Raw genomic sequence first — 72,089 nt, 5'->3', positions numbered from 1 at the left:
ATCTTGGCTCTCTTCGGTATATCAAGCAAGACGACTTGTCGGTTGAAGATTATAAGACCTTGATGTTGATGACGTGATAGATAAGAATTTGAAGGCTTTGAAAGAGATGGAGACACTTCAAGGACAATGTTTTCATAGAGCAATCAATGGGAGATACTTGAAGAAATACTTCCCGAGCGTTTGGCAAGATGCTTAGGAAGTTCTACGGCCGGTAATTGGATTATCGCCCTAAGACAATATGTTCTATGCTTTTAGATTCACGATGTTCATCAAAAAGGCAGGGGGCATGTGTTTACACCCAAATTTGGCACGTAGGGTTGAAATAGGGAAAATTGCCAAGATTAGGGAAATATGTCGGTTTCCTCCAGAGGGCCGGTCTGACCGCCGTGTATGGGCCGGTCAGACCGATGGCATGTGGCCGGTCTGACCGGTAGAGTCCAAGCCTGAGTTCGTTTCGTCGGGTCTCAGGTTTCCTTGCTTGGGAAGGCATGTCTCGGGTTTCCATTGGTATCTATCCCGAGTTGGACGTGGAGGAGGGCCTGTAGAGGGCAAGACCAACCCCTATTTAAGGGACAAGACCGTTTCAATTGTAATCAATCAACACACATTCTACTTGAATCACTTGTTCAAATTGCCAGCCATGCTTTCTACTTTACCCTAGTTTTAGTCCATCTTTGTCGATTTGCACCGTAAATCGTCTGCCGTCGCTGCGAGAGTGTGATTACCCCTTTGTATGTTTGTGCCGTAAACCTTCCGTTTGCCCACGAGACAGGTAGTTATCCTCATATCGATTTAAATCGGCTCCGCTAGCCGGTTTAGTCGTTTTCTACAAAACCCATCTTGATTTGGCCTTTTGGTTAGATCGAGGTGGTTGGCGACTTCATATCACCACAAGGCGCTTAGGTGTTGCAATCGTGATTGTCTTCTTGCCAAAAAGGTTGCCAACAATTTCCATCTGCGTTGAACTAGATAAAAGAAACTTAGGGTCAAATAAGAAAGGGTATAAACAACATTTTGGTTATGAGTTTTAACACCGTTAACTTGCCTCACTGAATATGTTATGCTGATAGGTTCATTTTTGAAAAGCAGGATCAACTGAGCACATTTGAGAAAACGTGGTTAAGCTAGCAGTTAACCTGAAATTTCAGTATTTGCCATCCAATTCAAAGGTGTTTAGGAAATTTTCACTTATTTCACAAGGCTTCCAGATTTTGCTACCAGAACTTCAAAGTCTTTGTTCCGTGCCACTCCTGTCATCCGGTCGTCAATCCATCGGTCCATCCATCATCTATCATTGTCTGAGTCCTCTCCAACAACGGACACTGCAACGGTAGAGACAAGCCTCCTAGTTGCGATAGTGGAAGAGATCCCCACGAGCGAATGGTAGACGACGTCGCCTCAAACCAAATCCACGGTGCAAAGAACCGGCAATGAGCCTTCACCATGCCGTTGGCAAGGCCCTCTGTTGCCGCTCCTTCCCGTCTATGTACCATGTGCTTTCTGCACCTCCGCAGCGGCGTGCCTAGTGGAGTGAGATCAGACGCTGCCATTGCTGCTAGCTAGGCTAGCTTCAGCCACCTCCTCCGGGTACTCCTAGTCGCTGTTCGACAATCTTGCTTGTGCTCCCAACTCTTGCAGATACATGGTGTGAAAGGTTTTCCAGCCTTCCGGGTATGCTTGGTAGCCTCAATTGCATGCATTGGAAGTGGAAAAAATGTCCTAATGGGTGGAAAGGCATGTACGCTATGAGAGACTATGGGTTTGCAACTATCATATTGGAGGGAGTTGCATTGCACGACCGACGGATTTGGCATGCTTATTTTGGTGTAGCCGGTTCGAACAATGTCATCAATGTAATCAACCAATCACTAGTTTTCATGGACTTGTTATGGGGTAAAGCTCCAAGAGTAAGTTTAAATGTCAATGGGAATCACTACGATAAAGGCTACTACCCTGCTGATGGAATATATTCTGAATGGGCCACACTAGTGAAGATGATCAAGCTACCACAGATGCCAAAATAACAAAATTTTGCAAGTAAACAAGAATAAATGATGTGGAATACACTTTTGGGATACTTAAGGCCCGGTTCAAAGTGATTGTTGTCCCATGTCAATTGTGGAAGTTAGCAGATAATGGTTTGATAACGAGGGCGTGTATAATCATGCATAACATGATTATTGAAGATGAGAAGGAAATGGACATGCTCGATTTGAATGACGATCTCAACGAATTCGACGTTGAAGCTCCTCAATACAGCAACAGCGTTCCACGCACAGTTGCTCAAGTGATTCGAACAAATTGTGAGGTCCACGATGCATCTGTGCATAACTGCTTGAAGAAAGATTTAGGGCCCCTGTCACATCGAATGTTTGAACACATGTATGAAGTATTAAATATAAACAAAAAATAACTAATTACACATATTGCGTGTAAATTGCGAGACAAATATTTTAAGCCTAGTTTCTCCATGATTTGATAATGTGGTGCTACAGGAAACATTTGCTAATGACCGATTAATTAGGCTTAATAAATTCGTCTCGCAGTTTACAGGCGGAATCTGTAATTTGTTTTGTTATTAGTCTACGTTTAATACTTTAAATGTGTATCCATATATCCGATGTGACACGCCAAAATTTTACACCCTTGGATCTAAACACCCCCTTAATTGAGCACATATGGGCAAACCATAGGGGTAATAGAGTGCCAACTAGAAGATCAAGTAAGGTGGCACAACTAGTACCAGTACCAGTACCAGTACTTTCTCATATGGTAACATCCTGATTTTCGTTTCAGTACTTATAAATTATTTAATAAATTATTTTTAGAATTTATATTAAATGTTTATTAATTTACAAGTGAAGTTAAATATGGGAAATAAAATTTTATAAATATAAAAGCACGGCTAGATTTAATTTCTATTAAATTCTCCATAATTAATTATACTCTCTGGAATTTTATCGGAATTTTCAGAGCTCAATTACTAATTTTAATAATACAAAGAATATTTAGTAATTATTTAAATAATAAATTAATCATGAAATTATAACATATAATGTTGTTAAATACTTTGAGTATCCAATGATTTGCAGGATTTTTCTTGTAATTAATTGAGCACTGGAAATATTTTCAACAATTCAGAAATCATTTCAGTGATTAATTTAATTAGAAAATTAAATTAAATCCCCTTTTCCTTTTCAGTGATTAATTTAACTAGAAAATTAAATTATATCCGCAATCTATCTGTTATCCTCAGCCCATCCGACCTCTTCGCCCTCTGCTCTATTTCCGGGAAGTCTATTTCTTTTCAGCCCAGCCAAAAGTCTGTTTTGCGTCCCTATCGCTACAGTACTCCATCTTCAAGCTCCAGCCGTCCTGCCTGTGCACGCTGCAGCCGACCCGACGAACTCGGGATAAGCCCTAATTTTTCTTCACCGGATCCATCCGTTCTCTCTCCCGTGCCTGTAAATAGAACCCCCAAGCCCTCCTCTCTCGTTTCCAACCCCTAGCTCGAGCTCCCGTGGCCTAGCCGTCTCTCCCCGCAGCCGCTTCTCTCTCCGCCGCCGGCAGCCGCTCCAGCTGCCCCTAACTGCAGCCGTAGTCCTCGCCTTCGGTTGCCGTAGCCGCCGTTGGATTCGCAAGGAGGAGAAGAAGCCCGGCCGCCGGTTCCCTTGTGCCAAAACCCGCCGGAAGCCTCCCGTCACCGTGAACCAGTGGGTCGCCGCCGTGGTTTGATCTCCGGCCGAGCCCTGCCGTCTACACCGTTGTCGCCAGTCCTCGTCGTCGCCTTCCTCAGCATCGCAGCGCCAAGCAAAAGGCCGTCTGCTGGTTCCCCTCCGCCGAAGATCGCCGAAACGCCGCCGCCATCACCAATCCGAACCACGCCGCCGCCTCAAGCTTGCCGCCGATCGTCTCCCGTCGTCGTTCGTCGTCGTGCCGCCCCTCGGTGAGCTCCCCTCGTCGTGCTCTTTCTTCCGGTGCCCTCCGTTTACGCCTTCATGCCATAGATCGCGGATATCGTTGGGACCTGAGCCGCCCGTTGGTGACGACGTCGTCACAGACGTCAGCTCCTGTTTTCCTTTTCTAGGATAAATTATAAGCCTAAAATCAGATTAATCTTGTAAAATTCATAACTGAATCATATGGAGTCGGAATGAGGCCGTTCAAGTCTCATAATTCATCTAAAATCATGATCTACATGTTTATTTATTTTTTTATGTACTGTTTATTTGGAGTTTCTTAGTATTTTTTTCTCGTTTTGCGTGTTAGCTTGTCGTTTCTGTCGTTACGAAGGTTCGTGAGTGCGTCGGAAGTGTTCCAGAAGATTGATTGAAGACCGATTATTGCAAGGCAAGTCACACAGATCCCAAACACAATTCCTTTGAGCATTGTTGATCCTATATTTAAATTATCTATTTATTTTTAAATATGCATTTATTTTTGAATGTCACCGGGTAGCAGGGGCGATGCTACATTCTGTCGACCCTGATGATTTTCTATGGACCTCCTATACCCTCTTTATTTTACTAGCTATGACCCCGGTGAAAAGAAAGATTAGACCCCGGTGGCATTAATGGTTGATTGCTGTGACAAAACCCAATTAATAACTACTCCAGTAGCGATACTAACAGCAGCAAACAGAAGATTATTAGCTAGCTCTTATGATTATACATCAACCGAATATGCATATTCATTTGAGTCTTTGAGATTTGAGACATGCATAAGGCTAGTGGCCCATAACTTCTCAAATTCCCTAGCAATATAATTTCTATACAAAAGTCGCTTTAAAAAAAATCATATTAATCTATTTTTTAAGTTTTATTTAGCTAATACTTAATTAAATATGTGCTAGTCCTCGCTCCATTTTATGTGTTGGGAGGGAAGGGTTCTGAACACGTAGCTAGGTTCGAAGTTCCAACATACCAAGTTTGTATCAGGGTTCACCTCTTTGATTTAATATTGGATTCCGAACACGGCGATATGACTTTATTTGGCCAAAATTAGATAATTTTGATTAATTTCGGTTGAATTTTACCACTTCAAATTTGAATTCTCAAAAACTATTCAAAATTTCACTCATAATCTACTTTCATCCCAAATCGAAACAGCGTGGTTTTCGACCGGTTTTGGTTGAAAATAGACCCTGGTTAGTACTGACCTCGGTGATCATTTATCCTAGCTTCGCCTCTGCTGGGTGATGTGAACCTATTCCATTGTCATGGCGACTTTGCATTGATTACCCTTTTCCTTGATACCTTGGGTTATTATAATTTGACTAGTTGAGCTTTATATATTGGTTCAGCTAGATATTAGATATATTTGCTAAGCCATGCTTAGAAACATTAGCTTATTAATGGGATAACTTATGCTTCACTATCACTTATTGCCATATACTTAATGGTACGTCACAGTGGTCAATCGTTTTTGTGAATTAATTAATTGCCAACTAAAACTTGATAATGGTGGGTCTTGAGCACATAGTTTTGATGGTCGTGCTCATGACAATTAAGAACCGGTTCGCGAGGTACTGTTGTGAAACATTAACCGTACCAACCACAAGCTAGCATGGGCAACGGCTTTATCTTTTGTATAGCATGGTTCATTGTGGGGTGCCAGATTGTGAAGCGGTGATAAGTCCGTGGGGGTCGCTAGTGAGTCCATGCCTCTGGCTATTGAGGGGGTGATTATGATCCTGGAACGGTGCACTGCTTTGAGTTGTGTTATGCGGAGGGTCTTCTCACAATTTCTCACGTGGTGACATGTTAAGCATGGGCACATGGTGACATGATGGGAAGTTGTGTTTTGTGGGTACAGTGGTACATCTTTGACTAGAGTAAAACTATTCGAATATCCGTGCCCGCGGTTATAGCTAGGTCTAACAATGTTTTTTGTGATTAGTTCCACACTACTCATTAATAATAATAATGTGATAAATGATGATACTTTTTTAACTCCTGGTTTGGAATGGCTAATTCCTGAATTGAAGGTTTGATCTGTATGACCGGGGTTGGTTGTTTAGGTTTGGTTGTGCCTGTGTAGCATTGGAGCGCTGTTTAGTGGTGATTAAAATTGATGATTATTTACTATTATGTTTTACTATTTTTAAATATTTGCTAAATGCTGCTTTTGCAAATGAGCCCTATATTATGCTATTCTTTGGTATTCTTGTGAATTTGCAAACTTGTTGTATGGCTTGCGGAGTATTCCATATAGTCACCTTGCAATAACTAATTAAACCTCAGTTGAAGAAAAGTTACGAAAGAGAATACGTTTGGCTTATATTCTAGTTGAGCTACCTGTGGGAATGGAGATGAAGCCATCGCTAGACCGTTTATCCGCTGCTGTTTTCTTTTTCCTTGTCAGTTTGTGTATCTTGGCTGATTCCTGAACGAGGATTTTAATGCACAAATTAGTTCGAAAATGACTAGTGAATCTCCGGACGTGACATCAAAAAAGGTCAATATGATCAGTACCACTAGAAGATCAGTATCCTAGCACTAGTCTAATAAAACAGAGTCAATTGGACCAGTAGCGGTAGTTTGATCCATTTACTAGCACTAAATAATAAATACGGTCAATACAACCAGCAAATAAGGTCTAAATGACCAGTAGCAGTAGCTTGTTAAATTTGATGCTCTAGTGTCAAAATAAGGAAAAATAGGTTTTTTAAAATCGACCCGGTCCCGGTCTGAATACAAATTGTTTGTCCAAAAAAATCCGTTCCGCTATATTCTACGTGTGGTCGATCAGAAAAACAGCTTTTTTAAAATCGACCCGGTCCCGATCTTAATAGTAATTACTTGTCCAAAATAATCCGTTATGCTATATTGTATACACGGTCGACCAGAAAAATAGGTTTTTTAAAATCGACCCGGTCCCAGACTGAATACAATTTTTTTTCCAAAATAATCCGTTCCGCTATATTGTATGCGCTGTCGACCGGAAAAACATGTTTTTTAAAATTGACCCGGTCCAGGGCTTACTAATTACTTGTCCAAAATAATCCGTTCCGCTATATTCTATACGCGGTCGACCGGAAAAACATGTTTTTTAAAATCGACCCGGTCCCGGGCTTACTAATTACTCGTCCAAAATAATCCGTTCCGCTATACTCTATGTACGGTCGACCAGAAAAACAGGTTTTTTTAAATCGACCCGGTCCCGGGCTTAATACAAATTTTTTGTCCAAAATAATCTGTTCCGCTATATTCTACGCGTGGTCGACCGAAAAAATAAGTTTTTTAAAATCGACCCAGTCCCAGGCTTAATACAGCTTTTTTTTTGTCCAAAATAATCTGTTTCGCTATTTTCTACGCGCGGTCGACCGGAAAAAACATGTTTTTTAAAATCGACCCGGTCCCAGGCTTAATACTAATTATTTGTGCAAAATAATCCGTTCCTCTATATTCTATACACGGTCGACCATAAAAATAGGTTTTTTAAAATCGACCCGGTCCCGTGCTGAATATAATTTTTTTGTCCAAAAATAATTCGTTTTGCTATATTCTACGCGCGGTCGACCGGAAAAACAGGTTTTTAAAAATTGACCCGGTACCGGGCTTAATACTAATTATTTGTCCAAAATTGTTTGTTCCGCTATATTATACGCGGGATCGACCGGAAAAACAGGTTTTTCTAAAAAATCGACCCGGTCCTGGGCTTAATACTAATTATTTGTCTCCGATGTATTCTACGTGCGGTCGACTGGAAAAACAGGTTTTTTAAAAATCGAATCAAAACACGGCATCATGCAGATATATCTATCCGAAGTAGCACTACTAAATACATGGCATCATTCAAATCAATCTGTTTGTTGGTTGTTCGCTTTATCTATTATTACTAAATCCGCGGCGACGAAAAACATATATTTTGGCCATCATGTAGCGATGCAAAACGTGAAACTCGTGATAATTTAGAATTTGGAAAGAAAACATGATCCATCCGTGCGCATCAGTTCTTCTATCCACCGAAAGCCCCAGTTTCTCCTATCTTGATCTCACAAATTTTTGCATCTTCATTCACCATCATGCATGGATCCCGTCACTATTCCATTGGCATCATCTGCATCGAGCGTCAATCGCTGCAATTTTCTACAGTTACTGCAGGCAAAGATGACAGTCCTGCTCTCAACTCTACGGCAAAGACGTATCTTAAGGTATTTGTAATTACTTTTGTATAATTACTATCGATTTACCATACATGACCCCTGTTAGATCCAATAGCCATGTAGATGAATAAACATAAGCACCAAATAGTTTTTATAGAAAACAAGCTAATTAAAAACCATAGAAAAATAGGGAATATTTTTTTAAGGAAAAAATAGATCATAATTATGACACTGATGAAATTATCGTTGCCAACATAATCACTCCCATCTTCATGCGCCACCCATCCCATGTGTTCATAGCCACTAGTTAGATTAGTACTCCTAGGAATGTTTATGTTCGTAGGCAACATAATCACTCCCATCTTCCTGCGCCACCCATCCCATGTGTAATAAAAATACAATATAGCATAGTTAGGTGAAAGAGAAATTATATTCATATTAACTTAATACTCCTGGGAATGGTCCGGAGCTGCCTATTGCTTTATTTTTTAGGTTTCCGGTTCGCTGAACAACATTCAATTTGATTTACCTATGGAGATTGTAGAAAAATTAACCAGTTTGCAAATGAAGTAACTGAAATGAGGAGTGGATTTGACAACATCTTAATGGTCCAAGAACTCCAAATGCAACAGATTGCTGTATTCTCTTTTGCTTTTTTCATAATAGTTCAACATATTTTTATATAACTATGTACAATGTATTTTTTGCTTCAGGATTTAACTGACAGTGTTTCACGATATCCACGCAAGAAACAGATCTCCGTTGACCCCGCTGACTACATCGCAAAGCGAATACGTGGACTGGATGGTAGACCCATCGTAGCAAACAAAGAGTTTGATTATGATAGAAGGACATTTGTAGAAAATAAGAAAGATTATGATTTCGGGGCAACATTTCAAGAGCAATTTAGTGTAGTGGACATGCAATTTTTGGATCGTAAGAACACCATCGTGCACATTGACGATGTTGTGCTTACAGGAGCAAATTTGGAGTGTCTCACCAAAGCATATTGTTACGATGATGACAAAAAATCCATTAGCCCAGAGGTGTGTAATTTTCATTATGATCATTATTTATGTCATGTGTGGTACTAATTATTTATATTGTATCCTTGTGTAGATCATCGATGCTTTTGTTGAACACTAAGGGCATACAAAATCTGGAACGGAAATGCATACATAGAGAGGGCATTAGTCGTGTCTATGCTGATGACATCCACTTTCTATGATGGGGTGGATATCAATAGTTATGAAAATATGATGCACGAATCAGCTGGCCATAGATATTTGCGCCATGACATGGTAATTAATATGTGCTTATTCCCCATCATGGTTCTCTAATTAAAACAAGAAGCACACATTAATTAATATATGTGTTGAAACTGGTGCTTCTTGTTTTAATTAATATTAATTAATTTGTGCTTCTTGTTTTAATTAGAGAATCATGATGGGCAAAAAAAAAACAAGATAAGCACATATTAATTACCATGTCATGGCGCAAATATCTACGGCCAACTGATTCATGCATCATATTTTCATAACTATTGATATCCACCCCATCATAGAAAGCGGATATCATCAGCATAGACACGACTAATGCCCTCTCTATGTATGCATTTCCATTCCAGGTTTTGTATGCCCGTAGTGTTCAACAAAAGCATTGATGATCTACACAAGGGTACAATATATATAATTAGTACCAAACATGACAAAAATAATGATCATAATGGAAATTACACACCTCTGGGCTAATGGATTTTTTGTCATCATTGTAACAATATGCTTTGGTGTGACACTCCAAATTTGCTCCTGTAAGCACAATATAGTCAATGTGCACGATGGTGTTCTTACAATCCGAAAATTGTATGTCCACTACACTAAGTTGCTCTTGAAATGTTGCCTCGAAATCGTAATCTTTCTTATTTTCTACAAATGTCCTTCTGTCATAATCAAACTTTTTGTTTGCTATGATGGGTCTACCATCCAGTCTATATACCCGCTTTGTGATGTAGTCAGCGGGGTCAACGGAGATCTGTTTCTTGTGTGGATATCGTTAAACACCATGAGTTAAATCCTGAAGCAAAAAATACATTGTACTTAGTTAAATAAAAATAAAAATATGTTGAACTATTATGAAAAAAACAAAAGAGAATACCACAGTCTGTTGCATTTGGAGTTCTTGGACCATTAAGATGTTGTCAAATCCACTCCTCGTTTCAGTTACTTCATTTGCAAACTGGTTAATTTTTCTACAATCTCCATAGGTAAATCAAATTGAATGTTGTTCAGCGAACCAGGAACCTAAAAAAAATAAAGCAATAGTTAGCTCTGGACCATTCCTGGGAGTAGTAAGTTAATATGAATATAATTTCTCTTTCACCTAACTATGCTATATTATTTATTTTTTTTTTTTACAAATGGGATGGGTGGCGCAGGAAGATGGGAGTAATTATGCTGTCTACGAACATAAACATTCCCGAGAGTACTAATCTAACTAGTGTCTATGAACACATGGGATGGGTGGTGCAGAAAGATGGGAGTGATTATGTTGGCGACGATAATTTCCTCAGTATCATAATTATGATCTATAAAAGAAAACTATTCCCTATTTTTCTATGCTTTTTTAATTAGCTGGTTTTCTATAAAAACTATTTGTTGCTTATGTTTATTCATCTAGATGGCTATTGGATCTAACAGGGGTCATGTATGGTGAATCGATAGTAATTATACAAAAGTAATTACAAATACTTTAAGATACATCTTTGCCATAGAGTCGAGAGCAGAACTGTCATCTTCGCCTGCAGTAACCGTAGAAAATTGCAGCGATTGACGCCTCGATGCGGCTGGTGCCGATGGACCAGTGATGGGATCCATGATGGTGAATGAAGATGCAAAAATTTGTGAGATGGAGAGAGGAGACACTGGGGCTTTCGGTGGACAGAAGAACTGATGCGCACGGACGGATCGTGTTTTATTTCCAAATTCTAACTTCTCACGAGTTTCACGTTTTGTATCGCTACATAATGGTCAAAATTTCTGTTTTTCGTTGCCGCGGATTTAGTAATAGGTAAAGCTAACATCCAACAAACATATTGATTTAGATGATGCCGTGTATTTAGTAGTACTAGTCCGTATAGATAAATCTTTATGATGCCGTGTTTTAATTCTATTTTTTTGAAAAAACCTGTTTTTCCGGTCGGCTGCGCGTAGAATGTAGTGGAATGGATTATTTTGGAAAAAAAAAATTATTAAGCACGGGACTTGGTCGATTTTAAAAAACCTATTTTCCGGTCGACTGCTCGTAGAATATAATGGACCGGATTATTTTGGACAAAAAAAATAGTATTAAGGCCGGGACCGGGTCGATTCTAAAAAACCTATTTTTCCTTGTCAACCATGCATACAATATTGCGTAATGGATTATTTTGGAAAAAAAAAGTATTCAGCCTGGGACTGGGTCGATTTTTCAAAACCTGTTTTTCCGGTCGACCACGCATAGAATATAGCAAAAGCGGATTATTTTGGAAAAAAAATTGTATTAAGCCCCAAACTGGGTCGATTTTAAAAATTCATGGTTATAAAATAATCATGGAATTTGGAATTCCTAAAACGATCTTAAAAAACCATTTTTCTGGTCGACCGCACATAGAATATAGCGGAACAGTCAATCCAATATTTTTCCCTCTATTTTATATTTTTCCCTTACTTACAGATAAAATATCGCCGTTTTGATTCCTTATTATTCCGTTTTAAATGGATGAGTTTTTTTTTCTAATACTACCTAGCTCGGCCATTTTTTTAATCTATTTTCTAATTTTTCCCGTACTTACGGATAAAATCCCCTATTATCCCACTAGGCCGAGAAAATTACAATGAATTCCAGCTTATTCCAAGTGTTACATCTATATATGTCGCTAGATATGAGGCATGTTTTTGTTTTCTTTAGATTGTCTGGGCATCAAAATATGAAACTACAACGTGAGGCCAAATTACGAGCCCCCGAAGACGAGCAAAGGAGAACACTCTAATCCAGCGATGGAGGGCACAAGCCAACGGAAGAAAAAACGGGTACATCTTTTTACATAGCCTTTTACAATTGCAATGGCAAATATCAATCCAAATTTCAATCGAAACACTCCAATCCAATGATGACAGACACAAGGCAACGGAAGAATAAACCGGTATGTTTTTTTTTAAACGAGACTTTACAATTGCAATTACAAGTAATATACATTCAACCACAAAAGCTATGATATACACAGATTGACACTTTCAGAACCACAATCTTCTCTTTTCCAATAGTTTGCGACGCCAAAATTTTGTTAGCATGACGGGTTTCTGCTGCACCAGAGATAATATAAGATGATGATTTACAGGTGAACAAAGCGAGAACATATAGCAGTGAATATATGATGACTTAAATCTAGAGAGAATATAACAGGTCTTTAGCAATTCAGCGGTGATCTACAAAAGGGGTAGATTTTCATGTGATAATGATATTTCGATGATTATATAATTAGGCTCAAAATATGTAGGTAAGAAACAGGATGCACAACACTAAGCCTAGAGCACATCTTCAGTCATAAAATCTATCAGTTACTAACAATATATTACATGTTGGTAGATGTAGCAAAATCACTATCATGAAACAAAAATTATTGGTCTTACCCCAAATTACCAAGTTGAGAACATATAGAGATGCTTATGCTGCTGGATTTCCTACTGGATTTTTTGACACAGAAAAGCAAACTTGGCAAACAAAACAAAAATTGAGACAATACAATTATTCAATTCAATTACCTCAAAAACTCTGAATAATAGCAAGAAACAATATGCTTATGATTTTCTCCACTGTGGGTAGTACTCTCCAAATTAGTCCAAATTAGTCCAAATGATAACAAACTTCACAACACCGTTTTAAAAAAAGACATTATAGCCTTCATCATTTCGCTGAAACTTATTATGTGTGAAACAACTTGTTAGCGATTATAAAATCAATTCTAAATTAAGTATGCTGATAAGCTGAAGGCTAAATGATAGGGGTGTATTCTTGACTACTACACTGATCATCTCACACTCAGTGGTGACAATTGAAAAAATCCAATAAAATCCTCATTTATTGCATAATCTACTTTAGAATTAAGGGTAACCTGATCAGTCAGCTCCCTTGTAAAGCAGAGATCTGCTGCTCTTGGTCTACTTGGCTTTTCATACACATACCCAACTTGCTTCATCATGATGTAGTAGCTACAGAAATGAAAGAACCGGCAAGGTTATTAAACCTTTTGATTAGAAAGTATAGCATTGTTTATAGATAGTAATCAGTCCAACATATTATCAATTTCAAATATGCTGAAAATGTGTTAAGATATCTGCTTACTTACTGTTTCATGCTTATATGCGAATTAGAGGATTCATCCATAGATATTGACAACTACATATGGCATACCCTTGCATCTATGTGTGACAGTCTCAGGCATAAATTTAGAACTTTACTAAGGAATACACTATTTGTTAATCCTGACAGTTAACTTAATAAATCTCAGTCTAGATATGGTGTGCATATTGACAAGAAATACCATATGATGTGCAATACAGTGCACCATTTGGTTTCATGGCTGGTGTATATATGTGCAATTGCAAACATTTTCACATAGCCTAAACTCTTATTTTAACTTTTGTTAATCAGGGAACTCTAGTATGCTTCCCATACAACATGTATGATGAGCTAACATTCCAACTAAGTCCACGTCAAAAGGAAGCTATCGAGGATTCAGGTTTTGGCAACTTACTAAAGATTAACAAAATTTATATTGACCGAAACTTGTGCAATGCGATTACAAGAAGCTACGACAAGGAGAAGAAAGCCTTCACTATAAATGGTACCTTCGTAATGATGACACTTGATGATGTCGATTGTTTGCTTGGACTGCCATCAAAAGGAGAGGAGATATTTGAGGCACCAAAAATCAACAAACCTGAATTGTTCAACCTGTAAAAAAGGAAGAACAAACAACAATTACTTTACAAGCATTACAGGAAGCAATAATCAACTCTTCTAGCTATGATAACCACTTCATACAAAGGCTTATTCTTTTCTTAGTTGGATCATTCATATGTCCTACAACTCAAAGATATGTGTGCTCAGAATATCTCAATCTCGTCGATGATGTGGAAAAAAATGAGGCAACTAAACTGGTCAAGTCTAACCCGGAATCAGTTACTGAAAGGCATACTAAAATTTAGAGAGAAGACAACAAACATTTAGGGGAACTTATGCCTCTTACAGGTTTGTTGCAAAACATTGTAGAAATTGTGTTTGTTTAAAAACTTGACATGCACATATAACTCTGTTATATTTTCAGACCAATATTGATTATCTTATGTACAAATGCTTGCAGATTTGGTACTGGGTAAAAGTGCGATTAGATAAATTGGCTACGGCAATATATTATTCTAGCCATCTAAGACCACTAATTCAGTACTAGGACAAAAAAAAAAAGAAAAAGACTGAATTTCTTACATTTTTTGGACAAGGGAAGGCAACTATCTCATTTTTAATACTACGTAAAACTCTCTAATACACCTTTTGGACTAACCCATAGATTGTCAATGACATTAGGGGAACTATAGATTGCAAAGAAATCTCCGGCAAAAAAGAGCAGACTAAAGACTCAGAAACACATAGCAATCAAAATATTCAATGCACTTCTGATGAGGTATATATTATGGGGTTTTCATATGATCTCTATTTAACGATATATGTTTCATGTTTGACATCTCTTTTTCACTTGTGCTATTCAGGTACATATTATGGGGTTTTCATATGACCTCTATTTAATGAAATATATTTCATGTTTGACATCCTCTTTTCACTTGTGCTATTCAGGTACACTCCATACCTTCCTGTTGACGGTCGTTATAGATCAATTTCGACCGTCAATATTTCTAAAATAAAGGAGTACAAGCTATGCTTGCAATGCATAGTTGTTTTAGAATAATCTATTTCCATTTGTATTTGGATACTATTTACTTGCAGAGATTATTGTAACGCCCCGATTTTATTTCTGGGCGTGACAATTATCATATAAAATGGAGGAGAATCGACAGTAAAATAGACGAATGATCAATAGTATGCCATCAAGAATCAGACTTATGGATAGATGGGCTGATAATACAGAAATTACATGATCAAACAAGCCCAAAATTTATACTTCTGAAGTAACTGAAGAGGAGACGACCTACTGGATTTGGGCCTAGTTGGGCTGGCCCATGGTTCGGCCGAACCATAGGTTCACCGAACCCCCCTTGCACCGTTGGATGCAGGGTTTGACAAGACTATGCAGATTCACTCCCTATGACGGTTGGAGGGCGTTTCTGACCTTTCCAACCGTCGTAACCGTCATAAGCTGTCTATTTAAGGAGCTTCCCTCACTCCCTCTAACACACACTAAAGAAGAAGATCAAGAGCTCTTTCTCAAGTTTAGTATTATTCTAGTACTAGTGGAGTAGGAAATAGAATAGTCTTCTTAGTCCTCGATTCTTCAAGAGAATTCGGGTATGGTTATAGTAGCTTTTCTCTCTTCTTTTGTAAGACTTATTGAATTAATAGAATATTTTTCTTCATACATCTTCGGTATTTTATTCCATTTATATTATCTGAGTACTGACTTTATTTTATACTTGTATCAATATAGTTATGTAGCTAGCCTACCAGAGAGGTGCAATGGTGTGGGTTTAATGTCCGAGAATCCGGTTGCTCTATATCGGGTGCACGGATGTAGAGTAGAATTTAATAATGTAAGCGTGGTGCTTAGATTATTAAGTATCATTATCTGGGCATATATGCTACGGGTTAGTCGAGGTGGGCCGCTGATGGTGACAGCTCAGTACAGGTATTCCTCCATGATAGTATATATTCTTAAGAAACTTTTATAGGGAGAGTACTCCTCCGTATTTAGCCCTGGTTGGACGGCCATGACAGGTTGTCGCAAGGAACTCGGCAACCCGGGGTGGTCTCTCGAAACACTAGGGGGGCACTGTTAGGGGTATTGGTTGCATGGCTGTATACTATCAAGTGTAGAATAAAGATGTTTGTATACTAGAAGTATATGGATGAATTCTTTTCTTATTCTTTCTCCTCTTGGCTTAGTGAGTATCTTAGTTCTTTCTTCTGTGTGTCACCTACCCTTTGAATTACTTAACCCCTGTATACACCTTGATGTATAGAAGTAATATATAAATTATTAGCATAGTTCACTCTTATCATATCATCCCTTGAGATTAAATAAATACGATACCTTAGAATACTTCCGGGTGAAATGCTACAATGGTATATCCGTGCGCTTGCGGATCATATCTGTAACCATAAATATACCATGAATATTTTTACGTCATTGCTGGGAATTATATTTCTAGTAATATTGTTAAGAAATATCAACACATCCACTGAACAATCAGCCGATATCACTTTACAAGAAGGGTGACAAGAAAGGATGAAAACTTTAGAGAATAATTTCTATGGTTTCACAATAAATTTTTGGTCACGTACGTGATCATTGAAACTAGATTGCATGGCAAATGATTCAAAATGCCCAGATCGAAAAGATTCTACGCATGTGTTTGAGGTAAAGTTTATAAAGTAGATTGTTAATATTACTTATGTAAGACCGCTAGAAAAAGTTGACTCTAATGTAGGATGTTGAACAAGAGCAAAATAATCCTAGGGAGTCTATCAAATCATCACGAAGAGGTCTATATAAATCCAAACGTTAACACGACTTGTGAAACGAAGGTAAAGCGAATTTTAATTATCTCGCTAACATTACTACAACTTATCATAATACTAACGTGAACATTACCTAACAGGAGGATAGTAACCAGTGCAATCAAAGCAGCAAGAGGCTTACAGGTCCTACAGGAAGAACATACAAACCAACAAATCGGACTGACTTCTGCTACGAATCAAGAGGTAAAAATAACATAATTAGAACCCAAACACCAACAAAAATAACACTAGGTACTATGCTATTTCATCTGTGCATATGCTCATGTCAATGGTACTAATTTTCCTCCTTTTCAAGCGCGAACGGACACATACGAATTACGGGGTGAAAAGAAGAGGAAACAAAACAACCAAACACCGAAGGAAATATCTGAATGTATGAACTCTCTACATCATCCTAAATTTTATTACTTCTATTCTATGTTTGTGTGATACTTATTTGACTTACCCTTTTCTAGTGTACATCGAGAAGGAGGATCTTACCAAAAAAAACATACACAAAGGCCCATCAAAGAACGCTTTACGAGGTCAAAAGAAAATAAAAACGATTAGCCAAACACCGATAAAAAATTCTGAAGGTAATATTCGAACATTGTACATTTCTATAGATCTATTACATATTCTATGTTTCCATATTAATAATGTGTACTACCTTTGTAGAGTTGACAAAAAAAGAAGACTTTCATTACTTACTGATGAACCCTGAGTTCCACTCAAGGCTATGATTGGCCCGATCTTTCGGTGAGTTGAGATAACTATGATTTGAGGAGAAATATTGACGACCCGACTACAACCGTACAAGACGTTGCGTTGCGCCTTACCGATCGATACACCTCTCCGTGGGTTGTTGATCTTGCCAGTGCAAATCAACCCTATTCCTGCAAGCAAATCGGAGAAACAAGCAAGAACAAGATAAAAGCAATCTGATATTGCAAATAGGAGTTGAATACAAATGATAAGTTGGGGTTCTGAAGAACAAGCAGACGGACGGTCTAGCCGACACGCGCGCTGCAAGCAAGTAGCAATGGCTAAACTGTAATCTAACAAAACCCAAGAAATCCTAAAGGGGTATCTAACTATTTATAGGGGTGGGAGGACGACCAATGGGTGCCAAGGGTTGTTCTCCACCTGGTTGGGGCGCACCCCACATAGGCCCCACTTGGCCCATGGTTCCAAACAAAGTTACAAGCCCAGAGGCCCAAGACAGGTGACATAACACCTTGTTTATGTGATTCCGGCCAAACGACATGGAATTTGATGACGAGGCTGGATCCTTTGGAAAGAGGGCTCCGAGAGCTTTCCATCATGTACTCACGGGCCGAAAACGGAGGTCGTATGCAGATTCGGCGGCCATTTGAAGTTAGCAGTGTAACAGGTGGCCGAATCGGATTCCAGCACTTGGAGGACTTGATCTTGATATCTTCTTGTTCATCCATGATGCGAGCAATGATTGTAACCGTAGTAGGCATGGTCACATCACCTACATTAATAAAAACAAAGGATAATAAAGTGATGGTGCATATTGAAGAAGTGAAGGTTTATCGGAGATCAATGAAAGTACTAACAGAACTAGAATACTTGAATGACAATGTAAGTTAGCCTATTTAACAAACCTACTTTTCTTATATAACTATATTTGTTATGTAACTGAACTAACCTCAAATTCAGGTCATGGATGCATACATCCAATGTCTCCGCAATAAAGAGAAAGGAATCAGGGGAGATGGCAATGCCTTCCTAGAGCAGGCCATAAAAACATGTCTACTCAATGTAGAGGGAGCGCATGTCGAATCTAACAACCCTCGTGATAAACAATGGATTAGAGATATGGCACGTGAGTATCTACCATTTGACATGGTAATACCTATTTAGGCTATCTATGTAATGGCTATTACAATTTATGACCCTATCTTTCCGTTGAACATCTGCAGATTTTCCTCCCAATTAATATTAAGGAAACACACTGGTACCTAGCCGTTCTTAACACCAAGCGACATGAGATGCAAATACTAGATTCGCTTGCCAAGCCAATAAGTGAATATTGACCCGATCTAATCCATGTGGTAAGCGATACACTTCCACTTGTACAATTCAAATCGGTTTTGCCATGTTCTAACCGTACCGACGTTGCACAAAACTTCCCTGCTGCTAGCTATCAAGAGAGGATTACACGGGACAAAGAACCAACATCCACAGTTAAAACATGATTGGCCTGATTTCGATATTACGTAATGGGAATACAACAAAGTCCAAAAATTGCCAAAGCAAGGAGACTAGTGGGTGACTCATCAACTCTTCCACGTGATATTCACATTTTTCAATTACGGTAACGTGTTAACCTAACGACTCAATTCTTGTAGTGTCTCGTGTGGCCTATACACCCTTAAGTTCATGGAGCATTGGAGCGGATCTTATCTCCCAGAAATTCAAATACAGGCAACTACAACGAACTCTATTCATATATTGCACCAATGCTTCCCATTGTGAAAACCATTTAAAATGCACCCCGTTTACATTATGCAGAAGGATATGAAAACATTTCGACAGGACTTAGCAGTAATTTTGATCAAGTTCGAACTGAACAAGATTTAAGACTGTCCACTGCTACAAACCACAATATAAATGGATTCTCTGTCCAACATTTACTTTACTATGCTCCCTTCCCCTTATTAAAAAATTTAGATACTCCTTGGGTATTTGACTCGTCCCAAACGTTGTTTCCTTTTGAGATAATTTTCATAGTTAATATTTGTACCCATTTTCTCCTAACTAAGCTATGTTCGGGTCACAAACAGGAAAGCACACACATAAGGCTGATAAAATGGAAAGCCACAACAATCCGATAACCAAATAACAATGACCATTCTATTCAAGGTCGGAATAGTAATGAGAAGGAGCGGTATATGAAACCTTACAATTCGTGATGACCCATGGTAGTAAGTTGTCCGCATCACTGATGTGCATCTGCTTCTATGTCACACCTATACACCGAGAACCCCTTTGCCGGAATGCAGATCCACTTCACGCATGCCACCGTCTTGCATACTGACCCTGCTCCCAACCATTCAACCAAATAATCAAGAAAACAATACAATGGATTGAAGAACAAACAACCATTTTCTACAATAATCGGGAGAAAGAGTAGGCTTTTAGAGGGGCTCACAGGGGAGATGAAAACTTCGGGGAGGGCCACCCTTGGTCGTCAACAACAATACGAGGAGCAGCACCATAGCTGCCCCGCCACAGCTGCATCCTTCCGGCAAATCGCCACAGCCACACCCGAGGTCGCTGGAGGCCGAGGAGACGGATGGGGTAGAGAAGGCTGCGAGGGCGCTAGAGGCGATGGACACTACGAGAGAGATGGACGGGCGACTGAGGTGACGATGGAGGTGAACAGGAGGCTGAGAATGGCATCGAAGGAGGCGACAAGGGCAGGGTAGGAAGACGACAGGGGACGCAAGGGCGCTAAAGGGGGAGGAGATACTGATGGCGCCGGAGGTGGAGAGGGCGGGGCCGACGGACGTTGACGGAGAGGGCGGGGGAGACGGACGGCGACGGAGGGAGCGGAGAAGGCGGCGAGTGCGGGGGTGGCGGATGGCGACGGAGGGGGTGCAGAAGGCGATGCAGGTGGGGGAGACGGACGGTGACAGAGAAGGCGTACAAGGTGGCGACGGCGGGGGATACGGAAGGCGACAAAAGGGGCGAAGAAGGTGGCGAGGCTGGGGGAGGAGATGCCGATGGCGCTGGAGGCGACGGAGGCGGCAAGGGAGAAGGATGGGCGACGGAGGCGGTGAGGGAGATGGACGGCGACGGAGGCGGGGATGGAGGGGAACGGGCGACGGAGGAGAGGTATGGAAGGGAATGGCGTCGATTAGAATAGGATAGAGAGAGGGTGTAGAGTTAGATATTGAAAAATTACGATAATACCCTATGTGAATTATTATCCATGGACAAATATACCCCTTCACATTTCTACTACCATAAAATCTGGTGGGAGTAAAAGTAGATCTCAACCCTACGATTAAATACGATCAATGGATCGGATTACTTTCTACTATAAGTAGAAAGCACCGGAGCGAGACTAGAAAATAAATTATGCATGATGAATTTAATGTATTTTCTGTAAAGTTGGTTAAAGTTGGTCAAGTTTAAAAGAGGTTAGACTTAAAATAGATCTAAAGTGATCTACAATATAAAACAGAGAGTATTAATTATGTCCTTACGTGTTTGCACGTGTAAATCAAATATTAATTATGCTATTGGTCGACACTTTACACCGCCGTAACCTTTGAGTTCACCATTGTGCGGCATGATTGTGTTCTCTTGATAGAATCAGTCGTGGACATGCATGTCCGTCGATCCGAACTCACTCGATTCCCCGTGATGATATGCGTCAACGTAAGGAAGTTGTTAAACTACACGATTACTTTGGCTAGGTGGAGTGTTTGCGAGTACCGGCCGGCCCTGTATCGTAACAACATAAGCACCGTAGCATTAATCAATCGAAGGAGGACCTGTTCGATCATCTGATCTGCATGCAGAGAACGTACAATTATTAAGATTAATATTAGTTCTAAAAAAATATTAATATTTATATAATAAAAGATTTTGCACGCACATGATAAACTACTGATGATCGTTTCAGTTCGTAGCAAAAGGAAAACTGATAATAATTCAGAAAAAAAACAGCATTGATTGATCACGTAGCGATTGCTTCAATATTCCTAGCTAGTTCAATAGATATTGATGTGACCTTACCAAATTCCAATTCCTTCGATCGGCTCACATTCTGATGTTATCATGTATCCCCCGGCTGGAATGGCTAGACAGATGAGCACGTCGGCTACAAAAATGGTCAGGTCTAGTACAGTACCGCTCCATGGAAATTGAACCGCAATGTAGAAGATCAGCAGTGCCAAGCCGATGATATTGAATGTCCACTGCATATATATGCTTGCATATAGAAATTAGCTAGAAACATCAGGTATATAAAATCTCAAAATTAAAGTACATAACCCGTCTCCCCAAATTAAAATCGATTTCGTTTTAGATTGAAATTGAGGGTTAGTCCTCTCTTGACAGACATGTTGGCATGCAGTCGTAATTAATTACTTCCTCCGTTTTATAATGTAAGACTTTATAATATTATTCATATTTATATATATAGATTTTAATGAATCTAGATTCAAAGTCTTACAAATATATTTTAATCCAACAGAGAGAAATTATACCCTGATGGCGGTAATCATCCAGGCGGCGACACGGATGGTGGGCGTGTCGTCGGAGATGCCGTTGATCCGGCCGGAGCTCCGGGCCAAAACGCGGAGGTCGATTTCCTCCGCCGCGGGCCGCGGCAGGGCCCGCCCTTCTTCCAGCAGCCTGCATATGAGATCTTGGTGCGCCGCCGCTGCCGGCCTAGCTGCTGCTGCTCCGACGTCGTCGTCGTCGTTAGTCATCACGATCAATCAGAGGAGACTGGAGATCGATCTCTCGGTCGACACCGTTCACGTACGCCGATCGGATCGCGGCGTGCAGCATATGTAAGATGACGTACGACGTGTGTAACGTACGGGAGGCGGGAGCTAGCTAGTTAGTTCGTGTTGGACTTGGCGAGCTAGTTCAAGTTGGACATTGATTACGTTAATTACGTCACATATCCTATAATACTGTACAATTGATCTCCACTTACTGTAGTTATTAGGGATTTTCCTAAGCTGTGGTTAAGCCACGTCACTCTTTTATTTTCAGCCGTTCGATCAAACGCTCGCGAACGGTTCTATCGCACTCCATCACACAGTGCATGTCCTTTTGCCTCCCTTCGCCGCCACCGCTGCCAGGTGCGCTCGCTTTCTCTCCCAAATCGCGCGTTGCTTCCCCCCACCACCCCGCGCTCACACCAGGACGCGGGCCCTTCCTCCAGCCGCGCTCGCTTATCCCCCCATCCCCAGCGCGAGCCAGTCGCGGGCCGCGCTCGGTTCCCCATCCCTCGCGCACTCTGCCGCCAGCCGCGCCACTTCTTCATGTGGACCCTTCCAGCTTGTTCGCATCCTCGGTGTGGAAACCGCTCATCCGCCCCCACTTAGAGCAGGTACAATAGCAGACTATTAGCCAGCTACAAACATATTTTAATGGGATAAAAGATGAGAGAAGAGCAGCGGCTACAGATCCAGCTACAAACATATTTTAATGGGATAAAAGATGAGAGAAGAGCAGCGGCTACAGATCTTAAGCGAGCTGCAGCACGGACTCCAAGACGCAATGTGTGTATGACAGAAGAGACCATATACTAATAGTACAGTAAGCAACTATTGTATGAATTGGCTATTAAATTGACTGTAAATGAATTGGAGCTAGTAGTGTGCTATACTATTAAACTTGCTCTTAGTCCCGTCTATTCATCTTCATCTTTGCTAACCGGCCGGCGATTAGCATCATTAGGGCCTCCTTCCAATCTTCTTTACGTACGGTGATACGCATGACAGTGTGTGGAGATTATGGGTACCCCATACCCACACGACATGTTTATCCGACTAGTCTTAGGGGATAGCTTATATCTATGGAATATGTAACAGATCATGACTTGGGTATTACGTTTCCCTGTATATTATGGAACGGCCTAAAGTCCTGGTTTGATAAGATTGTAAAGTAGATTTAGGAAACCGATACCGTATTGGTTAAGGTTTCTATCTTGTACCCCTGCCCCCCAACCTATATAAGGCGGGCAGGGAGCCCCCTCTAGGGGCATGAGACTACTAGATCGTCAGATCTATAATTCACCCGGGGATTCAAATTCCCAAACAGGAGTAGGGTATTACCTCTCGTTGAGAGGGCCTGAACCTGTCTAAATCCTTTGTCTCCGCATCCATCCACTTTTAGGTCTCGTGCGCTACCCCCTTTTCATATTGCCGAAAATTTGTTTCGACAGTTGGCGCACCAGGTAGGGGTGCGTCGAGTTCCTCGTCGACGAGTGTGATGGAACCAATCTTCGACATCACCGGATCCGTGAAGCATGTCTTTTTTGTCTCGGATTCAATCCAGCCGAAGGGATTAATCTCGGCGGTTTCATCGATTCTATCTCCAATATCATGGGATAATTTTGTCGTTTCCCTAGCTACAGATTAATCTCTCATTACTTTCTCTTGTTTTTCATGCCGACTGAGATCAAGCAATGGCTGTCATCCTGGTGTGTCGTCCCAGTACCTCGTGTTCTTCCATGCACCGTGTGCAGATGCCGGTGTAACTCGACACGGGAGCAACGTGGAAACAGCAGTGCTCACAGCTCGCGCATGAGATCGCCAGCCACCAGGAGTAATCCACATGCACATGTTGACCGATCGACATGCATGATCCGGGTTCATCCTTTTAATTTAATCTCTGTTAGATTAGTTTCTAATCACAGATTGATATTGTTTTTCTGGTTCTTCTGTTGCTTGTCTGTGTATACTACCGGCGGCTAAGTTGCTCTGAGGGGCGCTAACTACCCAACAAGTTGCTGCCGTGCAAGACAAAGCGCTCCATCTACTCGACTACTCACCATGAGTCCAAGTTGATCGGAAAACTCAAGCTAGAAAATCACCGTTCCCAGACGTGTTGGTCTAATCAACATGCCTGGATTAAATATTTAATATGCTATAAGTCTTCCTGTATATGATAAACATCTATATTTTTTCTGTTTACTAACAGATAAATCTATATGTTTGCTTTGTTTTTGCATATACAACGGATTTATTGCATGAGATCGATCCGGCTGATTAGCGCAACTAATGGGCAACTCGCCTTAACGCCCTCATCTGCCGTTGATTGGTCTTCGCCTACACGATTGGCTGGTCACACCACCATTGTTGGGCATCTACAACTTCACTGCCGGCTTGCCTCCGTCGCCGCCGACTGGTGTTCTCGCCTATACGGTTGGTTGGTCACACCACCGTTCATGGGCGTCCACGTCTTCACCGACCGGCTTGCCTCCGTCGCCGCCGACTGGTGTTCTCGCCTATACGGTTGGTTGGTCACACCACCGTTCATGGGCGTCCACGTCTTCACCGACCGGCTTGTCTTCGCCGCCGCCGATTGGTATCTCCGCCTACAGGGCTGGCCTATTATGCCGCCATTAGTGGGCATCTTCGCTTTCACCGTCGACAGCCTTCGTCGCCGCCGACTGGTGTCTTCATTGTTATTAATGGACGACTTTGTTCCCACATTGGCCACCTCTGCCATCACCAAGGGGAATATTACAAAGCTAAGTCATCATTTATTTTATTCTTTATATGATATTTTTCCTTTTCCTCTGCCTCACTACACCAATTGGTCTTCCATTGAGTAGTGAGTCGGGGGCTACAGATGTTATATCATATTTTTTATAATATTTATCTTGATTGCTTGCGACATAATCTGAGTACAAAAGTACCTATCGAGTTATGGAGTTCTATCTTCCTATGCTTTCCGTTTGGTTTGCCAATGGATGGTTGCCTTTGGGCCGATTCCTAGCACCGGGGGCTCGTTGGATGGACCGAGTAACGCAAGGTGCTAAGTATTATTCGGAATAAATCAAAAGCATAGAGATGAGATAAATTTATTTTCTGCTCTTAATAATTGCAAAAGTACCTGAGTAGTAAATTCTGATCCGTGAAACTTTGTTCCATTAATGACGAACTCATGTCACTCATATGCATGTTTGGGAAATGCCTAGGCCGACTCCCGATGCTTGGGGGCTATGACTAGTCGGACAGAGTGTTTAAACGTACAGAGTCATCTGCTCGGGGAAATCAAAATTGACAAGAGGAGAAATACATATTTATAAATATTTTAAAATACTTGATTTTTTCTCGAGTATTATATTTATATCAGATACTACTCATCCTATATGTTTGTTCTGCAGGAACCAGATCCAGATATGCACAAAAGGGATTCATGGCTTTAAGCTTATCTCTTACGCTCCAGGAATGGATCAGTCAGAACATCACCACCGGCTTGCCGTCATCGCCGCCGACTGGTGTCTTCGCCTATACGGTTGTTTGGTCACACCACCGTTGTTGGGCGTCTACGTCTTCACCGACCGGCCGCCTCGTCCGCCGCCGACTGGTGTCTTCGCCTATACGGTTGTTTGGTCACACCACCGTTGTTGGGCGTCTACGTCTTCACCGACCGGCCGCCTTGTCCGCCGCCGACTGGTGTTTCCGTCTGCACGGTTGGCCTATTATGCCGCCGTTGTTGGGCGTCTACGTCTTCGCCGACCGGCCGCCTCGTCCATCGTCGACTGGTGTTTCCGCCTGCACGGCTGGCCTATTATGCCGCCGTTGTTGGGCGTCTACGTCTTCACTGACCGGCCGCCTCGTCCGCCGCTGACTGGTGTTTCCGCCTGCACGGCTGGCCTATTATGCCGCCGTTGTTGGGCGTCTACGTCTTCACCGACCGGCCGCCTCGTCCGCCGCCGACTGGTGTTTCCGCCTGCACGGCTGGCCTATTATGCCGCCGTTGTTGGGCGTCTACGTCTTCACCGACCGGCCGCCTCGTCCGCCGCCGACTGGTGTCACCGCCTGCACGGCTGGCCTGTTATGACGCCAACTGATGCTATCTTCTTCACGGCTGGCTACATCACCGTCACCGCTAATAGGCATCATCATCTTCAACGCAAGCTGTCTACGTCTACTGCTGACTAGTGCCCTCACCTCTACGTCTGGTTTAGACAGCTACCACTACTGATGAACATCATCGTCTTCCGTCGCCGACTGGTTATGCTGTCGCCGACTGGTGCTTTTATCTTCACAACTGCGCGTCTTCACTACCAGTTTGCTTCTGTTGCCGCCGACTCGTGTTCACTTCATCACGGCAATGCAACTTTGTCATCATGGTAGAGCGACTTCATCTTTATTATCTTCGGCACTGGCAAACTCTATTGCTGCTACTTCGCAAGTTTTGCTACTTCACCAACCACGACGTCTTTGTTAGCCTCGACATCTCGGCATGCGATGCCATGTTATTTTACTACAACAAGAGGCTCTCCAATATTCAGGATTTCTACTTGGACATCTTCAACACATATCTTCAATCAAGCAATGACTACTCGACGACAAGAAGCTATAATTCTCGACTCTATGTTCAGTTGTTTCCCAACTAACCAAAGAGTCGGGGGCTACACAAATATAAGGCTCAAAATTTGACAAATTTTATGTCAAGCTGAAGAAATCAATTCATCAACCAACGAGTCAACTCCAGGAGTCATTATCTTCATCTTTGATTCGGAGCAGACATTCTACTTCAACAACTTCAAATATTTCGGTTTGGACGAGTTAGACAACAACATCAACTCTCCTCCAAGTGAAGCATCTACAACAGCCATAACATTAATTTGATGGATTATTGTCACTGACATCATCACCAGCACCTCTGCTTCATCGGCCCTGACATCTCCGCTGTTGCTAATGGATGATTATGTTTTCGCCGACTTATTATTTCACCTTGACGGTTGACCTACTATGCAAATGCTGATGAGCGTCTTTGTCATTATCATTGGTTGCGACACTGCTATTGACTGGATCACCGACATCGTCATCTTCATCATGTCAGTTGCATTTGTCGTCGCCGACTATTTTCTTCATCTCCATGATTGGTGGATTTTGTCATCGCCTTTGATTTGCCTCGTCTGTCACCGACTGATTATTTCGCTGCCATGGCTACACAACTTTATCGCTGGGCGCTTTCATCTTCATTGATGGCTAACCTAACTACTGCCGACTGGTTTCTTCGCCTCCACGGCTGTGCAACTTCATCACTTTTGATTAGTATCACTATCTTCACTACCACCAATATTTTTGCCACCTCTGGTGGGCAATATTATCTCTATATTGGTCGTCTTGTCTCTATGCCAACTGCGTCAGCTACCATCGATGGACAATTGTGACTACAACAGAAGGACAAGCTATATGCTCAGGGGCTTACTAGTTCAAACACAAGTATCATACCTTCAATTTAGACATGTTCCAGATACATGCAACATGAATTCATGATCATTGGTCTATTTTCTATACTCAAAGACTGGACTATTTATTATTCCCCGTAAGGGTTATCAACCGAATACTTGTGCCAGTCGGGATTCAATTTTTATATCTATTTTGGAGTATCCCATAAGGGATAATCACTCAGATCAGAAGCTATTCATATGAGCTACACTTGGTCTATATCACCCGGTAGATCTATTACTCGGGAGCATGTTACATGCGTCATCCTTTAAAGGGTGTCGAAGGCATATTTTTTGGCCTAGGCCTAATATGTCTGCAGCCCATATTTTCAGGTGTAGCCTATCACGTTCTTTTAGGGACTTAGGCACTTTTTGCTTAGGCCAAAGTGCGCGTGATCAAATGCCCAATACCTTAAAATCCTTTCATACCGCAGTTACTCAACTTTTTAGGAGTTGGTACAATGCATCTTAAAAGGTGTCAAACAGTAAAGCTTTATATAGCTGCTCCGCTGACTTTTTTATATTGTCATATGCTGTTTGGGTTTATCAAGCAATTGATTGGATACAATATCATTGCTTTTCGCCACATAAGTGTGTATTTTTATTGACCAATATTATGGCTTAGGCTGATTATATATCTTAGTCATTTTCCAAGCGGTTGGTAAATCCTTTATGAGTTTATTTACTCGGATTTCACACCACATATGCCGTATATTTCCGGGTGTGGTGAAACCATGTGTCTTTTAGGGACTTAAGCACATCTATTAAAGCAGTGTGCGCATGGCGTATGCCCAATACTTTGGAAATTTCTTTATTCACAATATATAAGCTTCTTTATAGCTGTTTTGCTATGTGAATTTTCAATGATGTAACCAACTTTAGGTTACACTCATCATATTTTACAAAGCAGTCGGTATATCACTCGGATCATGTTATTCAGGGATTCACAACGCATATGCTACATATTAATATCAAGTCGCTTGGTTGACTATAATTATCAAAACCACTCGGTTGGTTGGATTATTTATTCCTTGACTATATGCTTGGTTTGTTCAATTAACCACATAGTCGGGGGCTACACCTATTAGGTGCATCTAGTCGATGCACCTGACTATATTTTTCAGCCCTCCACAGTCTTCAGATTTGGTAAAAGTACTCGGGAGACCATGGCGAAGATGATTGAAGCACTCGGCTTTGGAGTAATCTAGTTCGAGAGAAGGTTATCTTTTCGGCTGTGAAGGTCTCAGGGGCTACTGTGGAGATTATGGGTACCCCATACCCACACGACATGGTTATCCGACTAGTCTTAGGGGATAGCTTATATCTATGGAATATGTAACAGATCATGACTTGGGTATTACGTTTCCCTGTATATTATGGAACGGCCTAAAGTCCTGGTTTGATAAGATTGTAAAGTAGATTTAGGAAACCGATACCGTATTGGTTAAGGTTTCTATCTTGTACCCCTCCCCCCAACCTATATAAGGCGGGCAGGGAGCCCCCTCTAGGGGCATGAGACTACTAGATCGTCAGATCTATAATTCACCCGGGGATTCAAATTCCTAAACAGGAGTAGGGTATTACCTCTCGTTGAGAGGGCCTGAACCTGTCTAAACCTTTGTCTCCGCATCCATCCACTTTTAGGTCTCGTGCGCTACCCCTTTTCATATTGCCGAAAATTTGTTTCGACACAGTGTTTGGTACTAATCCTGTACTAAAATGTGCGAAAAAAGTGGTCTGCAGCTTCTCCTCCAGATGCTGACAAGAACATCCGTGGATCGATCTGCTCGGCCAACAAGCAGCTTCTCCTCCCCTCCATAGAAGCATGTCTCTGGATTGATCCTCCATACAAGCACACTCCTAGATTGATCTGTCGGGCCAACAAGGAGGTTGTTCCGCTGCTTGCCGATCTCAGTTGTTCAAGTGTAGGTTATTTCTCTCATCCTGCAGTAGGCATTCCAATTTCTTCACGATTCAATTATTAATTTCCAACCAATTTCAGTATCCTAGATCTGTCTGCTCTTTTTCCCCTCTACATCAGTTTGCATTAGCATACTATAATCACTCTCTTCAATTTCTTCACGGATTAATTAATTACTTTGATTTTGTCATGGGTTTAATTGTTATTGGATTGTACAACTATTGGGGGAAATTTCTTCGACGGTAATACATAACACTATAATCCTTTTTTATTGCCAATTATTCCATTTCTATATTATGCTCCTTTGTTTTTCCCCTTTTTAATTCATTTTGTAATCATTCAGGTTACCTTTGCATCTGTCAAACAGATTTATATTTTTATGTTGGTTTTTGTATTCGATAATGTAGCGCTGGAAACTCTTTTTATCCGCAGCGCATTTGTAAACATGCATGATCTATCTCGCTGACTTGGGGTAAACGATGACATAAAAATGACTGCAGATTATTCCCAATTTATCAAATGGTTGGTGATCCTTTAGTCAGCCCTGTGATTACACACGCAACTGTGTGATTCAGTGAAGTAATGATTGGGATGGATTTTTTTTAGGCAAAATTTGCTACAAGACACCGAAAGATTGCGGTCTTTGCTGTAAGACACCTGAAGATCGTGCATTTGCTTGTGGACATTGTAAAAAAGTGGTAATTAGCTACTGGATACTCCTCTCATTATTTTATTATTTCTGATTGAAAAGGAGAGAGAAACTTTGGTTAAAGACAAGTTTGCCCATGGGCCCACTTGTCAATCTATCTTTTTCTTCTTCTTCCTCTCTTTCTCCGTTCATCTCTTCCTCTTTTTCTCTGTCACGGCACACCGGGTAGAGCTCCACGGCGACGACGCAGGCGGGCGACAGCGAGGTGACGAGGTCGACGAGGTGGGCGGCGGCCATCTCGCCGCTCACCTCGGCGGATATCGCGGCTGTTCTAGGCGAGCCACCGTCCCAGCGTCTGGTTCTATCCGGGTCCTGCATGAGAGGGGCCCTCAGATCGCCGTCGTCGACGCTGTCGTTCCTCACCACCGCGTCCAGGGCAGTGACGATGTCGCCGTGCGTCGTTGCCGTCGACAGTGAACCCCGGTGATGTGCCGCCGCTGCCGTCCCAACTCAGGCCGGCCGCCATCGCGACTTTGCTCCACTGCGAGGAAGAAGAAGGGGAAAAGAAAAAGACGAGAGAGAGGAAGAACAGTATCCAAGAGTATTTTGGTACTTACACAACTCTTTCTCTCTCCTTTTCGACTAGAAATAATAAAGTAATGGAAGAAGTGTCCAGCAGCTAATTATCACATTTTTACAGTGTCCACGAGCAAATAAACGATCTTCAGGTGTCTCACAGCAAATGCCACAATCTTTCATTAATATAAAATATTTAAATACAAATGAAATGATTAAATATAAAAACGTATGCTAATTTAATTAGCTGCTATTTTCAGCATGACTTAATTAATGGCTAATTGTTTTCTCACTAGTTATATTTTCATTTGACCAAAACTAACCATAATCGAACTATTCAGTTGAAATGTAGAGAGTTCTATTTACTAACATCAAGATTTAATTCCCATGCATCGTCTTACTTGTAGAGTATAAAGAGCTATAAAAAGGTTGATATGATTAATTGGAATTAAATACATGTTTAGAATAAATTAACCAAGTTTACGACACAAATTAGTTAATTTAATTCTAAACCTTTTTTTTTCAATATAAACATGGTGAAAAACATGTTCACCCGCCGATTTATGCCCGTACGTACACAATCTCCACATAAGCATCTTACCAAAGCAAACGATCTCTCATGTACTCCAGCTCTGAAGACCACGGAGAAACACACTGTCGATGATGATCAGCGCAGGCGCCGGACCGGAAGCCGACTCTACCGTGGGCGACGTACGTCGTAAATTAAGCACCTCGACCGCGAGCTTCGATCTTGCACTCGTCGGAGCCCCAGGAGATGGCGGTGTACGTGGACGACCTCCTCGGGTCGAACAAAGCGATGGTGGTGGTGGTCCGTCGTTAGGAGCGGAGCTAGAATAAAATGAAGTAAGTTCCACTCGCTTGCTTTACTCTGGTTTGAATCAAATTTAACTTGATACGAGTGTCTAAATTTAAACTGACAGGGTATATATATGATGAAAATAAATAAACTATAGGTAATTTTTTTTAACTGGATTCCTAGGCACCTCTTAGCTATTCTAGCTCCGCCCCTAGTCGTCGTCGTCCTTGCCACGTGGGTAGTGCCGTTGTCAAATGGCGCGCACTCCAACCATGGCATGTCCTGGCGGGGGTCGATGATGACGCGACCTGCTCGACGGCCGGCGTGCAGATGGACACCGTCACGACGTACTCCAGCAGCGAGTCGGGGGCTTCTCCCCGAACTGGTGCGCCGGGATGCTCACGTTGCTACCGTGTTCCTCCTTGCTCATCACGCCGACAACGTCGCGCGCGCGGGCACGGCTGCGGCTACGGCGAAGCGTCTCGGGCTCTCGGCGAAAGACGGCGACGGGCGGGGCGCACCGCACACGGGCCGTGCCGGTGAACCAGCGGCATGATGGCGCGGTTTGACCCCGGCGGCGGGGACGGCGGCGCTGAAACGTTGATGCAACATCTCAATTTTGCATAAGAATCACATGTTTGGTTCCAAGATCAGTTTTTTATAACTCTCAGGGTTTGCAATCTCGAATTTAGGTTATTTGCCCGGGCCCCCGAAAGAACCGAAATTTTGGAAATTTCTTGGCCGAAATTATTTGAGAATTTAACGAATTTTAAATGAATTTGAATAAATTTTGGACAAATTCAAAAGGAAGGGGAAAAAACAAAATTTCGGACTAGATTTGTGATTGCCGGTGAGGGTGAAATTTCGGAAATTTTGTTTCGAAATTGCAATCACTGGTACCTCGTGTGGATGGGAAGCATGCATCTTGTGGCTCAAAAGAGGTGGTTGGCACGACAACAAAGCCGTGCACGTCGTCGTCACCTGCTAGCTACAACAGCATTGGAAATGTAGCTGCTGCATAGGATCAGGAAGCAAAAGAAAAGAGAAGCCATGGACGATGCAATTGGCGTAAGATGTGCTAGGAGAAGAATAAAGTGTGTATACATGATTTCAGATTTATGGACCCGCCATGTAAAATTGGAAATCTATCGACGTACGATTAATGGCGAGAAATGCGAGAGAAAGAATGGTAAGATATACGGAGTATATGGAGAAGATCTCTTCCCGTCTTTTCACTCGATTGTGTCGGGTGAAGATTCCCTGATTTGAACATCATTTGGTGAAATCACAACACTTTACTTCTTTCCTACCGTCAGAATTATAAACCACTTTTGCTCATGTTAAAATCCTACTGGGGAATTAAACCACTATCCCTGGAATTGACGACTACACACTACTGGAGAAACCATCTTTACCCGGTCGAGCAAAAACCACAATAGTCCCGGTTCAAAAGGTTAGAGCTACTTTTTTATCTTTAGTTGTGGTTGGTGTTCATTTTTAATCCCGGTTAAAAGAACAACAGGCGGTGCCAACCCCTCTATTATCTTTAGTCCCGATTGATGTAACTAACCGAGAAAAAAGATCGGCATGCGCGGCGGAGAGGCCAAAGCGTGCGCAAAATCGAGGAGGAGGAGACGGGATCAGTTAATAAGTTTTATCTCCTCAACCCTCACCTTATCTCTTCCTCTTCCTCCTTGTAACACCCCAGGTAACCACGTACCTAGAATGCCACACCAAAATACACTCAAAAACTAAGTCCCAAAATTATTAGAAATTTCGGCAGAATCTACCCTAAAAATACGGACATCCACGACAGGCAGTTATAAGAAAAGTCAATACCGATATAATCCACAATCCTAGCTCCACAAACCCCACGTGAAAAAATAAGAATCAGAACCTTAAATGACCTTTACAAGTTCTATGCAAAACTTATGCTGAGCAAAAAAATATATATATATATAGTCTAAAACTAAATTTTAGTTGTGTGCAATGATAATGTGTAGTCCAAGGGTGCTACTCCCGCCCCATACCGATCAATGTTATTAGGTACCTAAAAACCAAATTAAACACAAGAGTGAGTAAAAAATACTCAGCAAGTACAATATTGAACTAGTAAAACATACACAGGATTTAAACAATAAGAAACCAATATGAAGGGTTGGATTTACTTTATTTTAAACCAAAGAAGTCAAAAGATAGTAGTTCCCTCCCGGGCAAGTATGAATATCCTCTTAGCATTACCGGTAAGCCGAGCAAGCGTGATCAGCGCTTCTCAAGGATCATGAATAAAGACCCAAATTGCACTTTCATGGCTACGCATGGTTCTTGAATAATGTAAACAGAACATCCGGAATAATGAAACATGAATAACGTCATGAATTTGAATATGGGTCGAAACACGAATAAGTAGCATAAGGTCAGAGCCATACAATCAGTAATATCAAGCAATTGAATAATAATTATGCAAGTAAAGCCAAACAAGACAACTCAGTTTGTCCATCACATAAGTCCGTCTTGTATTTGCCTTAACTCCTTCGATACTCCGACTCAACTCCTCCAACGTTGGAACCCTCTACACCTGTGAAGCAAAACTACGCATAAACCACTATATTCAACTAACGATGGTTACAATGGATATTTACTAGAATCGAAACCTAGAACATATAAACCTTTTACAGATCTGTATTAAATAACCTATAGCTGTTCCATTATTGTTTTATGCGTAACTCACAAACCGTCTAACGGAAACTAGCAAATAATACAACTTCGGACATCTAGACAAAATTGTCTACAACTTTCATGTTGAGCACAAAATCAGATTATGCCTCTGAAAATCCCAGATTAAGGAAAACGAACTGCTGTCCTGATTTTCGGACCCGGTCAGCAGTACTGTTTTTGTTGTTCCTCCCAAACCGTTTATCGGAATTGAGTGAAACCAGTGCCGTTAGAAAGATATCGACGATGACTACAAACTTTATTTAGGACAACTAACCTGATTCCTGATGGTTTAATACCAGATTTGAAAATACAGTTTCCATCCCATAATCAATAATCTCAGAAATTGCACAAACTGCCAACGAATTAATTCCTATTCACATCTTTTACATCTAGAGACTAAAAGAAAGTTCCAATTGCAGAGGAGAAACACTACTTTGCAACAAATTTCACTAATTTGCGAAATCACTGAAATTTCCCAAAGTGGTTCTACCTTTTCCTTCCCTTGTTACTCCTGTTCAACTGCTTTCTCTGCTGTCTGGAGCCTTCTCGTCTCTGATCGATGCAACAGCAACAAGCCACGCTATAGCAGGAGCAGCAGCAGAAACGTGAGCATGCACAGGCAGCGGCACCAACAACAGAACAGATCCAATTGGCGGCAGCATTAGGGAAAACAGGAGCAGCAGGGAAGAAAAGCAGCAGCTCACCAAGGAGATGAGCGGATGGGGTGGCGAAGGACGACGACGGCTGAACCGGCGGCGGCGGCGCCGCCGGCGGCGACAGGAACAACAGTGGCGGCGGCAAAACGCAGGGGGTGACGCGGCTAGGGCTGCAGGAGCGATGCTCCTTTTTTTTTCTTTTTTTTTCGTTCGTTTTTTTTCTTTTTTGGTTGGTTATATAAAGAGACTAAAAAAAATATCTAACGGCCCACATCTATTCAATCCTCGGGACTTCGTTCGGACTCCGATTGCTATAAACTTATAGTCTATTTTGCACTACTCTGCGAGCTCTACGCATCCACGGTTCCTGATCACCTATTCGAATAACAGTTTAAAAAATTAAACTTTTGCGCGTTTGTGCTAATATTCCCTAGGACATTACACTCCTCCTCTCCTCATTCTCTTCCTCCCCTTTCCTCCCCATTCTCATGCGGCGACGCCCGGGCGGCGGCGGCGGCCGGGCGGAGGCGGAGGCGGCCTCACGCTGCGGCGGCGGATTCGGGAGGGGAGGCGGCTGGCCGCCGCCGGATCCGAAGGAGGAGGCGGCCAGCGTGGAGGCCGGTGAGGCGGCAGGCGGTGGAGGCCGGCGCTGCTGCTTAAGTTTTTTTTTCTTTTTTCCTTAATGTGTAATTCAATCTGTGTTGAATGTGTGATTCGATCTGTGTTGTTATTGTGAATGATTTGGGGATGAACTATTGTGTGAATGATTTGGGATGAACTATTGTTGGGAATGATTTGGGATGAACTATATTGTTGTGAATGATTTGGGATGAACTATATTGCTGTGAATGATGAATGTTTGATCTGAGATGATTTGGATAAATAGCAAAAGAATAGTGAAAAAGAAAGAAAAAAAAACCCTATAGCCGGTGTCGACGGGGGATACCCGTAGACCGGATATAGAGGGTATTGGGGTACGCTGGTATAATGATCTACGTAATACGACATCGAGCAATCAAAAGACAAGAGTTATATTGGTTCAGACCCCTTGATAGGTAATAGCCCTAATCCAGTTGATATGGGATTATATGGTGGAAAACACATATTACAAAGGAAAGGACGGAACTCAGGGGGTTTGGCGAGATTGTAGTCGAGATGATTCGGCTAGCTCTCGTCGACTTGACTCCTTGCAGGCTCCGGCTCCGACTTCGTAGGCTGTGTGGGTTGTGTTGGCTCTAAGATTTGATGATCTATGCCCTCCCCGGGGGGTCCCTTTTATACCGCAGGTTGGGTGCTGTCCGAGTAGGGCTCGAACATATCAAACCTGGCACGATACGTAGGTAACCCAATTCTTGTCAGAGAAGGTCTCTCCTTGTCGAAGAGTTTCCTTAGATTCCAAAAGATTTATCCGTGTACACGTGGACAGGCCTTGTCGATATGTGACGTATATCGAGGGGTAAAGGGTATGCCTGACCCGTAACCCTGACAGCCGGGACCACATCTTTAGTCCCGGTTGGTATCGATCTTTAGTTTCGAGTATTTAACCGGGACTAAAGATAGCGATCTTTAGTCCTAGTTGCATAACCGGGACAACAGATGGATGCCAACCGGCGGCAAAGATTGGTTGTGCAGCACTGACAGATCGAACGTCAACGAGACGACTATAAATTCGATTTTTTTTTATTTTTAATTTTTTTTATTAAAAGTTTTACAAAAATAATTTTTCATTTTGAAAATTGACAGAAGTGGTCGCCTACCGCCCTCTGGGAGGGCGATTTTTAAAAATCGCCATCCCAGAGGGCGGCGAAAGTGACGTGGCAGACGGCCGTTCGCTCTTGGGCGACGGCCGTCAACGAAATTTGCAGGCGGCTCCCTTGCCGCCCTCCGCTAGGGCGATTTTGTACTGTGCGGGGGGCCGCCTGCAAATGGGCGGCGGGGGGCCTGGAATTTTGCAGGCGGCCCCCTTGCCGCCCTGGGGGAGGGCGATTTTATACTGTGCTTTATATTTTTTTATAAATATCAATAGTTATCAAATCTTTTTATATTGAAAACTATACAAGATTAAAATCTCCAAGACTGGTAAAATACAATTTTATTATTTTTTAGGGCCTATTTGGAATGTTACCGTACAAATATTTTGTTAGTGCCAAAATATAAGCAAGTTTTGGCACTACCAAATATTTGGTAAAGTAAAATTGTATTTGATCATATTTGGTTTGCTGCCAAAATGTAAAATTGTAGTGAAGAATGTTCTACATAATCTCAAATCTAGATTACGTATTACCAATGAATAGGCTTCAATCGAAATCAAACACAAGTACTATTCAAATTACCAAAATATTGGTAGGGCATGTTTTTGGTAGCAATCCAAATAGGCCCTTAGTCTTACGCATACAAAAAATCACCACCATAATTAAACATTGTAATGATAAGATAGATAAGAAGTGCCATCGATACACGGTACAAATTTGTCGATCCCGACGAATCAAGCATGCGGTAACCTATCGGCCCCTTCTAGGTCGGTCAGAATGCATTGCATTCTCGTGGTCCTTCAATCGTTGATACTCTACTTGTGTTTCTGACTCTGTTATCTTCTGGCCATGATATGATGGAGTGACATTGTCGATCCATCGAGTAAATCCACACATCCTTGGATTGCCCTGTAAAAATAGTAATGTTATTCAGTTTGGGTAGTAATTTTGTGCAAATCATAGCGGATTTTGTAAATGGTTAGACATACAACGAAATCGTTGTCTACATTGGGGCAGACAAAATATCTCCTTCCAAATGTTTGTTCAGCAAAGGATGTAGCCACCTGGCAGCGATCTCTGCACCCACACTTTGGACGCTCGGACTATTTAGGTAACCGTAATGGATTGTTCCTCCAGTCTAAGCTTGCAATTTCCACCCGACGTTCGTACTCCATCCAAGGATGAATGAACTGTATGGTCGGTTCAGGTTGCGTTATCGGCCCATCACTTGAAGTAACTCTGACTGTGTCAATCCATTGTACGAATTGACATTTCCTTACATCCTCCTATGTACATCCATTTTGGGATAGTTAAGTTAATGATAGTACTGAGGAGTGATGAAAAGAATAGTTGTAATTACCACGAAATCATCGTCGACAATGTTTGGACACACGAAACACCTTTGTCCTCGAGTTCGGTGCCTTACGGACCTTATGACCTGACAACGGTCACCACAACGACACTCCGGACGCTCACGCCACGTGGGGAGTCCTAGGGGATTTACGTGCCATTCTAAAGCCTCAGCAGCAATTCGACGTTCATGCTCATCCTTCCGCCTTAGGTAGTCCGATCTTGTTTCACTACGTGGGTAAGCACGTGTTCCGTCGTTTTGTGGGTTCTCCATGTCTACCCACTCGATGAAGTTGCACATTGGACGATATGTCTGCGTAAGATGTTACAATTGTGTACGAAGAAGTTAGTTTTTTTATCCATTTGAACTTCGAATAGATGAAGCATACCTGATCAAAGTTCGCGCATTGGAAGAATCTCCTGCCCCGAGTTTGTATCATGAGGGAAGACTTGAGTATGCATCCATCCCCACAATCGCACAAAGGACGGTCACACCATGGTGGAAACCAACCAGCAAAAGGATCGCTTCGCCAGTTGAGACGCTCAAGGAATGGCGCTTCCATTTTCGTGTGTTGTGTGCTAGTGGGAAAGAAGATATGAAGAGGTTGCCTTCAGATTGTCAATTATATAGCGTCGTTTTCACTGCAATATATGTGAACTCAATGAGATACATTATTCATTAGATGTGACAAGACGATCACGCGTGGGCGTGATTCACTTTATGTCAACAGGGAGCGCCGAAAGTTGATAGTGACAACTCGAGCTGCCGCTTTTCATGTGTGCTGTTGTGGACTGTGCGCGCTACTGGATCTGACACTACCGTGAAGCGCCGAAAGTGTGTTGTCGCGAGCATAAGTTGTTCTAGCACCATATGAATGAAAAGAACTATGTAGACGAGACAAACACAAGTAGTACTGCAGTAGTAATAGCAAAAGTAGTACTGCTTTACAAGTTTGTAAGCCAAAAGAAACGGTCACATAAGGACTGAAGAGGTAGAACACTACTGACGAGGCCTCTTACCCCTGTCCCTCCTACCCTGCGCCCTAATGTGCCCCTGGGAGTACGTGAGTCGGTCCGGGGGTACGGCACGGCCAACCCGTCCTGCCTGTACAGGTGTGACCTCTGGCTGCTCCTGAGTGTGCGCCTCTGGAGCTCCTCCAACCTGAGAGGAGCCTAGTACGTCGTGGTGGTGTGCACCGTGCAAGTCGTCGTCGTAGAACTGGCTAGTAGGACCAGTCCTACCGGCGTGAGACGAAGAGGCCCCAGTACCGAAGATCCCGGCTGCAAATCCTACTGGACGAGGACCATCAGTTTCATACAGGTATTTAATAGTATTAATAAAAAGTAAAGTACCGTGTGGGCGAGGGATCGACGCTCCGTGAGAGGAAGAGCTGGCGAACGCGCCCGAAGAGGTGGCGAACGCCCCTGCGGAGCTCGCGGAAGCGCCGGTCGTGCCTGCGAACGCGCTCGAAGGCAGACGAGGTCCTGCGATGAGGAAACGTGCAGTTAAAACATGGTGACATATTCGTGCAAAAGCTGAAACAAAAATGAACTAATCTCTGGGCTGAACTGTACCGTGCGAAACCGGTGCTGTAGGTCGCACTGCTCCGAAGCTAGGGGCGCTCGAAGGCAAACGAGGTCCTGCGAGGATGGAACATCAAGTTACGACGGGGTGATGTTTTCGTACAAAAACAGAAACAAAACTTAAGAAACCTCTGGGCTGAGCAGTACCGTGCGAAACAGGTGCCGTAGGTCGAGGTCCTGCTCCGACGGTAGGCGCGCGAGGCCGTGGTTGTACCGGACCAGCTGGAGGTACGACGTCCACGGCGCTGCGACAGGAGAAGACGCGCATGACCACATGCATCTTCTCCTGCATCCGGTCGAAGGTCACCCTCTGCTCAACGTCAGTCAAGTGCAAACCTCTGTTCAACCTCACTTGGACTGCGGTGATATCGGCACTGATATCCCGTGCGGCATCAGCCTATGCAAGATGGAAATAAAAAATTCAGTAATTGTCCTATATTATGCAAGATAAATGAAATAATTGTAAGAACTAATACAAATTCGACGTACCCCCACGAAGTAGTCTCGGTCACAGTGCGTGGGATACGCGTCCGTGACAGTGGCAACGTGCGGCTCTGGGGCGTCTAGAGTGAAGGTCACACGCGCACGAGTGCGAGGAAGGTACCAGCGAAGGTAGTCACGGTAGTTCTCCTCCGTGTGTGGGAAGAGCTCGTTGATCACCTCCTCTGTAGCTAACACCCAGTCGTCAACGTACTGCTGTACACGTGGAGCCCAAAGTGCGCCTGCTAGCTGTCCCCGTCGAGTCAACCTGTGAAGAGAGGTAAATTATATGGCTCGATGAAGTAATTATCATAAAAATTTAGAAATGAACAATCCGAACTCACGAGTGGTCGGCAGGGAGGACGGTCGGCTGCACGTTGCCCGGAAACACCTGCCTAAGTCTGAACTGTCTCATCACACGCTGCGGGCAGTGAGGCTCAACGAAAATGTCGAACACCATCGGCAGGATGGTGAGCCAGTAAGCCTGGTCGCGTGTGCACAAGGACGAAAGTCCTAGCGGTGCTCTCGCAGCGACGGCCTCTTCTGTGTACGGCTCCCAGATGACGTCGCTCGGCTGGAGACGATCAAACTCGAACACGAAGTCCGGGTAACCTCGTCTCACCTGGACGTGAGCGTAACGACGCTGCAATAAACATAATCGGAATTAGACATGTTATGTGAAGAAAAAAAAGAAGACGACTGATAAACCTATAACGCAGCGAAGTTGCACTAACCCCACGTCGACACCAGTAAGTCCCCATCGTGGGACCGTCCTCTGGCCACTGCGCGCTGCGACCAACCCCGTAGGGTGCGCTGTCCACCACTGGTCGACCTATGGCAAACCTCTCGGCTGCCCAAAGCTGAAGCAACATAGGGCAGCCAGCGATGATCGCTCCCGCGTCAGTCTTCGTGCACGCCTCACAGAGGGCACGGTACGTGGCTGCTAGCACGGCAGAACCCCAGCTCCACTGCGGCATGTCCTGTGGCTGAGCATCCGCGATGGACCGTGCGTAGTGGACCAGCCGGAAGTCCACAGCGTGCCCGTGGGTGCTAGTGAACATCACCCACCCGAACAACCACAACAGGTACGCCTCAAGGGAGCGTCGGACCGAGTAATCATCAGCGTCAGGGTGCAGAAGGTCCGCCTACAATTAAGAATGAAATGTTAGTACAAAACACTCTGTTGATCGCAAATAAGCATGTATGATAATAACAACTTATTTACTTACAGTGAACTGGAGCAACCAAGCCTTGCTAGGCCCGACTGTAGAGTACGGAGGAAGGGTGTTGGCCGGTCCTAAGTGTGGAAGGCGCATTACCTGCTCGAAGCGCGCAGTGATATCCTCCTTCCACCCAAAAACACCGTCCACGGGACCAACTGGTGCTCCCGCCAGCGGTAGCCCGAGCAGGTACGACACGTCCTGCAGTGTCGGAGCCATCTCCCCACAGGGAAGGTGGAACGTGTGCGTCTCAGGTCTCCAGCGGTCTACCAGAGCGGCAAGGAGTGACTGGTCTGCATCCCACCGCTTCGCTGGGTCACGGTCGTCCGCTGCCGCCTCAACAAGCCTACAAAGTGGTAGAAGGCCTGCCGCACGCAACCTGTATAGAGCAAACTTCAAACATAAGTACAACACAAAGCAAAGTTGAGTTGAAATGTGAACATACGCGTACCAAGGAACGTGACGGGGGTCGACACGCAACCACTCGCGCGACGTGCGTGGACGGAAGGTGCCGAGCTGTGCACCCTCGACTGCTGACAGGAACGAGCGGTGGTTCCTGTCAATCCCACGGTTGAACAGCGCCGGTGTGTCGTACGCCATACCTGCATCAAATAGATTGATCAGAAACATATAAATAATTAGTTCAACATAAGTAATAAATGTTCATAAGCGAATTACTAACACATATTAAACAAGAGTACAAACAAACAAAAGTGTCACCATACGGAATATTTCTGATTACAAGAATAACTGTAGTTACACGATATGAGTACTTAGTCCGAACACTCATCACGATAACATTATGATACAACACCGAATAGTTCGCAATACTACTAGTACAACAATAGTCGGAGGTACTCATTACAACAACATTCAATTGAAATTACACGATAGAAGTATTTAGTCCGAACACTCATCACATCACAACAGCATTTTATTTCCTAAATCGATAGCATTGTCACACCATGGAATCGCCTGCTGCGCGACGACGCCTTGGCCTTGCGCGCCTGCTTGTTGTTCCTTCACCAGGTGGTCGCCTACCATCACTTGCCTATCCAGATGGACTAGCATCTGCGCCGCTTGGAACTTCTGCATTCTTCGGGCATTTCTTGTAAGTATGGCCGCGCAGATCACACTTGCTGCAGCGTAAAGTCCTCCCACCTGCTTCTGACTCATCCATATCATTTCTGATGCGTCTAGTTTGGCGTCGACCCTTTTTCACCCTTAACTTAGATGGATCTGGAATATAAAAAACTTGGGCACTCAGCGTTGTGTAAGATCCTGAGATCCCGAACCCATATATCTCCTCACTCCATGTATGAAAGATTGCTTCTTTCCTGAAATAATTTGAGACGTACACATTGGGAGATATGCCACAATCATCGGCAGCAGCAAGAACGTGTGAGCAAGGAAGGTGATGAAGCTTCGGCTTCATACAACTGCAGGTACACCCACCATCCGCCTTCAAGACACATTCCTGCACGGCTTGCTTGCGATAGATACCACGCCTGCTCCTATCAACACACATTATTTCATACCGATGCACTTGTGTGCCTTGAGCAACAACTCTATGTCTCCGTGCCTTTTTGATTTTATCTTCCATGTACTTTGTCACTACGTTGCCAAACACTATGTTGTTATCGGCCATGGACGGACCAATTTTCTTGTATCGATCCCTAAAGTAGGCTTGCGTGCCGTGAAGGATGAATTCAACAATAGCAACCAATGGAAGTACCCGAACTCCTCGCATTACCCAGTTGTACACCTCTGCCAAATTGGTTGTCATTATGCCATACCGAGATCCATCGGTGTCGAACAATAGAGACCACTTCTCCTTAGGCTCATTCTCAATCCACTGAGTGAAATTTCTGATGGACGACCCTGACCTCCTTCTCATTGTTGGTGGGTCATCATGTAATGCACCAAGAGGTATGGGAGGCTCGTCACCTTCAACTTGTGGTCTGCGAGATTGCTCATCTGTTTGCTTCGTTGTCAACTCATCCAACTTGTCCCACAACTCATTAAATTTCTTCTCTTGGTTCTGTGCACAGAGCCTCTTAAAGAGCTCCATAAGATGCTTGTTCTTGAATTGCTTGTAGAAATTTGCACCCATGTGACGCATGCACCACCGACTCCGAACATCAGGCCACTTAGCTGGAAGTCCCTTCTCATCCCAACCGTTCTGCAAGTAGTTAATAGCCCGCAACATACCCGCATGACGATCATGTATAAGGCAAACGTTGGGCCTCATACGCACCACTGCAATGTGCACTCTCTCTAGGAACCAGTACCAGCTTTCAGTGTTCTCACTCTCTACAAATGCAAAAGCCATAGGTAGAACCTGGTTGTTCCCATCACACCCAATTGCTGTCAATATCTGACCTCGGTATTTACCTGTCATAAAAGTTCCATCTATGCATAGAACAGGTCGACAATGCACAAAAGCATTGATGCAAGCACCCAATGAGAAAAAGGCTCTTTGCAGCACACTCTTTGTTCGATCATCAACCGATGTAAATGTATGTAGGTCATAGTAAGTATTATTATTCCTCTGGGCAATGGTGGCTAACAAACGAGGCAAATTATCATAAGAAGCTTCAAATGTGCCATACCTCATCTCAATAATCTTTTGTTTGGCTCTCCAGGCCTTTGCATAGCTTATGGTGTACTTGAATTTGTTCTCGATGTGCCTAATAATTGATTTTGGTTCAAAGCCAATGTTACCAACAACACTGCTGTACATCTCACTTGCCACAAAAGCTGAAGTGATGTTTCGGTGATACTTCTCCACCCCTTGTAAGTAGCACTTGTGCTCGGTCACAATGCTAACTTTCCAATAATCATTCCATTTACCCTTATATGCATGGACACGCCACGGACAATCTTCCTTCATGCACCTCACTTCATACACATAATTTGTTGACTTGACCACCCTAAACTCTCTATGCAAGGAAACTGCCCAATGCTTCACCGCCTCCTTCATCTCATCCTTATGAGCATACCTTGCACCCTCAATTACCTCGTTCTCCTTATACTCCCAGGGTACATGATCACCCTCTGATATAACAAGTTCAGAGAAGTCCTCATTTGCCCAATCAGTGGCCATTACATCACCTTCCTCATCGGATGATGTGTCGTCGTCCGCTTCCTCATTATCCGAATCTTCCCTCTCCATTTCATCAACAATTATACCGACTCTCTCCCCCTCATCCGCCATGCCCATGGCTTGCTCCTCCCTTGGTTGATTTTCCTCATTTTGCATCGATGGTCCAACAACATCCCCTGCATTGATAGGACCCTCTACATTTTCGGTTTGCATTGAAACATTTATATCTTTCTCTTGTACCGACACAAATATAACGAGGGGCCATGACCGTTCAAAAGCCATTTCCACATACCGTCTCCAAGCAGCAGTGCTGTCCATCGGCATTAGTTCCCAAAAATAACCTTCTGTTGCACGACTCACTACAACTGATACTGACATTGTGTAGACTTCTTGGTCTATTCTAAATCCTCTCAACAACCAACTATAAATTGACTGAAATGTTCTCTCCGCAGGCCTATCGATGCCCTTAGATGTCATTACAAAATCTGACAGATCAACACTATCTGGACCAAATCTAATATTTCCTTCACCGTGAACTATCTGAAATGTGACCTTATTTGACATTGTGCCTGATGAAAACAATAACTACGTTAACCTCGCATTTCTGTACTACGCCCTAAGTTACATTCTCTACAATATTGTTCTCCAAAATTCTAAAAGTAGGTTACATTCTCCAGATCAAACTAAACTACATCTTACAATTAACACTACTGTCTATGTCTCAATTCATACTATTATATTCTATGCTCTGGATCTACACATATGTGCTGTGTGCTACAGATCTGCTAAAATATATGGAACTAAAACTAAAACGCAACATATATACTCAAACATAACATATTAGTGCAAATGCAAAAGATGTATGGGAGCAAACCTGTGATGAAGTGAGCGAACCAGCAGGGCTTCGCCGCTCCCCTTCTGCTGCCCTCCCCTCTCTCTCTTTCGTTTTTTTTTGGATTTTTACTGAATATAATGAAATTTCAGAGAGAGGGCTGGGCTTTATAGGGGGGAGGCAAAAATCGCCCTCCCCCAGGGCGGCAAGGGGGCCGCCTGCAAAATTCCAGGACCCCCGCTGCCCATTTGCAGGCGGCCCTCCGCACAGTACAAAATCGCCCTAGCGGAGGGCGGCAAGGGGGCCGCCTGCAAATTTCGTTGACGGCCGTCGCCCGAGAGCGAACGGCCGTCTGCCACGTCACTTTCGCCGCCCTCTGGGATGGCGATTTTTAAAAATCGCCCTCCCAGAGGGCGGTAGGCGACTACTTCTGTCAATTTTCAAAATGAAAAATTATTTTTGTAAAACTTTTAATAAAAAAAATTAAAAATAAAAAAAATTCTTATAAATTCTAGGGTATTTTACTGCATATAAAATTATTTTAGATGTTTCATCTCACTTGAAAGATTCGTTTAAAAAAAATGGATACTTAGTACTTGGAAAATATATTTCACCGCTTGATAAAAAAAAATATTTTATGCGGATGCAACATTAGAAAAAAAGATGACCAGTATATACATTACAAGAACTTTACATATGTTGTATCGGTCATGCGATATCTTATCATTAATTTTTAATTACTATAAATATAACTAGCATGGTGGCCCGCGTAGATTGCGCGGCTAGTATCATTATATTTTCTCTCATATAATAGCATATATGTTTTTTTCATTATATTATTCAAATATATTAAAATGACAATATAATTTTAAATTTTGCAATAACTTTACAAAACTACTAATGTGTAATATTTATATTGTATTTTATATACGTGTTAGTTATTAATTATTTTTAATATCAAATTTTAGTTATTTGTAAATTATATATATTCCTATATGGACTCTAGACTCATCTTTTAATATTTCTTTTTTTTTAATTTCGAATTTTCTGTAAATTGTATTTCTACATAGACTCTATGTTTTTCTTCCAATATTATTTATTTTTATTTCTGAATTTTTATTATTTCTAATTGTATTTCTATGTGGACTCTAAACTCATCTTTCAATATTCTTTAATTTTTAATTTCGAATTTCAGTTACTTCTAAATTATATTCCTATATTGACTTTAAACTCTTCTTCCCATGTTTTTCTTAATTTCGAATTTTAGTTATTTGTAAATTGTATTTTTATACGGACTCTAAACTCTACTTTAAATTTTATTATATTTATTTCAAATTTAGTTAGTTTTAAATTCCTATATGGACTCTATACTCTACTTCTAATATTCCTTATTTTTTAATTTTGAATTTCTACTTTTTTTTCTTAATTGTATTTCTACTAGCAAAAGTGCCCGTGCGTTGCACCGGGTGATTACAGAGTGTGTATATTGACCAAAAGTGTTGTTTGGTTTAGCAAAAGTGCCCGTGCGTTGCACCGGGAAGTTTACAGATCAGAAAAATATGCAATTAATTAAAATACAAATTCGCTGAAATATTTGGTATTTTTAAGTAGGTATGTGTATAATTAAATAAATTTACAAGTAAAATTCTCCATTCTCCATGGTTAAATAAAATGACATGGTTAAATATAATTTTATTAAATTCACCATAATTAGTTACGCTCTTTGGAATTTTATTGGAATTTTCAGAGCTTAATTGCTAATTTTATTAATACAAACATCATTTAACAATTATTTAATTGGAAAAAGAGAGAAAATACTTTCTTATAGGTTTGCTTCGAAATAAACATATTCAATAGAACTATAATTGTAATGCTTCTGAAAAAATGAGCACTAAAAATGTACTTATTCTCTTTTTTTCGGCTCGAGGGACCAACAATAGACTTATTTCCGACCCATGCCGGTCGGCCCACGGCCTTTTGCGCATGCACGGGCGCACTTTTCCTCCCCCAGGCCGCAACCTGGGCTTGGGCCGAAAAAGAGGCCTCACTCTCGATCCCTCTTGGGCCGATTTCGGCCCGGACGACACCGGCCGTCCGATCTCTAGGGTTTTGATCGAACGGCCGAGCGTCAATAGTGGGGAAACAAAACCCACTCCCTCTCAGCCGCGGAACCCTAGCCCATTTCCCTCCCTCCCATCTCACTTCGCCGCCCTCTCCTCCGCGCCCCCGAGTGGCGGCGGCGACGACGGCGCCCCTCCCCCACCACCGATGGCGGCGGCGGCGGCACCCCCACCACCCACGGCGGCATCGGCGGCATCCTCCCCCACCACCGGCGGCGGATCTAGCGGGAGGGGAGGCGCCCCGCGAGCGGCGGCGACGGCGACGGCGCCCCTCCTCCCGCGAGCGGCGGCGGCAGCACCCTCCCCCACCACCGGCGGCGGATCTAGCGGGTGGGGAGGCGCCCCGCGAGCGGCGACGACGGCGGTGGAGTCCTCCCCCACCACCGACGGTGGCGGCGGCGCTCTCCCCCACCACCGGAGAGTGCCCTCCGCCGCCGCCGCCGGCGGATCTAGCGGGAGGGGAGGCGGCGGCGGCGGTGCTCTCCCCTCCACCGGATCCACAGCGACGGCGACGGCGGCAGCGGCGGCGACCCCCTTCGATCTAATTTTTTGTTTTTATTTGGATATATGTGTGTACATGCATCATGATTTGTGCGATTGAGCTCCGATTGTGATTGTGATTTTTTTTCTGGGGTTTGATTGGATTCGGATTGGGATTTTGGGGGAGGGGGGCGACGAAGCGGGACGAAAAACCGGTGTGACGACCGGACGGACGAAAAAACCTCACGGAAGCCTTACGAATTTTTTTATTAGATATAGATATGGACTCTATACTCTACTTCTAATATTCCTTATTTTTAATTCCGAATTTTTATTATTTCCTAATTGTACTCTACTTCTAATATTCCTTATTTTTAAATTCTGAATTTCTATTATTTCCTAATTGTATTCTACATGTACTCTATACTCTGCTTCTAATATTCCTTATTTTTAATTCCGAATTTCAGTTATTTCCTAATTGTATTTCTATATGGACTCTAGTCTCCTCTTCTAATATTCCTTATTTTTTAATTCCGAATTTCAACTATTTCTAAATTATATTTCTATATGTACTCTAGTCTCCTCTTCTAATATTCCTTATTTTTTAATTCCGAATTTCAGCTGTTTCTAAATTATATTTCTATATGGATTCTGCCTTTTCTTTTTCTCCGATTAATGTGAGAATTTCTAGGCAATGACAACGAACGTGGAGGCTCCTTTTTATATTCATTTAATAATATATATATTCTCTATTTCTAATATTCTATATTTTTAATTCCGAATTTCAGTTATTTCCTAATTGTATCCTATATACCTATACAAGTCATCCCCACTAACTCAATTTCATGCGCTGTGGTTCATCCACGTCATCCAATTCAATGACAGCCGTTGGATCAAAACCTGGTTGTCTGGATCATGGTGAGCGAAGTCCAAATCTCAATGGTGTGAACTACAAAGCCCATATACGTGAGCCCAACAGGCAGCGGCCCATCCTTTCCCTAGGAGAGAAGCATCTGTCGATCTCAATTTTCCTCCCACACCCTAGCCTGTTCGGTCTCTCGGTCTCGGTCTTCCCCACGGAACGCGCCGCCCGTCGTCGCCTGCGCTCCTCTCGCGCAGCGTCACTGCCCGGCATGGCGCCTCAGCACCACCCTCTACCCCCAGCCGTTTCCAGCGGAAAAGACGCCCGCGTGCCGTCCCCGTCCCTCCCCCTCCCCCGAGCAAGGGAATCAACCAGAAGCACTGCCTCGGTCTGTTTCATCTCTTTGGTTGCCATGAAGACATTAACTTTATGTTCCTGTAACGTAAAGGCAAAATCATCATCGTGCATAAAATCTCTCATGCTTCTGTTTACCTTGCATCTTCCATAGCCATGAGTCGTGCGTCATCTATCCCCTTCCGGTTGCATCTGCAAGCTAACCAGGTGCCATTTTCTTCTTCCCATCCTCCTTGCTTGCCTTCTCTAATCTTGGTTTTCTTCATAATGCAGTATTATACTTGTGAAATTTTTGTTCCCCCATCCTCCTTTTCTTATTTGTATATCTCCTTCATCTGTCCTCCCTTTTAATTTAAATCATAATTGCTTCTTGCCTTTTTTTTAAATCTTGGTTTTCTTCATATCGTAGGACTATACCTGTGAAATTTTGTTAGCATTCTCCCTCTATGTTCCGTGTACATTTTGATTTGGCTACCTGTGTGGGGGAGGTCAAGGTAAATTCTAATGGCTAATTTTATTGCAGGTGTAAGAATCATCCCTATATATGAAAGGTTGTGCTGTTCTAGAGCATTCGATAAAGTAATTCATTACTCCAGGGTGGTTTCATCCATATGTATTGATGAAATTGCAAAGCTGCCATCATTATTTTACTGCATATATTCAGTTAGCTAGAGATTTTGTAAAATAATTCCTTATATGTCTTTGATACTTATATTTTGTGAATTGAACCTTTCATCGCCATGATCTATTTGGTGCAAGTTGTTTTTTCTATAATAAAAGTCTAAAACTTTTATTGTTTCAGTTCATCACCAGACGATTAGATGGAAGGAATAAATCGAAGCCGGTCTCTTGCTCTTCAGACTTACATTTGATGGAACTATGGAAGGGCTTTATTATCTTACATGATCTTGCTGGTATGTAAATGTGTGTTTTCTCAATGTTTATAGCAACTGCAAGGGCCATCAGCATTTGGTCTCATGAAGCTCACTCATGGAGCCATGGTATGGATTGACATCTGTTTATCCAAACAATTCGAGTGATTATGGCTTTACCTAAGCAACGTGTTGTCTACCAAATTAGTGAGGTGCATTTTTATTTCCTTCCTGCCATGTGGTTTAGTTTATGAACAATATAACTTCCTGTCAACTTATGGGTGACCATGTTATTTTTTTTTTGCGAGGAAAACATGAAGCTTTATTAAACTGTAGAATCATCGCGAGCCAGAAGTTCGAAGACACACTCCAGGGCCTGTAAGTGCCACACTACAGACTCCTTAGTACGCAACGCTAGATGAGCGAGGTTATGTTCTCAACATGTAGAATTACTTAAGTTCATTGTTTTTTTAAAAAAAAAACAAAAATGTTTCCTAATCCTACAATATGTTAATTATTCTCAAAGGTCCCGCAGTAACGCGCGGGGTACACCATCTAGTTTCTATATGGACTATATACTCTACTTCTAATATTCCTTATTTTTAATTCCGAGTTTATGTTATTTCCTAATTGTATTTCTATATGGACTCTAGTCTCCTCTTCTAATATTTCTTATTTTTTAATTCTGAATTTCACCTATTTCTAAATTGTATTTCGATATGGACTTTAGTCTCCTCTTCTAATATTCCTTATTTTTTAATTTCGAATTTCAGCTATTTCTAAATTGTATTTCTATATGGACTATATTTTTTCTTTTTCTTCGATTAATGTGAGAATTTCTAGGCCATGAGAGCGAACGTGGAGGCTCTTTTTTCTATTCCATTAATAATATAATAGATAGATGGTGTAATTGGATAAAAATTAGATAAGTATTTTAAGAGAAAAATATATATATATTAGTGATAAATCTAGTGCATGAACATGTAAAACGGTTATTTTGGTGCATGTACTTATCTAGTGCATGTGAACTAAAAGCAAAATAGCACTGCAAGGTTAATCTTGCTGATTTGAATGCTCTGTAAACATATGGAGTAGCTCACAAGGATATCACCTAGACAAAGATCTATCAATTAAACATGAAGTAAGGTATAATCATTGCATAATGAAAGAAATAGAAAATTCGAATAATGATGTAAGAGGTAGAAACAAAGAAAGATAAAGCAAAAAGCAAAAAGTTTACAAATATAGCCTTTCGCGCTTAAGTCGTGTGCTAATTTATGATGTTTAACTTAGTATAAACTGTTCTTTGTCGTGACATTTAGGCTTTGTTTATATGCACCAGCCTTCATGTATCAAAACAAGCGTTCATGCACTAAATTTTATCCACATAACAAAATTTGTAACGCTAATGCAATTTAGTCAAACTCAATACTGAACAGAGTGAGTAATCAGCAAATTTCAAAAGTTTGAACGAACCGAAAACATCTATGGAGAGTAATTACTCCATTATAAGTACTATAATTAAGTTCCCTCAAAAGATAAGTACTACAATTATATAAATACGAACCACTCCGATAATTTATAGCTAGTTGGAGTAATCACAGCTAAGCAATGGATTGCTTGGACATGATGCTGTCTTCCACGAACGCCCTGATTTCACCGACGAGCTTCCGGATGTCGCCGGCGAACTCCGGGAAGAAGTAGAAGGCGTGTATGGCCTCCGGGAACTCCACCACCCGCACCGCCTTCCCCTTCCGCCGCAGCATGCCGGCGTACCTCCGGTCCCAGTCTTGCAGCGGGTCGAGGCCCCCGACGACCACCATCGCCGGCGGGAACGCTTCTTGCAGCTCGGGCTCCGGCCCCGCGTCGCCGGTGACGTGCGCCGCCGGGTGGTTCCGGTCGGCCCCCTCCGGCAAGAACGCCCTCCACCACCGGTCCGACCGCCGGATGTTCACCACCGGCGCCACGCCCTCCAGCGCGCGCTCTGCCTTGGTCCGCTCCTCGCCGCCGAAGTACGGCTCCAGGAGTATCACACCGGCGAGGTGGACGGGGTTGTCTGACGGAGGCGGCGGAGTCGCCGCCGACGTCGTCGTCCAGCGCTGGGCCACGTGGTGCGCGATGTTGCCGCCGGCGCTGTCTCCCGCGAGGAAGCAGGCGGAGAGGTCCACGGGGACGCCGTGCTCGTCGCGGAGGCCGGTGGTGGCGAGGTAGCGGAGGACGGCCTCCCCGTCGTCGTACGCGGCGGGGAACCGGTGCTCGGGGGCGAGGCGGTAGTCGACGGAGACGACGACGGCGCCGACCCCGGCGCAGAGCGTGCGGCAGTGGGTGTCGAACGGGCGGGAGGCCGCCGAGAACATCGCGAAGCCGCCGCCGTGGAAGTAGACGATGACGGGGCGCGGCGTCGTCGTCGACGACGACGAGGAGTGCTCGTGCTCCGGCGCGGTAGGGGTGAAGACGCGCGCCCAGAGGCCGCGGGACGCGTCGACGGTGACGTCCGTGGAGCTCACGCCGGCGGCGTCCGGCCGCGGGTCGGCGGGCGCCCGCCGGTCGTACAGGGAGAAGAGAGGACGGTTGATGGCGCCGTCCCGGCGCTGCGTCGCGTCGATGGCGGCCTCGAGGAGGCAGAGCCGGAGGCGCACCGCGCACGGCAGGGCCACCCGCCGGCGGTGACCGTGCGCATCGGCCATTTCTTGGCTGCCTGCTCTACTGACTCCGACTCGCTACAATACTGAAGCACTGAGTACGCTGCACCTGCACATGTCACATGTGTCTTTGGATGTTCAGGTAGGCACAAGATTCAGAAAAGTTCAGAGAGTCGCTGCAGATGTTGTCCTGCAGTGCTACTCCACAGTGACAGAAGTGCTAAGAGACGAATGATGTGAAATCGATTTGGTGATTGAGGCGATGATAGAGATGACGTGCAGATCGACATCCTGAAGATAACGCAGACGCTAGCTACGGCCCATGTGCTCACGCCGTACGACTGCTGTGACAAGTGTGCAACGCATATGAGGCTGCAATCATCTAAAAAAAATCGAGGGTGGAATTTGTTTCTATGCTTATCACATGTAATTCACATCTGTCTCACTTTGTTTTCTTGGCAATTTCAGGAATTTCTTGGTTGTCCTTTCGAATAAAATTTCAGGGTACATCTTGACTGAAGTAGGGAAAAGTGATTTTTTTTTTTGCCCACCAAATTCCATTGGATTAAGGACTCATTCAGTTTTAAAAAATATCTAAAGGATTATTGTAGAAATTGAAATCATAGGATTAGAAAAAGTCTGAATTACTCCTCTAAACTACAAAAGCACACAATTGACACCCCAATTCTTCAATATGGATGAATTACCCCCTAACCTAATCTAGAAGAAAAAGTACAAATTACCCCCTCCCACGGAACTAGCACATTGTCTGAATTATCCCTCTAAACCCCTAAATTACCTCAACTATTTAAACCAAACAAATACACCCCCTCCCCCATCATTTCATTGTGATTTTGCAGGCTGTGAACTCACCAGGCAATGGTGATGCTAGAGGAGGCGAGGTGCTCGCCAGCCACATTACCGATTGTCGCCTTCCAAACGATCTCGGCTCTATCACCTCTACACTGCTGGCACTGGGCAGAACAGAGCGGTGGAGCACAAGGTGGCAGAGGAGCAACTTTGGCCGCACGGGCAATTGGGAGGAGGTGCTTCGGGCGACATGATCTACATGCACCATGGAGGAGAACTAGATGAGATGAAATGTATTAGAGTTTGTGTCGAATATGTATGCGTAGTCGATTACAGTTTAGGACTTGGAGTTGTAATATGTATTAGGACTAGAGTAAGATCAGACTCTATCCTAGGATCTCTCTTAAATAGAGGGGCAGACCTATTGTAACCACATGGTGACATAGCATAGCGAGAGGGAACGGCTGCCGGCGGCGACTGGCCGTGAGTCGTTGTAACTCTAATACGCTGTATATGCTGGATCGGGGAGGAGCACCCGTAATCGGTGCCCCGGAGATATAGGTTTTGGCTGAACTCCGTTATCAAATATCGTGCCTCACTGTCGTCATCGTGTTTGGATCTCCTATGGCGTTTCTTCCACGTTTAGCTACTGATGTCGATTTCGAGGCTAGTTTTATAACAAAATGGGTACTAACTACTAACTAGTGGGGCCCACTATTTTATTTATTTGACACGCTAGAAAATGCCATGTCAGCTGATCCTGCCCAAAACCACACAAAACAGTGATTAGGGGGTAATTCGTTCATGCTAAAGAGTTAGGGTGTCAAATGTTTGGTTTTATAGTTTAACGGATTATAGTCTTACAACCTTATTTCATTGAATATTTAGCATAATGTAAGAGCTCTTGGAAATTTTGATAAGGATTGAAGTGCAAGTGGCATTCTAATCCTTTACTTTTTCTATTCATATAATTTACAGATCCTTTGAACCAAGCATGCAAGTTCCTATACACCAATTTCATAGGAAACTAGACAATGAGCTCAAACTTCTTTCTTTTTTATCCCCTGAGAAGTCCAATGTGACTTGTCTCATTGTCTCTCTACCCTCTCTGTGAAATCCAAACAAGGCACATTTCACATGATTTTTAATTTAAAATTTCTTAGTTTTTCCAATGTACGGACCAAATGGTGTCTTATTATATTGCATGAAAAACATTAGTAGGACACGTGTCATCTGTCAGCAAGCACCGGCCCTAAATCCGACGGTTCCCTTGCCAGAATCGTACAGAACCTCGAACGTGCGTTGGTTCACGTTGCCAATGATTCCAATGGCGTTGTCCGTCCCTGCTCCGGCGAAGGCAAGGCAGCCGTCGACCAGAACACCCGCCGGCGCAGCGAGGTCGATCGTGGCGCCGCCACTGAACGTCAGGGAGATCGTCGGCACGGTGACGTTGGCGTGTCCGGTGAAGTCGTAGCACGTGTCGAGCACGCCGCCGTTCGACGGCGGCAGGAGCCGGTACTCGGACATGGCGCTCCGGAACGCTGACCGGAGCGCCGCGTAGGCCGTCGCCGGGAGCCCCGTGATGACCGTGCCGGAGTCGATGACCATGCCGCTCGAGAACGCCGACGGCGGGATGGCGAGCGGCGCACCGCCGACGCTGATGCCGGTGAGCGTCACGATGTAGAACGTCGGCACCGAGGGGAGGCGGCGCATCGGCGTGAACGATAAGCCGCTGGCCGCCGTGCTGCTGCTGCTGTTGGGCGGCGCGCCGAGAGTGAGGAACCCGGCGCCGCCGCTCGTCGGCGGGAGGCAGTACGAGAAGGGCCCGCCGAACTGGGACGACGTCTGCGACACGAGCGACTCCGGCGCGCCGCCGAGCCCGAGGAGGCCGTCGAACTTCTCGTAGGGGCCGTGCTGGTGGTCGCCGCAGCCGAAGCCGAAGTCGGCGACGACGACGCCGGGCTTGAGCGTCAGCGTCTCCGTGCTGTACACCCCGGTGGTGGTGGCGCGGTTGCCGTACTCGATCCCGTACTCGCACAGCGCGGCGGCGCCGCCGGAGACGCCCGTGCAGCCATGGCCGTACGCGCCGGCCGCGAGCTTCCTGCACGCGTCGGAGTCGCACGGGACCGAGGCGTACGACGACGACGAGCTCGGGTCGAACAGCGGGTCCTTCTGGGCGTAGCACTCGCCGGCGCCGCACGGCTTGCACTGCACCCACGACAGGTCGCTGCCGGTGTCGATGAGGACGGTCTGCTGGACGGCCGGCGTGCCGATGCCGAGCGTGACGACGTACTCCAGCGAGTTGACGGAGTCGCCCAGGAACGTCGGGATGCTCGTGCCACCGCCGGCGGCGTCCGACAGCGCGGTGGCCGCCGTGCGGCCGCCGGTGGCCTTGGTGACGATGTAGTTCGTGCGGGCGCGGTCGCGGCGGAGCCTCTCGGCGAGAGATGGCTTGCCGCCGCTCGCCGCCGATGGCGCGCACGGCCCGTGCCGGTGCACCAAAGGCACGGAAGCGCGGTTCGGGTCGGAACTCGCTGCAAATTAGTATGTTAGTTCCAAATTAATTGAGCTGCAAAAAATTGCTGCACTGAGTAGCACGTAGTTTCAAATTTAGTAAGTTCAGAAGAGATTAAAGGGCTGTTCAGTTTGCTACCATTTCCAATCATATCAAACTTTAGCATTATCAAATTATGGTAAGATTGAAGCAATTTAAACACATCCCAAATACTCTACCATATCTTATCATGCCAAAATTCTGAGGATTTTGAAATGATTTTCTACAACGGTAAATCTAATTGGATAGGCCTCTCCAATTAGTTTTAACCAGAGACACCCACGTGCTAGGACTTAATCCATTGAGTAAGTAGGGGAAATATTCCTATCATCTATGCTTCATATAAAATTATCTCTTAAATTACTCATCCGATTTACAATCCGATTACACCGTTGTGTTCGTAATAATTAAATTTTTACAACAAGATCTCACATGATTATATTTTGATGAAAAATCACAAATTACTTTTATGATATGTCTAAATTACTTTTAGATTTCACTAAGTTACTTCTTAGACATATAAAAGTAAATTCAGTAAAGCCTAAAAGTAATTTACAATATTATAGAAGTAACTTATAACAAAAAGAAAGTAACTTTAATTAATGCCTTTTTTCATTGAATAAATTATCATATATATATAAGTTACTTTTAGATTTGATTAAAATACTTCCTATACATTCATATTGCTCTGAGGTGATTACTTTTATTATTTATTTAGTTAATTCCATAATTTGTGCTGATTAATTTAATTTCTATATAGAGCATGTTTTTATCTCTACAACGGATTTACTTCAAATGACATGCCAAAGTTACCTTCGTTTTGTTCTAAGTTACTTCTATGATATATGTAAATTACTTTTAGGTTTTACTGAATTTACTTTTATATATCTAAGAAGTAACTTAGTGAAATCTAAAAGTAATTTAGACATATCATAAAAGTAATTTTTGATTTTTCATCAAAATATAATCATGTGAAATCTTGTTGTAAATATTTAATTGTTACGAACACAACAATGCAATCGGATCGTAGATCGGATGTGTAGTTTAAGAGAAAATTATATTTAAAGTATAGGTGGATGGTGCCTCTTATAGATGGAGTAGACAAACCAGCTACCATTAGCTGGGTAGTTACGTCCTTTCTACAGACTTCTCCACATTACACTATAAAAAAGAATATTTAGCATTGTAGCAAACCAAACAATACCCACGCACTTAATTTTACCTACCAAAATTTGGCAAAGCTTGGTAATTCCAAATTTTGGCGTGGGTTAATTTTAGTATAAACCCTAAAATTGAGCTAGAAAGATGTATACCACTTGATGTAGAGCACGCTGCTTCTGGTTCGAACGAACGAGCTGGCACGACTGCAAAGTTGTTCAGATTTACTGCAAGAACGATCGAATAGTAGCTGCTGCACAAGAGGATGCACAATAGAAGATGGTAATAAGCCATGGTATTAACTGTTTTGCTTTGGTCGATCCGTTGATGAATCACATAATATAATCATGGTCAGGTTTCACTATTTATCGTGCAATGCGGTGAATGTTCTAGCTTGGAGGTATCGACGGCCAACGAAGAATCCGCGGAGAAAGCTAGACAAAATTGCCTTGTTCTACATGGACAAATCTATGTACGTACACGTTATTGTACCAGCCGTCCTTGGTAATGTGTACGTCACTGCTAGAAAACCAATTTTCCTAAGCGGCCAAAACTAATTTTTACATACGGGAGGGAGGTCCGCCTGCAACACAACGACTGTGAAAATCGATGATTTTCGTAGTCGGGGCAACGGCCCGCCTGCGAAAATGCAAAAAAACGAAAAAAAAAATCGCCGCACCGCCGCCGCCACGCGCCTCGCCGCCGCCCCCCTCCCCCGGCCGGATCTGAGAGGGGAGGGGAGGGGAGCCGCTGCCGCCGCCGTCATCGCCGCTGCCGCTGTCGTCGTCGTCGCCGCCGCTCCACGCCGTCGTCGCCGCCGCCGGCCTCCCCCCTCCCTCCTCCGGCCAGATCTGCGAGGGAGGGAGGGAGGGGAGACGCCGCCGGCCGGCCCGCGCCGCACCGCGCGCGTCGTCGCCGCCGACGTTGTCGCCGCCACCGCTCCACATCGCCCCGCATTGTCGTCGCCGCCGTCGCCCCCACCGGCCTCCCCCCTCCCTCCTCCGGCCAGATCTAGGAGGGAGGGGGCGAGGGGAGACGCCGCCGGCCGCCCTGCGCGCGTCGTCGCCGCCGCCGCAGCCGTCGCCCCCGCCGGCCTCCTCCCTCCCTCCTCCAGCCAGATCTGGAAGGGAGGGGGCGAGGGGAGACGCCGCCGGCCACGCGCCCCGCGCCGTCGGCCCCGCCGCGCCGCCGGAGATGAGAGGAGAGGAGAGTCAGTGAGGGAGAGGAGAGGAGAGGAGACTGAGTCAGTGGAGGGAGAGGGAGAGAGAGAGAGAGTTGAGTGGTGGGAGGAGAAGATAAGGGTGGGTTTTTTTTTTTTTTGGTAGGTACGATTTTTGCAGTCGGACCATATAAGGTTCGCCTGCGAAAATCTTAAGTAGTCCGCCTGCGAAAATAATTTTCGCAGGCGCCGCTTAAGTGGTCCGCCTGCGAAAATAGATTTTCGCAGGCGCCGCTTAAATGGTCGGATAGCGAACTTCCCCCGATTTATATTTTTTGTAGACGGTCATTTGGCTATAAGAGTCATGTCCGCCTGCGAAAAAAAGACCTTACGTTGAAAAAAATGCGTTTTCTAGTAGTGCGTCTAGGTTTTACCCCATCTGTTCTGCAATTGCAATTGCGATTCACCATCTTTAATCCCGGATTCTCGCTCCTGATTCGTTATCGGGGAGTAAAGGGGGCTGCGAACCGGGAAAGAAGAGGGGTTCTCCAGCAGTACGTACATGTCATGAGTGCCATCGGAAACGTCATTGATCATTTGTAAATTAAAATGCTAGATTTATATATATGTTATTAATGGTCGATCAGCTGAACACCTGAATGTACATGGGTCGACGGATATATCTGTCCTTTGGTTCTTAACGTATTACAATGTTGACATTTACATGTACGTGTTAAATTATGTAAAATATGTAAAAATATAAGTCATGCTTAAAATACCTCTAATTATAAAAAAAAATCTCAGCAGCATAAATCATAATTAAAAAATATAACACGAATATTCAAATGTACATTTAAAAGTTAACGACGTCATATTTTAAAAACATAATAAATTATATCTCTTCAACTTATAGCCCCCAATAACGATGTATAATCGTTGTCTTCTTTAGGCATATGGCACACAAAATATAGAATTGTTTCTTTCATAAATTATCTACTCTACTTATATCTTCACAGCTTTTAACATTTTGTATCCTACATATTATAAAACGAAGTTACAGGAGAACAGAGGGAGCCCATTGTAGCAGTTGGCCTAGACGCTTAGATGTTCGGCCCAGGTCAATGCTGGGCGACTGGGCTGGCCTCGTGGGCTCGTGGACCGTTCACTGGAAAGTCGTACAACGGCACAGCGTTCGGACCGTTGCTATCGCAGGCGGAATTTTTATCATTTTTAAATTTTTATTTTTTAATATTTACAGAAATATTATACCGGCGAAAATATTTACAGAAATAGCGGCAGGGTGACTTGTGTGACCAGACACTAGAGGCCTCTGAGCGGGCATGCGAATTTTGCATGCGGCGAAAATTACATTTACCTAGCACAAAATACACACACAGCGCCGTATGCCGCGTCACCTTGCCGCCCTCTATTTATGCGGCATGATAAATACTTTTGCCGGTATAATATTTCTGTAAATATTAAAAAATAAAATGAAAAGAAATTCTCGCAGGCGAGGTCTTTGCTGGGAAAAATTCAAATCCTGAACAAATTTCGGTTGAATCTGAAACACTTTAAACAAATTTTAATCAAATTTGAAGAATCCATCGAATGGATCCAAAATTTTTTGGTTGGTTAAAAAAAAATCCAAAAGAGCCCAAGGTGGGGAGATCTTCAACCATGCTACCCCTCCGTCCAAAAATATATTAACCTAATACGTGATATAACACATTTTAATATTACGAATCTGAACAGGTCGCATATCCAAATTCATAGACCTAGGATGTGCCGCATCTGGTACTATATTTTAAAACGGGGTAGTATGCAGCACCTTGCGTGGTGCAAGTATTGCTCCCTCGTAGTTATTTACTTGTCACTATTAACCATCAATTTTAACTGTCGAAGTATTCCCTTCATTCTAAATTAAACCAAATTTAGATATGAGATGAGATATTATCTAGTACTATAATAAATTTAAACGTATACTTATATAGATTTGTTATACTAGATAATGTTATCATATCTTAATAGGGATATGTCTGAATTCTTATGAACTGCATGTCGAAGTACGCTAGGACTGCTACTGCTGTAATCTTACAGTATATGGTCGGCCGTGTGCGGGTAATATCTTTGATTTGTTCTTCTCATCCGCACGTCTCTCTCTGTCTCTCTCTCAAATCACTTTCTCTGAACGTTTCAAAAAAAAAAATCAATCTCTTTTTCTCAAGAAAGTACATATTTTACTATCTTAATTATTGCTTTCTAAGATATTATCTCCCAGTCCCCAGAAAAAAAAAACAACAACAAAAAAAGTCGAAGCAAGAAGGAACAACACACATCATCTTGTCTTGCGTACAACAATAAATTGCACTATCGGATTAAGTAATACTCCCTCCATTTCACAATGCAACTCATTCTAACATTTTCCACATTTGTATTAATGTTAATAAATTTAGACATACATATCTCTATAGATTCATTAACATCAATATGAATATGAAAAATGTTACGATGACTTACATTGTCAAATAGAGAAATTACATACATAGCTACTCAATACTAGGCTTATATTGTTACACTTACGCCGGCCCTGCTGCAAAGCAAGCAAGTCAAATCTCTGCATGTGCGATGAGCCTCTCGCACTAGATATCATATACATGTAGATGTAGTCGCGGCCCAGTCACTGCCAAGTGCCAACGTGAATCAATCGTCTGCTATATTAGAAATTAGATTGACCGCACAGCAAATCTCCAAGTCAATCAACGAATCTCTTGCTAAGTCTTGTTGGATTCGCTCTCGTAGTCTCGTGTACGTTTACGGGGTAGAACTACTTCGCATGACTGACCGCGACCATTATTATTCAGCAAGGGGCAATTTCACGCTCTCAGATATACTCCATGTTATATGATGTACTCCATTCGTATTAAAATAAATCAATCTACTAAGATATATTATAGCAATATAAATCTCAATAGGTCTCATATTCTGCACTAAATTGAATTAATTTGAAATGGAGGGAACAATAATTAACTTTGTAAAGCCGCCATCCTATTCCATGTTACTTCCTGTATTTCAAAATGTTCTAATCTAACATAGGATTAGATTCATCCTATCCAGATTACTATGATATATCTAATCGTATATATCTTAGGATGTACTGTAATATTTTGGGACGAAGGGAGTATAATCTCCCATGATTGACGAGGTCAGTCTCCTGAATCATATGGGGTTCTGGATAATGTTTGGAGTTTGACTGTTGGAAGCTGTAGTTGGGAGTTGGGACTTGAGCTTGCAGCCTTGCAAACTAGGCTGAAAACGAATGATATAAAGCAACATGGGAGTTGCATATTGTGGATAGACTCGCGACTGGAATCCAACAAGTCTGCAACTGCCCCTTTGAGTCTCTGTCTCTGCGAATAAGTCCTTTTAAGAAAAAAAAATAATAATATCATTACTACTGTAAAACAACATGGGAGTTGCAGAAGATAGCATTCAGACCTCAGAAAAAGGGTTGATGAAAAACGGAATGTCGATGAAACTGTAAAACAACATGTGTAAATTCAATATGGGAGTTTGCGCAAAAAATATGTCTTTGGTATGCTAATTAATTAGAGGCCCTCATATAAGTCTCCTTATTAATTCTAGAAAAATAAAGATAGCAATTCTCACATTAATTAAGGAATAAGAAATGACCACACTAGCCTATTAAGGGAGAAACATCTTGACGTTGATATATAACTCAGATTTACATGCATAAATTCAAGCCTCTTCATTCCTGATCGATAAGAGTAGTTTTACCATTTTTGAAAACATACTAAGAGGTGTCACATTTTTTTAGTTTTAATTTGTGTATATTCTAGTACCTCAACACTCATGTACTAAGTACATACCAATATTTATATTATAAATATGATATATCTCAATATCTTCTTAAAGAATATATTAAAAAATTTCTATCCATAATCGCAATATTGCAATGACCGGGTCCAATGCAGTTACTATCCTCTGTTTCTTTGATGCATACATGCATGCATGGACTGATTCCACTATAACCTTAAAAGGCTTATAGGGACATGCATGCCTCATTAATTTAGAGTCTAAATCAACTATGTATGCTGTAATCTACAAGTTGCAGATCACACTGTAAGTACATTCACAAGTACAATAAATTGGGCAATATAATGTAGGCCATGATAGCCAACAAGTAATAAGAGTTGTTCTGCATCACGGATAAGGGCTGATAAAATGGATACAAATTGGCATGTCCAAGTTGCATGAAATTGTGATGTAGGCAGTACTCCTTCTATTCTATATAGCAAGGTAGTTTAGTTTTGGCAAAATTTGCTACAGGTGATTTAAAAAACATGTAATTAGCGATGGAACAAAACACCACAAAAGACTGATAAATAGCCACTACACACCCGAGGTATTACTTTATTATTTCCGACAACATGGAAAGAGAAACAATCGAAATAGACCAGATTGCCCTATGGGCCTAGCTAGGTCAATGAGAGCTTTTAAACTCGTTGGGTCCATAGACCACGTGTAAGTAAACTATTGGCCAATATTTGAAGGATTTATTATGTGGGCCAAGAATGCCAACCTCTCCTCTATTTTCTCGTCCTCTTCCTCCCGATGAGACACACCGCGCACAGTGCATGCGCCACCGACGCTGTCTTTCTTTGCCGCACCGGCGGGCTCGTAGGCGATCGTGGGCAGGGCATCGATGCCCTGGGCGGCGAAGGCCCTAACAACGCCAACCACGGAGACGAACACGCACAACAGCAGCAGCGCGACACGCATGACACGACAATGCCGTAGCAGGCACACTTCTCGCCGTCGCGTGGCACCGCTCCAGCTCCACTTGCCTACTCTGCTACGCTATGCTCTCTGCCCGCACCCTCGTCTTCCTCACCACCGCCGCCGTGGACACTCTACTACTTCCGCCGCCTCAAACGGAAGCTTCTTGATGGCGTGTGACTCTAGCATAAGCAAAACAACACGGGGGCATTTCAGTACTTTCAACGCTCTCTCTCTCTCCGTTTCCACTCTTTTGTGGTGTCCTATAGCCAATTCACGTCTTTGTGGTGTCCCACGGCTAATTACACTTTTTGAGTGTCTTGTAGCAAATTTTGCCTTTAGTTTTTTCCTAAGTTGAAGTAATCAAATTTTGACCAAATTTATAGAAAATTATTAACATCTACAATACTTATTTTAAGGTGGATTTTAATTTAATGGTGTACTTCCTCTGTAAAAAAACAGAATGCAATGGTACTATTCAAATTTTGTCCAAAAAAAAAGAAAATCTGCAGCACCTTTTTAAATTTCTCTCAATATTACCCTTAACCACCCTCTCACTCAATTAATGAGGAGCATTCAAATGATATTTCCCTTACTATTTTGTCTTTAGAATGCTACATTTTTTCGGCAGATAGAGAGAGTAGAAGTTATTGCATTTTCCATTAACTTGGTTAAAGTGACTTATGACAAAATTAAAACACTTTACAACATGACATAGAGTGAGTATATATACATCCATGGAAAGAAAGGATCGTGTAAAAAAACGATCTTGATGTTCACGTGATAAGAGTATGTTACACTGGCATGTCAGAGTACATACATTTTGGCGGCAGGAACAAGCTTGAAATTAGAGTGAAAGTGTAGTGCTTGATTGTTTGCTAAAGCAATAAAAATTTGAACTGGGCGGACTCCTTTGAACTACAAAATTATTAAAAGAATAGGACAAATGTAGAAATATAATGTCCAGCTTATTGGATTTCTGTTGGAATTTCGAAACGTGGGAAAGTTTCGAAACTTACTTTCCTTCCAAATTCCTCTAGAAAAGCCCATTCCATAGGAATTATAGGAATTTTTCCATATAATTTGTTCCAAAGGACTTTATAGGGTTTTTTTTTTTGTTATAGGATACAGGTACTCTAGACTTTTGGATGTTTTTCCTTTGTTTCAAGGTGACCTGAAACTGAATTTGAAGGGCATAAAACTAAAATCACTTATCTACAGAAATATTATTATAAAACATTATTGAGTTTAGTCAAGTAAAATTTTAGAGAAAATGGGCACACCATGACAATTTTGCAGAGAAATTAATTAAGAAAGTATATTTATAATGATGTGCTTGTTCCTCTCTCCCTCCCCCATGCCACCTTACAAATTAAAAGGGGCCACACAAATTGAAGCAAAGACATTGGTGTGTAAAAGTATCTTGGCTGTGTGCCAGTTGACGGAGGCCGAAGATGTAAGTTATTTTCATTATAAAAAAAAGGGTCTAAAAGTATCTGTCGGTGACATGGGGCCGGGGGTATCGTGAGTAGAGGCTTGGGTAGCCGCGATCACTCACGTGGCCCGACCCCCTCGGGGGGGGGGGTCGGGCCCGACGGTGACGTGGCCACCCCACCCTCTGTCTCCCCGAGGGGTCGGGCCGCTCCCGTTTCGGCCCCGAGGGCTGGGGCACCCCGACCCCCTGTGGTGTTGGCGCCACGTGTGTGGGTTAGGTGAGCACAGCGGCGCTCACTTAACCGCATTTATAGCGGGTTAGACGAGCGCGTCACGCCGCATTCAATGCGGCGCAGCGCATGCTTATTCGGTCTGTGACCAGTCGCGGTATGTGACCGGTCACAGACCGGTCAGATCGCGGGTTAGGTGGCAACAGGCGGCCTGTCGCACGCCTCGCCCCGTCCCGTCGGAATGATGAGAGCTTCCTGGCTCTCGTCTCTAGCCGGAGCTGGCGTGCTAACTCCTGGAGTTGGTATGTCAGTCCCGGTCAGATCCATTCCAGGCTTCAGCATAAGCATGGCAAGGAAGTCGCTGGCCAGTAAATGAAGGTTGAAGTGGGCGTCCCCGGAAAAAGCGGGCGGGCGGAGCAGGAGGCGTGCGTACTGCTTGTCAGAGGTCATTTCCGGCTGTAGATTAGCCCTCATTGTAAAAAGCATGTTTCTTTTCTGAGGCAGCGAGAGGCCCATGTGGTGACCCCTAACCAGATAAAAAAAGGAGGCCCAGGCCTAAGGAGAGGGGGGGGCGGAGGGGATTGGAGAGCCGGAACTCTCTCTCGCTCTCGAGCTCTCTGGCTCTAGAGCTCTCTGTATTCCTTCACACACAGATCCACCAGAACACAGGAGTAGGGTATTACGCTTCTCAGCGGCCCGAACCTGTCTACGTCGCCCGTGTCTTGTGCATTTCCTCTCTCGCTGACATTCTTCAGATCGAGGGTGAAGAACCTCACTTAGCGCCCCCGGCCGAACCGGCAAAGGGGGGCCTGCGCGGTCTCCCGGTGAGGAGCCCCACGCTCCGTCATCTGGCGCGCCAGGTAGGGGGCGCGCGTGTCTTTCAAAGCCCTCGTCCTCTTTCGTGTGCGCCAAGCTTCGCCCGCTCAGCCCAATGGCCGAACGGGCAGTGGCGCACAGCCTCTCTCCGAACGCTAGCGGTGACGACGGGGAGCAGAACCCGCGCCGTCGAGCTCGCACCCCACCGTCCCCCTCTCGCCGAAATCTTGGGCGAGGGGAGGCGCTCAGGGAGGTCGGAGGATCCGCGACTTCGCCACTCGCGTGCGACGGGGGAGGACGGCGAGACGGAGCGCGTCGCCGCCTCGTCTACGGCGATGGCGGCACGCCCCAGGGCGCGCTCCAGGCTGCGGGCGCGCTCCTGCGTCACCCGCCTGTCGTCCCCGATCCAGAGACTCCAGCCCGACGTTGGCTGGATGACGTGGCCGACTTGGTCATGACGGCGCAGCAGCGACTAGGCGCCGGCGGGCGGTCCTCCGCCACCGAGGCCTCTGGCGCAGCCGCCGCCGGCTCCAAGTCGTCGAGGCGGAGGGCGCGGCGAGCGGCGGCCGTTACCCGCCGTTCGTCCGCCCTTCCCTCGTCAACGCCTCCAACCCAAGAAGATGTGCGTGGGGGACCGGATGCCCGCCTCGATATCGAGCGCCGGCGCGACGCTCGTCACGCCGCCCACGCAACGGAGGGCGCTTCCTCGTCCGGAGCGCCACTTCGGTCCGGGCACGGGGGCCGGCCCCCCGTGTCCCCGGTTGGCGGTGCCGGCTGTCGAGCCTTTGTGGCGAGCCTTCGGAACGTCCGTTGGCCCCCAAGGTTCCGGCCCACCATCACCGAAAAATACGACGGAAGCGTCAACCCCGCCGAGTTTCTCCAGATCTACATGACCGGGATCGAGGCCGCAGGGGGTGACGACAGGGTCATGGCGAATTTCTTCCCCATGGCCCTGAAGGGTCAGGCGCGGGGTTGGCTAATGAACTTGCCACCCGCGTCGGTCCACTCTTGGGAGGATTTGTGCCAGCAGTTCACCACGAACTTCCAGGGCACATATCCGCGCCCAGGCGAAGAAGCGGATTTGCACGCGGTACAGCGAAGGGACGATGAGTCTCTTCGCTCGTACATTCGGCGGTTCTGTCAAGTCCGCAACACCATACCGTGCATCCCCGCACACGCGGTGATCTACGTGTTCAGGGGGGGCGTGCGGCACAACCGCATGCTCGAGAAGATCGCCTCCAAGGAGCCCTAGACCACCGCGCAGCTTTTTGAGCTCGCGGACCGTGTGGCTCGCAAGGAGGAGGCCTGGACCTGGAACTCCTTCGGTTCTGGTGTGGCATCTTCGGCCGCCCCCGGGTCCGCCGCTCGGTCAGGGCGGCGGGACAGGAGGAGGAAGAAGGGGTCGGCCCGTTCCGACGACGAGGGTCATGTCCTCGCCGTCGAGGGCGCTTCGCGGGCCCCCCGAAAGGGGAGGCCTGCGAGCGACAGAAAGAAGGAGGCCGGCGCTCCCAGCAGGGAGCGCCCGACCGGCAAGTGGTGTACCGTGCACAACACCTCCCTCCACGACCTCGCGGACTGCCGCGCGGTCAAAAGTTTGGCTGAGCGGACGAGGAAGTGGAAGGAGGAGAAGAGGCAGGAGCGCCGTGAGGGCAAGACCCCGGCGGCTCCCGCCGGCAACCGACGAGGTGAGGCCAAGCAGAAGGCCATCGCCGAGGACATCGACGATGGCGACGATGACCTGGGGTTCCCGGAGCCTGAGGCCACCGTCGCCACCGTCGATGGGGGAGCGTGCGCTCACGCTTCTCGCCGGAGCCTCAAGGCCATGAAGCGAGAGCTTCTGGCCGCGGCCCCTACCCAAGAGGCGACGCGCGCGGGCGCGGTGGTCGGAGGTTGCCCTCACCTTCGACCAGACCGACCACCCGTCGTGCGTTGCCCGGGGAGGACAGATCGCGATGGTGGTTTCCCCCACCGTTTGCAATGTAAAGTTGGGGCGTGTCCTCATAGACGGGGGTGCAGCCCTCAACATCCTTTCCCCCGCGGCCTTTGACGCCATCAAGGCCCCGGGGATGGTGCTCCGGCCGTCCCAGCCGATCATCGGTGTGACGCTGGGGCACACCTGGCCGCTGGGTCATATTGACCTCCCGGTCACCTTTGGTGGTTCCGCCAACTTCCGCACGGAGCGGGTGGACTTCGATGTGGCGGACCTCAGTCTGCCCTACAACGCGGTCCTGGGGAGGCCCGCGTTGGTGAAGTTCATGGCGGCGGTCCAGTACGCCTATATCCAGATGAAGATGCCGGGCCCCGGTGGCCCCATCACCGTCCATGGCGACCTCAAAGTCGCGCTTGCTTGTATGGAGCAGCGCGCGGACCACCTTGCCGCGGCGTCCAAGCCCGCGGGTGGCGACGGGAGACTCAGCACCTCCGTCCCGGCCGCCCCAAGGCAGCGGATGGTCACGTGCGACGAGGTCCCGGTCAAGGAGGTTGCCCTGGGCGACGGCCCGTCCAAGACCACACGAATCGGTGGTCTTCTGGACGACAAATAGGAAGACGCGCTCGTCTCCTTCCTGCGGGCAAACGCCGACGTCTTCGCCTGGAGACCGGCGGACATGCCCGGGGTCCCCAGGGAGGTGATTGAGCACCGTCTCGCCGTGCGGCCGGACGCAAGGCCGGTCCGACAGAAAGTGCGGCGGCAAGCTCCGGAACGTCAAGCCTTCATCCGCGAGGAGGTGGCGTGACTTCTGGAGGCCGGATTCATCCGTGAGGTCATCCATCCGGAGTGGCTGGCGAACCCGGTCGTCGTTCCCAAGGCGAACGGCAAGCTTCGGATGCGCATCGACTACACCGACCTTAACAAGGCATGTCCTAAGGACCCTTACCCCCTGCCACGCATAGATCAGATTGTCGACTCCACCGCGGGGTGCGACCTTTTGTGTTTTCTAGATGCATACTCTGGTTATCATCAGATTCGCATGGCTAGGGAGGATGAGGAAAAAACTGCATTCATTACCCCCATAGGAACTTATTGTTATACGACAATGCCTTTCGGGTTAAAGAATGCAGGTCCTACTTTTCAACGTACTACTCGAATTTCTTTGGGTAGCCAGATAGGACGCATTGTTGAGGCCTATGTTGATGACTTGGTTGTGAAGACGCGCAACCAAGAGACTTTACTCTCGGATCTAGCGGAAACTTTCGAAAGTCTCCGCTCCGCCCGCATAAAGCCGAACCCCGATAAGTGCGTGTTCGGCGTGCCTGCGGGCAAGCTTCTCGGGTTCTTGGTCTCTGCCCGAGGCATCGAGGCCAACCCCGAGAAGATACGAGCTATAGAGCGGATGCGCCCCCCCAGCAAGCTTAGGGATGTGCAGTGCGTCACCGGCTGCATGGCCGCCCTAAGTCGGTTTATATCGAGGCTGGGAGAGAAGACGCTACCCCTATTTAAGCTCCTCAAACGCTCCGGGCCGTTTACCTGGACGGAGGAGGCTGAGCGGGCCTTCACTCAGTTGAAAGCGTACCTCAGTTCTCCCCCAGTCCTGGTCGCCCCGGAGCCAGATGAGCCGTTGCTACTCTACCTGGCGGCAACCCCGCAGGTGGTCAGCGCGGCGTTGGTCGTGGAGCGCGACGAGGACAACCCTCACTCCGCGCATCCCCACCCTGTGTCGACTCGACCCGGGAGAGAGCAAGGAGGAGAGGCCCCCGAGCCGAACGGCGGCCCGAGGCCCCCGACGGCCGGAGCAGGCCCTCCGCCTGCTTGTCCGACGGTGCCAGGCGCCCCCGACCCCCAGGATGGCCCCGGGGCCACTACGGGAAGGCCGCGCCTGTCGCCCTCCGACCCCGAGGTCGTCGGCACAGAAGCCGAGTGCGCCCCGCGTGGCCTCTCGGACGAAGAGCGCCCTGGAGATGCGGCCCCTGGCGAAGAGGATCGGCCCCGCCGAAAGGTGCAGCGGCCCGTCTACTTCGTTAGCGAGACCCTCCGGGACGCCAAGACCCGATACCCTCAGGCCCAGAAGATGCTTTACGCTATTCTGATGGCTTCGAGGAAGTTGCGCCATTATTTCCAGGCGCATCGGGTCACGGTGGTTACGTCTTACCCCCTCGGCCAAATCTTGCATAACCGAGAGGGTACTGGACGGGTGGTGAGATGGGCAATCGAACTCTCTGAATTCGATTTGCGCTTTGAACCACGCCACGCGATCAAGAGCCAGGCCCTCGCCGACTTTGTGGCGGAGTGGACCCCAGCTCCCGAGCCCGTCTCCGCCCCCGAGGCCAGCTCGGGCCCCTCGCAGCTGCCTCACACCGCCTACTGGGTGATGCAGTTCGACGGCTCCCTGTCTCTTCAGGGTGCCGGTGCGAGGGTCACGTTGACCTCGCCGAGCGGAGACGTCCTCAGATACTTGGTCCGCCTCGACTTTCAGGCGACCAACAATATGGCGGAGTACGAGGGACTCCTTGCGGGACTCAGAGTGGCAGCTGGGCTGGGGATCCGCCGCCTCCTGGTGTTAGGTGACTCCCAGTTGGTCGTTAACCAGGTCTGTAAGGAGTACCGGTGCTCTGACCCACAGATGGACGCTTACGTGCGCCAGGTGCGGCGTATGGAGCGCCATTTCGATGGGATAGAGCTTCGGCACGTGCCCAGACGGGATAACGCGGTCGCCGACGAACTCTCAAGGCTCGCTTCCTCGCGAGCCCAGACCCCACCGGCCGCCTTTGAAGAAAGGCTTGCCCAGCCGTCGGCGCGACCCGACCCCCTAGGGGAGACGGACGCGCCTGAACGGCCCCCGAGGCCAGTCGGAGTCCAGGCCTCGGGACCCGAGGGGAGCGCTCCCGGCTCCCCTAGATTGATTGCTTGGATCACTGAGATCCAGGCCTAACTCGCAGATAAGACTCTACCCGAGGACCGCGAAGGGAGTGAACGCGTCCGGCGCATCTCCAAGCGCTACGTGCTGGTGGAAGGGACCCTCTATCGGCACGTGGCTAACGGAGTCCTCCTGAAATGCATTCCTCGGGAACAAGGCGTCGAGCTTCTCGCCGATATCCATGAAGGCGAGTGCGAAGCCCACTCCGCCTCACGCACCTTGGTTGGCAAGGCCTTTCGCCAGGGTTTCTATTGGCCGACGGCCCTCAACGATGCGGTCGACCTGGTCCGGCGGTGCAGGGCGTACCAGTTCCACGCCAGGCAAACCCATCAGCCGGCCCAGGCCCTGCAGACCATACCTCTTTCGTGGCCGTTTGCTGTCTGGGGGCTCGATATCCTGGGTCCGTTCAGGCGGGCCCTGGGCGGGTTCGAGTATCTGTATGTCGCTGTCGACAAGTTCACTAAGTGGCCCGAGGCTTATCCGGTCATCAAGATCGATAAGCACTCCGCGCTTAAATTCATCAGAGGCATCACTGCTCGATTCGGGGTGCCTAACCGTATCATTACGGATAACGGCACCCAGTTCACTAGTGAGCTCTTCGGTGACTACTGCGAAGACATGGGCATCAAGCTCTGCTTCGCCTCCCCCGCCCACCCCAGAAGCAATGGCCAAGTGGAGCGCGCCAACGCGGAAATCCTCAAGGGCCTCAAAACCAAGACCTTCAACATCCTCAAGAAGCACGGCGACTCGTGGATCGAGGAGCTGCCAGCGGTGCTCTGGGCGAACCGAACCACGCCAAGCCGAGCAACCGGGGAAACGCCTTTCTTCCTCGTCTACGGCGCGGAGGCGGTCCTCCCATCTGAACTCACCCTGAGGTCCCCTCGGGTCACCATGTATTGCAAGGCTGATCAAGATCAGCTTCACCGAGACGACCTCGACTACTTGGAAGAATGAAGGCGGCGCGCGGCCCTCCGAGCCGCGCGCTACCAGCAGAGCCTGCGGCGCTACCATCAGCGTCACGTCCGGGCCCGATCACTCTGCATCGACGACCTCGTCCTACGCCGCGTCCAAACGCGTGCTGGACTGAGCAAGCTCTCACCAATGTGGGAGGGTCCGTATCGAGTGATCGGCGTCCCCCGGCCGGGCTCCGTTCGGCTGGCCACGGGCGACGGCGCAGAGCTGCCTAACCCGTGGAACATCGAACACCTTCGTCGCTTCTACCCCTAGTGGGGGTCGGGTGTCATGTCTCGGGCTCGGGCCAACCCCGCACCCCCCTCCCCGGGCTTGCAGGGTTGGCCGGGGGCTACCACATGCATATCCTTATCTTTTTTCTCTTCCGTATTTCAATAAAAGCATTTTCGATTTCCTGAGGATTGTGTCTATGCCATCGTTTCCTTTTGAAGAATCTTGGCTTGAATTAGCACGCTCGTGCTCGACCCTGCC

General features: G+C 45.0%; 2 protein-coding genes and 4 long non-coding RNA genes across 7 annotated transcripts; 2 read left to right on the top strand and 4 right to left on the bottom strand.

Moving 5' to 3' along the window:
* The first annotated feature begins 3,331 nt into the window (after positions 1-3,331).
* On the top strand, positions 3,332-9,208 carry LOC136356955 (uncharacterized). Its single transcript, XR_010742054.1, has 3 exons — positions 3,332-3,946; positions 4,270-8,155; positions 8,821-9,208. It is a non-coding gene; the product is annotated as an uncharacterized lncRNA (long non-coding RNA).
* A 24,420-nt stretch (positions 9,209-33,628) lies between these two features.
* On the bottom strand, positions 33,629-35,394 carry LOC9271139 (uncharacterized). Of its 2 annotated transcripts, none has more exons than XR_001546544.3 (3): positions 35,231-35,394; positions 35,017-35,106; positions 33,629-34,386 (listed from the first exon to the last, which is right to left on the bottom strand). It is a non-coding gene; the product is annotated as an uncharacterized lncRNA (long non-coding RNA). The 2 variants fall into 2 exon arrangements; XR_001546543.3 differs by having other exon boundaries at positions 33,629-33,858.
* Positions 35,395-39,437: 4,043 nt separating this feature from the next.
* Positions 39,438-40,159, bottom strand: LOC136357141 (uncharacterized). Its single transcript, XR_010742244.1, has 4 exons — positions 40,015-40,159; positions 39,859-39,924; positions 39,637-39,768; positions 39,438-39,573 (listed from the first exon to the last, which is right to left on the bottom strand). It is a non-coding gene; the product is annotated as an uncharacterized lncRNA (long non-coding RNA).
* An 8,952-nt stretch (positions 40,160-49,111) lies between these two features.
* Positions 49,112-54,225, top strand: LOC107281170 (uncharacterized). Its single transcript, XR_003243142.2, has 4 exons — positions 49,112-49,355; positions 49,476-49,528; positions 50,124-50,571; positions 53,696-54,225. It is a non-coding gene; the product is annotated as an uncharacterized lncRNA (long non-coding RNA).
* LOC4340844 (probable carboxylesterase 18) lies at positions 51,639-53,349 on the bottom strand. Its single transcript, XM_015785813.3, has one exon. The coding sequence runs from the start codon at positions 52,878-52,880 to the stop codon at positions 51,798-51,800; it is 1,083 nt and encodes a 360-aa protein (XP_015641299.1). The 5' UTR covers positions 52,881-53,349; the 3' UTR covers positions 51,639-51,797.
* Positions 54,226-54,819: 594 nt separating the features above from the next.
* On the bottom strand, positions 54,820-63,316 carry LOC107278740 (aspartyl protease family protein At5g10770). Its single transcript, XM_066311705.1, has 2 exons — positions 63,160-63,316; positions 54,820-56,179 (listed from the first exon to the last, which is right to left on the bottom strand). Exons 1-2 carry the CDS (start codon positions 63,314-63,316, stop codon positions 54,882-54,884), a joined length of 1,455 nt encoding a protein of 484 aa, XP_066167802.1. The 3' UTR covers positions 54,820-54,881.
* Between the last annotated feature and the right edge of the window lie 8,773 nt (positions 63,317-72,089).

The sequence above is a fragment of the Oryza sativa genome, chromosome 6, assembly GCF_034140825.1.
Source record: "Oryza sativa Japonica Group chromosome 6, ASM3414082v1".
Classification (NCBI taxonomy): domain Eukaryota; kingdom Viridiplantae; phylum Streptophyta; class Magnoliopsida; order Poales; family Poaceae; genus Oryza; species Oryza sativa.
The sequence above is the reverse complement of the archived record's forward strand: the minus strand, read 5'-3'. Positions and strand labels throughout refer to the sequence as shown.

Coding starts and splice junctions, on each gene's coding strand:
- LOC107278740 (XM_066311705.1), bottom strand. CDS start 63,316: ATGCGTGTCGCGCTGCTGCTGTTGTGCGTGTTCGTCTCCGTGGTTGGC. Junction 56,180..63,159: donor TGGCGCATGCACTGTGCGCG/GTGTGTCTCATC, acceptor ACTAATTTGCAG/CGAGTTCCGACCCGAACCGC.
- LOC4340844 (XM_015785813.3), bottom strand. CDS start 52,880: ATGGCCGATGCGCACGGTCACCGCCGGCGGGTGGCCCTGCCGTGCGCG.